General features: G+C 48.5%; 2 protein-coding genes across 2 annotated transcripts; both read right to left on the bottom strand.

The window, feature by feature from the left end:
* Window positions 1–353: 353 nt before the first annotated feature.
* On the bottom strand, window positions 354–36,884 carry LOC106908923 (disks large homolog 4-like). The gene is made up of 19 exons (XM_014975188.2): window positions 36,609–36,884; window positions 35,167–35,237; window positions 31,953–32,075; window positions 27,648–27,698; window positions 25,212–25,336; window positions 23,771–23,940; window positions 7,880–8,016; window positions 7,656–7,806; window positions 7,292–7,560; window positions 6,768–6,870; window positions 6,580–6,676; window positions 6,263–6,439; window positions 5,376–5,413; window positions 4,491–4,538; window positions 3,797–3,898; window positions 3,547–3,719; window positions 1,945–2,054; window positions 1,737–1,828; window positions 354–1,592 (listed from the first exon to the last, which is right to left on the bottom strand). Exons 1-19 carry the CDS (start codon window positions 36,703–36,705, stop codon window positions 1,486–1,488), a joined length of 2,241 nt encoding a protein of 746 aa, XP_014830674.2. The 5' UTR covers window positions 36,706–36,884; the 3' UTR covers window positions 354–1,485.
* Window positions 36,885–41,521: 4,637 nt separating this feature from the next.
* LOC106933612 (uncharacterized) lies at window positions 41,522–58,278 on the bottom strand. Its single transcript, XM_088015595.1, has 9 exons — window positions 58,209–58,278; window positions 54,809–55,156; window positions 54,619–54,729; window positions 54,153–54,482; window positions 50,905–51,246; window positions 45,471–45,487; window positions 42,335–42,653; window positions 41,922–42,260; window positions 41,522–41,696 (listed from the first exon to the last, which is right to left on the bottom strand). Exons 1-9 carry the CDS (start codon window positions 58,270–58,272, stop codon window positions 41,617–41,619), a joined length of 1,950 nt encoding a protein of 649 aa, XP_087871721.1. The 5' UTR covers window positions 58,273–58,278; the 3' UTR covers window positions 41,522–41,616.
* Window positions 58,279–60,948: the final 2,670 nt, after the last annotated feature.

The raw sequence follows: 60,948 nt of genomic DNA, 5'->3' as shown, positions 1-60,948 counted from the left end.
TATTTGAAGTTGTTGTCCAACCAGAGCAGCATATTAACAACTTAATCCTCATATAATCCGTCATGGTTGTTGTTTTTCTTCCCACTTGCGCTTATCAGGAAGCAGAATAGTGAGATTTGTTGAGAATCAGATGAATGCGACCTGAACGTTAGCTCACATCGGATAGTATCGGATATGGGTCACATTTGAAAAGAATCCGGCCTGTACTGTTCAGACTGTCATGAAAAGATCGGATACAGGTTGCATTACGTCAAAAGAAATCCTGGATTGGGTCACTGAAGGCTGCAGTGTGAATGCAGCCTAAGTGTGTGATGGTTCTGGTGGTTCTATCCAGCACTGAGTTGGAGCCAAAATTCAGTTTTATAAGGAATTTAATTAAATATTTGAATTTCATTAATAACTAACTTTTCTGTTTTTACAATAAGCTTTGAGACCAGCAGCCTCTTCTGGTCCAGGTGTGTCCAGGTGTGTAAGGAGTCTTTCCCTCCTGATCATCTCCAGTCTGACCCGTTCCAGCAACAGAACCAGCTCAGAAGTTCTGAGGATCCCGATGGACTGAAAGGTTCTTGTTGAGTCCAGTTTGGTCCGAATGTCTTCTGCTGAGCCAGCAGTTCATTGCTGCTGCCAGGGCCCATGGAGCAGGGAACTCTGGGTAATGTAGTCCTGTGTGATGCAGGAGGCTGCATCTGAGAAAGACTTGATATGAAATGTGATGCTGAGATCACATGGAGTCCTTCAGCCCACAGAACGGCATGATGGGAGTTAGAGTCCAAACAGGAGGAGCATTGGGTTGTAGTCCAAAAAACAAAAAGAATCCAAACAGAGTTGTAGTCCAGATGGAGGATGATGTGGATGTTTTACAAAGTAAACTGAAACTAAATTTTAAACAAATATTCCTCTGAGGAAACCATTAAATAAAATAAATACAACAAATCAAATAAAATGATCTTTTTCTCAACCATCAGATCTAAATATTTTAGATCTGACGAGTCATGGGAGTCTCTGATAGACCTCAGAGTTTGGTTTAGGTCGCTTCTGCCTTGGGCCGGCTCTGACAGGAGAGCTGAGGGAGTTGTAGTCCTAAAGAGGAGGATTGTGGGAGTTGTAGTCCAGTGGTTGTGTGGTAGTTTAAGCCCTGAATAGACTGTGTGTTTGAGCCCCTTGGTTTTATTTACAGTCACACACGTCTGTATGCACACACACACACACACACACACACACACACACACACACACACACACACACACACACACACAGCCCACTTCCACATCACAGAAAGTCTTAATAAATAATGATAAATATGTTTCTATAAATACTTGGATCTGGTCCTACAGTCTCTGATTCGTTATCTCAGGATTATTCGTCTCTCTGGACAGGAAGTGGTCGCCATGGTTACAGCAGTCTGAGCTTGTCCATGTCCTGTGGCTCCGCCCACAGCAGCTGGAGGAGGTGATGGTGGTTGCCATGGAGACAGAGGCCAGCCAATCAGAGTCTGTCCCGGGCAGGAACCCAGATGTACGGTCCGCTCTGCTCCTCGATGACCAGCTTCACCTGGAGGTAGACCTCATCGAAGCTGTCGCCCTGGGCAACGGCTGGAGGAGACACAGGAAGGAGCAATCTGATTGGTCGGTTAGAGACAGGATCGCTCTGATTGGTTGGTTAGAGTCAGTATTAATCTTTTTGGTTGGTTAGAGACAGGATCGCTCTGATTGGTCCAGGTCCTCAGGTGTTCTTACCTGTGAAACACTCCAGGAAGTCCTGCTCCAGCTTGACGGCTCGGTCCAGAGCTTTCCTGGCCTGATCCTCTGAGAGACGCTTGTTCAGGTCCCTAAAGACAATCAGGGAGACGATTCAGGACAGAGGAACCGGGAGGGTTCTGGACCCGGTCGGGTTCTGGACCGGGTCTACAGCCAGCTCAGGTAAAGGTCAGGTAATGTGACTTACAGGATGTTCTCCAGGGAGCGCGGGCGGATGAAGATGGCAATGGGATGGAGGTGAGCCGCTTGCAGACGCCTCACAGCGTTGGCTGAAACATCCAGGATGCAGTGCTTCCCCTGGAACAGCAGGGGGTGACAGTTAGCCACAGATAAGGAGGTTACAGGATCCTGGGCCTTCAGGGGTCAGGAGGTCATGCTGTGGTAAACATCAGCTGACCAAACACCTGGAGAAACCTTTGGATTTATGCAAGAACCCAGAACAGCAGCTTCTATACAGTCTGTGTCTACAGCGCTGCCGGCCCTTTAAATCCGCTTGTAGAAGCCTTTAGGACAAATTATGTTTATATTTAATTTGGTATATTGGACTATTCTAAGGTCTTACTGTAAATCTGCATATGTAATTGCAGTTAAGGACTTGAGGATGTGGCCAGGCTGAATCAGTCGGGCAGTTGGAGTGAAGCCACACAGGTTTTTCACCTCTCTCTTTTTCTTTCTCTCTCTTAGGACTCTTTTGTTTACTCTATTATTTTTGTGGAAAAGTAACATTTGTACTGTTTTTATTTTTGAAGTAAATCGTTAACTTTCATCGAGGACCCAGTCTGTTTTTTTGTCGTTTCGTCATCAAGTGGACCGAAGGGAAAGCACGGAGAGCGTCCAGCTTATGGCTTCATTATTTAGGAACCTCCTACACCGCTGGTCTCAGATCATCAGACCATCTGATATCATCTCTATGCAGACGATGCTTCACTGGATGACTGAAGGTCTCCTTCATTGTTTATTTACTCATCATCGACCAGTGAACTCCAGGTCCAGACTGACCGTACACCTGTCCCCCTTCCTGTCCACCTGTCCCCCCGTCTCTCACCTGTCCCCCCTTCTCTCACCTGTCCCCCCGTCTCCCCCTTCTCTCACCTGTCCCCCCTTCTTTCACCTGTCCCTCCCTTCTCTCACCTGTCCCCCGTCTCTCACCTGTCCCCTCTTTCCCATCTCTCACCTGTCCCCTCTGTCTCTCACCTGTCCCCCGTCTCTCACCTGTCCCCCCTTCTCCCACCTGTCCCCCCTTCTCTCACCTGTCCCCTCTTCTCTCACCTGTCCCCTCTTCTCTCACCTGTCCCCTCTTCTCTCACCTGTCCCCTCTTCTCTCACCTGTCCCCTCTTCTCTCACCTGTCCCCCCGTCTCTCACCTGTCCCCTCTTTCCCATCTCTCACCTGTCCCCTCTGTCTCTCACATGTCCGCCCTTCTCTCACCTGTCCCCGCCTTCTCTCACCTGTCCCCTGTCTCTCACCTGTCCCCTCTTTCCCATCTCTCACCTGTCCCCTCTGTCTCTCACCTGTCCCCTCTTTCTCTCACCTGTCTCCCCACCTCACCTGTCCCCTCTTTCTCTCACCTGTCTCCCCACCTCACCTGTCCACCCCTGTCTCTCACCTGTCCCCCCTTCTCTCACCTGTCCCCTCTTCTCTCACCTGTCCCCCCTTCTCTCACCTGTACCCTGTCTCTCACCTGTCCCCCGTCTCTCACCTGTCTCCCCGCCTCACCTGTCCCCCTGTCTCTCACCTGTCTCCCCGCCTCACCTGTCCCCTCTTTCTCTCACCTGTCCCCCTGCCTCACCTGCTCAGCCACCTGCCTGACGCTCTGCACCGACGTCCCGTACAGGTGGTTGTTGTACTGCCCCGCCTCGATGAAGCGGTGCGACTGGATGTCCCGCTCCATCTGTTCCCGTGACGACACAAAGTGGTAGTCCCGCCCGTCCATCTCGTAGTCCCTACGGGGACGGGTGGTGTCTGCGGGCGGAGACAGGACGTGACATCACAGACTTCCTGTCTCTCAGAGTGGTGACATCATCAGGAGGAAGACTTACGGGGAACGCAGGAGCCAAACTTGTCTGGATACTCAGACAGCAGGTCGTCGTTGACCCGGTCTTTGGTCGGACCCAGGATGATGACGGGACGGGCGTAGTCCACTGGGGACAGAGGGACAGCGGTTAGGACAGGGACCGTCCAGGCGTCTTCAGGAGACGGTCTGGTACTAAACATCCTTCAGGAACCAGGACTGAATCAGTTACAAGGTGAATGGAGGTGAAAGACCTGCTGAGGAGAAACCAGGAACCAACAGACCAACATGTCATCTGGTGACCTTCAGCAGGTCATGAAGGTCACGCCTCCTCGCTGGAGTCTTCACCTCAGACCAGGAGGGTCCAGTCTGTCCTCAGGGACAGTGTCCTGCAGGTTTCAGTTCCTCCTCAGCAGGTCAAAGTTCAGCAGCAGCCAACGAGCCATGAGTTGGTCCAGGATGAACCAGAGAACTAAACTAACCAGGACAAACTAACCCATCAGTTTGTCCCTGCAGGACGGACTGGGCACTCTGACCTTAGAACAATGATCTGGTTCTCCTGATCTGGACCAGAATCCTTTCTACTCTGACCTTTAACCTTTCCTTTCCCCTGGGTTTCCTCTCAGGAAATAGACCAGTGAGTCTGTTGGTCAGAGGAACCTCTGGTTCTGGTTCTGGTCCAGTAACCAGTGAGTCGGGATAAAGGTTCTGCTGGTACTGACCTTCAATCTGAGTGACGAGTTCGTAGCTGTGGATGAAACCGTCTCTACCTGCAACAGAAACAGACGGATGAAAACAGGTGGAGGCAGAGAAAGGTTCTGTTAGAGCTCAGGCCACGGCCCGGTCCACTGGCCTGTAGAACCTCCCAATAGAACCTCCTTTAAGCCGTCCAGAATCTTCAACAGAACAGGCTGAGGTCTGGACTTTGACTAGGCCATTGCAGGGTTTGGTTCTGTTCGTTGTCAGCCAGAGATTGGCTGAATGGATCAAGGTTCTGTTGATGACCCGGTTTGGATGAAGCTTCACTGTTTACAGAGGAGATCCTGGTCCAACCAGAGATCAGAGGGTCTCCTGCGGAACAAGCCCTCATCATCACACTGCCACCACCGTTCTCCACAGCTGGAAGGAGGAGCTTCTGCTGATCTGCAGGGTCTGGTTTCCTCCATCTTGGTTCTGTTCGTCCTGGTTCTGTCCGTCCCGACCCATCGTCTCCTCTCTGGTCTCGTCTGTCCAGAGGACATTGTCCCAGACGTCTTGGCTCTGCTAACCTCAGTCTGGCGGCCATCTTGTTTACAGAGAGAAGTTTTCTCCTTCAACCCTGAGATGTTTCCTCTTGTTCTACCTGGGGACGGATGGACTACAGATGGCCTGGAGGTGACCTTTGACCCTTCCCAGGTTGACCGGCAGCAGTAGCTGATGCTCTAGAGTCATTGCTGATGTCTTTCCATCCTGGTGTTGTCTCAACATGAACATGAAGCTTCTTTCTCTGAATGATGTCCGTTTGTTTCCACATCAGTCTCCAGTTATTAACCGATGATCATTAAAGCCTCTTTAGTTCAGCATCATGCTAACATGTATTATTATTATATATATTTATAATAATGTACCTTTACTCTTCATGCGGGACCACTCCTTCCTCTCCACCCTGCAACACAAACAGAAACAGTTAGCTGCTGTAGCTATAGCAGCGACAGTTAGCTGTAGCTAATGTAGTGACTGTTAGCTGTATCTATATTAGTGAACATTACTCTACCGTAGCCGTTAGCTCTACAAGTAGAGATAGCTGGTAGCTATAGCAGCGATGATTAGCTGTAGCTATAGCAGCGACCGTTAGCTGTAGCTATAGCAGCAACAGTTAGCTGTAGCTATAGCAGCAACAGTTAGCTGTATCTATATTAGTGAACATTACTCTACCGTAGCCGTTAGCTCTACAAGTAGAGATAGCTGGTAGCTATAGCAGCGATCATTAGCTGTAGCTATAGCAGCGACCGTTAGCTGTAGCTATAGCAGCAACAGTTAGCTGTAGCTATAGCAGCAACAGTTAGCTGTAGCTATATTAGTGAACATTACTCTACCGTAGCCGTTAGCTCTACAAGTAGAGATAGCTGGTAGCTATAGCAGCGACCGTTAGCTGTATCTATATTAGTGAACATTACTCTACCGTAGCCGTTAGCTCTACAAGTAGAGATAGCTGGTAGCTATAGCAGCAACCATTAGCTGTAGCTATAGCAGCGACCGTTAGCTGTAGCTATAGCAGCAACAGTTAGCTGTAGCTATAGCAGCAACAGTTAGCTGTAGCTATATTAGTGAACATTACTCTACCGTAGCCGTTAGCTCTACAAGTAGAGATAGCTGGTAGCTATAGCAGCGACCGTTAGCTGTAGCTATAGCAGCGACCGTTAGCTGTAGCTATATTAGTGAACATTACTCTACCGTAGCCGTTAGCTCTCTACCTGTAGAGCTAACGGCTACGGGGGTCAGCTGGTCTACTAGCCTGTGCTTGGAGGGGATGTATCCCAGCTCCTCTAGCTCCCCCTGCTGGTTGAGTCTTCTGGCCTGCCACCACTCGTCATCAGCGCTGTCCATCACATGGAGAACCTCCCCGAAGTTAAAGTCCAGAGCCTGAGACAGAACGCCGCAGTCCCACTGCTTATCGTAGTCAAACAAGGCTCTGCAGTGGAACAGGGGGCAACACAGGGCAACATCAGCAACGACATGAAGGGCAACATAAGCTCCACCCCCTGCTCAGGTAGCCAACATGGTGGCTAACATGGCAGCTAACATGGTGGCTAACTTGGTGGGGTCAGGTACCTGACGTAGAAGGTGCGGTTGGCTCTCAGGCTGCCTGATGAGCTGTTCATCATCTGCTCTCTCAGGTCGTGGATCTTTGCCTCAAAGCGACTGTACTCTGGACAGGAAACAGGAAGTAGAGCGCATTGTGCTGGTTAGCATGACCTCATTAACACGCTAACACCGCGTCGTGTTTCTGAGCTGCTCACCCTCTGGTCTGTACTGAGCCACGATGGTCACCGTCTGGCCGGCGTTCTTCAGAGCTGCTGCTGCCTGTTCATGTGTGGCGAACCGCAGGTCCACCCCGTTCACCTGGACAGGAGGGACAGGGGGAGACAGACGGGGACACAGTGGACAGGGGGACACAGAGGACAGGGGGAGACACAGGACAGACAGGGAGAGGTGTTAGTCAGGTTAGTGGTCAGTACCACTGTCCTACCACCAGGGGGCTTTACTACAGCCATGTGTATGGACTGGTCTCAGGGTGAGGACAGGGGACCTGGTCTCTGTCTGACCCAGAGGATCTGGTCTGATTACAGTTCAACAGTTGATGTGGTTCTGGTTCTGTTCTCCAATCCAGAGTGGACCAGACCTTCTTTTATAAACCGGTACTCCCCTCTCAGGATCTGCCCCGGCCCCCCAGTGGTACTTCCCCCCCAGTATCTCCCCCCCTCTATATCTACCCCCCGCCCCCTAATTCCCCCCCAGGTATCTTCCCCCCCCCTCCACTCACGCTCAGGATCTGGTCCCCCTTCCTCAGCTCCCCGCTCAGGTCGGCCGGCCCCCCCGCCAGGATGAAGGAGATGAAGATGCCCTCTCCATCTTCCCCCCCCACGATGTTGAAGCCCAGCCCGGTGGCCCCCCGCTGGATGCCGACGCGCCGCGGCTCCCTGGAGTACTCCTCCTCTCCCATGATGCCGCGGGGCAGCGGCGAGTATCGCCGAGGCGACGGCGGCGCCAGGGCTGCTGGGTAATCGCAGAGGTAGTCTGGATCCATGTAGGCTGCAGGGAGAGAGAGTCTGAGGACCAGAACCAGCAGTACCTATACCTGGTGAGGTCCAGCGGGCCGGAACCCGACCAGAACCGGCTCTACCTACCGCTGGTGAGGTCCGGCGGGCTGTAGCGCTCCCCCTGCTGGCCGAACGGGGCGGTGGGCGTGGCCACCTTCAGGTACACCACCTCCCCGGTGTTCTTCAGCGCCGCCACGGCGTCCTCATGCAGGACGTCCTCCAGGGACATGTGGTTCACCTGCAGGGGGCGCCACCGTTACCACTGAACACCCGGCCCGCTGGGCCTCCAGAACCAGAACCGGTCCACTTACAGCCAGGATCTTATCCCCGATCTGCAGCCGGCCGTCCCGATGCGCCGCGCCGCCATCGATGATCTTAGTGACGTAGATGCTGTTGTCTCCAGGAACGTGCTGGTTCCCCACGCCGCCCGCGATGCTGAAGCCCAGACCTGGACCCGACCGGAACCGGACCAGAACCAGGTAGACAGAGAGAAACCAGGTGAGTTATTATAAAAACATAAAACAATAAACTTAAAAAAGGGAAACATTTCATTAAAGAAGCAGTAAGGAGACGTGATTAAACTTTATCCACCTTATTCCCAGCTCCCATGAGGCTTTGCGTGATTTATGGCGCGACCTCCGCCATTTGTTTACATGTTAGCAACTGGCTAACCGGCTTTCGTCAGAGGCTTTAGGCCATAAAATATGTGGGAACACCAGCTGTCACAGCTTAAATGCGGCAGTATTGTTTTACCGCTACCTGTAGGTACCGACAGGAGGGATGGAGACCCAAAGAAACGGCTGTAATAACCCGCATTAGCATTAGCATTAGCATTGGTAAATGAGGCGTCATGAGGCGTTTCGACTCATAGCAACACTGTATTGATTCTGTGTCACTGAATACTGACACCTGCTGGACATTAAAAATTCCTACAGGCAACGTAGTGATTTGATGACCTAGTCTATACAATAAGATTTAAGTCAGGGGTGTCAAACGTACGGCCCACGGGCCGGAACCGGCCCGCCGAACGATTTAGTCCGGCCCGGGGGCTAAATGCATTATCACTATTCATGAAAAAACATATACTTCGTTTAGTTGAAAATCTGCAGTTCCTATACTGTCCACGAGGGGCGCTGTGTTTTATTCAGAGCACACAACATGATGCAACACTGCAGCGGAACTAACAGCAGATGGCAGCACTGAGCTTCAGGTTCTGTAAACAAGTTCGATTCTATGCTTTACCAGCTTTTTATTTTGGCCCTGGTAACCTCATATTTCTCGTGCATGCTAACATACATACATGTTATGTATGCAAGTTTTTCTATATGTATGCATTTTATGCATCAACAAATGTATTTAATCAAATGTCTGTTTAAAACAGCTGACACTTAAGATTTCAAATGTGTGAAGCCAGATAATTTGTTCAAATTGCTTCCCAGATGTTGAAAATTGATTTTAAATCTTTTCTTAATTTTTGTTGTATTTTGTGATGCAGTTCAGTGTTTTTACGTTCCAGAAACTGTGAATAAATGTTTTGCAACATTGTACAATCACTGAGATCAGTTCTTATGCATAATGCACTTAAATAAATGCTTAACTGAGTAAAAGTATTGTTGAAATTGCAGATACCTTTCTCAAAAACTGAGATTATTCATAATATATTTTGTAAAAGTGAAATTCGTTTAATACAAAAATCAACAACAAGTCCACTTTTATTGGTTCTATTTAATCTTGCAACATCTACTTGTGTGGCCCCCTGCCGATCAGATTAAGCTGTATGCGGCCCCTAAACCAAAATGAGTTTGACATCCCTGATTTAAGTCTTTGTATTTTATTGAATATTATTATGTCATATCTTCAGTTAAATTTAAAATACATTTGATATACAGTCAATAAATGTGAACAGGTACCATAAAGTGAAAATTTAAGTGAATGTGTTTGAATGAGGATGTGGACTGTTTTTTCCACACATTTTTATTAAAAAAAGTTTTTACAACCTTTTGAAATTTAGCCTGTTTCGCTTTTATGACAAAACTTCTGCTGTAGAAAAAAATGAAGTAAACATTACATTTACAGCGAACCCTTGTTTTTCTTAGGGGTTGCGTTCCGAAAATAACCCATAATAGGCGAAATCTGTGAAGTAGTTATCTTTATTTTTTACAGTTATGACACAGCATAAATAAATACTCTACGTTGAAACCAAAGAACAAAACCTGTTTTCAGGTCAGCGGATGTGCGTGTGCATCAATCGGGCCTTAATGTGATCCATGTCATGTCATTAAAGCGTCTCCTCCAAGCTGCCCCGCGAGATCCACAGCTGGATCTATGGCAGAGTGATGGATCTCATTAAACGAGCCTCCGGTCGGGTTCTGTTGCCTCTGGCCACAGTTTTTTGTTGTTGTTTTTTTTCAGCAGACCAGTGGTGGAGAAAGTACTCAAAAAATGTACTTAAGTAAAAGTACAAATACACAGGCAAAAATGTACTCAAGTAAAAGTCAAAGTACCACATTAACATTTTACTTAAGTAAAAGTAAAAAAGTACTGGCTTTTAAAAATACTTAAGTATTAAAAGTAAAAGTACTTGCTGAATACATAACCGAATCGCTAATATCATTAAGTGAACTGATCGTATTTAATTTTAATACATCATAAATGTGCCATTTTAATGAACAATGCCACAGATTAAACATGTTCTTATTGTGTTTATTCTCTGTAACAGTTTAGACTTAGATATGTGATTCTATGAATCATAATTTCAGGGATGGAAACATCTCGTCTCCTGTCCTAACATAGCATGAACTTCATTAGTGACATTTATTTAGAAAGAAATCCAACAGAAAGGGGATGGAACGAAGGTGTGTGTGTGGGGGGGAAGACATGCAGCCAAGGAGCCACATAGCAGAGTTGTAGTCAAGACCACCGAACCCGAGACCAAGACCAGCGCCCTGCACTACATGACAGAATAAAATTAAGTTTACCTATCAAAATTGGTTCTCAGATTGATCTGAAAGATCCACATTCCCATAAAAACATCTAGATGTTAAATACTTAGAGCTGAAATTTATTTAACCAGTATCAATTAAAACTCATTTCATTCTGTTTTGCTTTCATCGCTGTGCTACAATCAGCAGAGGTCTCCTGCTATCCTTAGAAAAATAACACCCTGGACGGTTGTCCATATTGCCCATGTCAGAAACCACAACTGTCTGCACCATTAAACCATGAAACACAGCAATTAACTGTAAACAACACTATGAACACTTTCCAACGGTGTAACAAGCAGAAGGAGCACCGTGACTGTTCTCATCCTCCCTCCCACTGCATGTTTGCCACCATGACAGGAGACGAAATCAATCAATGAGCATGTTCTGTGTTCGTTCAACTTTTACTTATTCGGCAATTAAATAAATGTGTGTGTGTGTTAACTACTGCAGTGTACACAGAACAAAGAACGGCTCTCAGTGAGGCTTCAGTCCCATCAACCTTAGTAAAGATGAACCAGAAGAATCGGATCGTTCCTGAATGTCATATCAAAGCAGACTTTGGTCACAGCGTTGTCCCATATATGCGACACCTCAGTCAACACCTCCACACAATAATTCAGCGCATGAGTGACAACTTTTTTTCATCCAGATGCAACATGTGTCAGTACAGCTAGCTTTGCTAGCATCACATCCACAGATCTTACCTTTCTTTAAGCTTTCCTTCTAAGTGACACTAAAAGTTGGACGAAGTCCCCACCGTCTGTGAAAGCGAAGCGCTGCTGGTTTTACATGTCGCCATATCTTATGATTTATGCAGCTATTATCGATTAGTTAGACATCTTCTCCCGCTCAGAGGAAACCACTGCGCATGTCTGGAGCTCCGCGTGCGAGTAAAGGTGGAGGCGATGGGTGACAACAGACACTAAGTCACGTTATTGCTTGGATTTTACGGCGCCACCTTAAGTCCCTGAACTTCACATTTTAACGGAGAAAAAGAAAAACGCGACGTGGATGTAACGAGTAACTCGACGGTTTTGTAGAAATGTAGTGAAGTAGAAAGTACAGATACTTACTGTAAAATGTAGTGGAGTAAAAGTAGAAAGTACCCATTATTAAATCTACTTAAGTAAAGTACAGATACACGAAAACTGTACTTAAGTACAGTAACGAAGTACTTCGTTACTTCCCACCACTGCAGCAGACATCGAAAGTTTCAGTTTCCGTCTCCTGAGTGGCCAATCTGTATTAAACACCGTAACGTTATTGGCACTCAGGTAGCGCGGAGACTGTTTTTACCAATCATATGGTCAATTAGGACGAAGAACACTGTGGAAAAAAAAACTGCACAAAAAAATCTGCGAAGCAGCGAAACCGTGAAAAGTGAACCGCATTACAGCGAGGGATCACTGTATATGAAATAATTTATAAAACGCAACTGAGTAATTTGTAGAATGGCTGCATATCTGAGTTTATTCTAGGTGTATCTGGGACTTCATTCTCATGCCTCATGATGCCTCAGCATTGAGGAGGTGGATTTATTTAAATAAGACAGTTTAGTCAAACATATGCGACACTTAACCTGCAGAACATGATATGAAAGCAAACTAAAAGTCAGTTTCAGCTGAATTTGGATTCAGATAGATCAAGTAGAAACTGACAAGAACCGGATGAAACGACAAAAATGAAAACAAATTTATTTTCCAACATAAGATCAAAATGGTCCCACACTGAGGAAACATTTTGTAACAGACAATATAAAAGATCAAGAATTTGTTTGGCAAATGCTTTTGACAGATTCGCTTCCTTATAAACACAGTTTGGCTCATTAATGTCATTTTGAAACAGTTCCTGTATTGGTCACATGACTTGCTGAAACCAATACACCACCGACACGTTTTGGTCTGTGGGCTTGACGCATGCGCCGACGCGTCGGTGTTGCTGGACCCATCACTAGTAGTTAGCTTTCTGAGTCGGGAAATGGCTAAAGGGCAATTCCACCTAATTATTCACTATTTTCTGCATCTTTAATCAAGTTAAAAAACTACAACACCTAGTCTCTCCAAACTTGGACTGGATTATTCAGCACTAATGGCAGAATATTTAAAACCATGTTTTGGGTTTGTGAAACTTCAATAAAGGACAGTTTTTACCCCCGTTTTATTTTTGATCTTGGTCAGACTAGAACTGCTCAAATTCCAAACTACAACATGCAGACCCTTAAATCCTGGACTAGATTATCCTCAACTAATAGCAGAAAATGTAAAACCATGTTAGGGATTTGTGAAATTTCAGTAAATGTTGATTTCACCACTTTTTTGCATCAGTATCACCAGAACTGCTCCAGTTCCTAAACTTCAATACCTGGAAACTTTAAACCTGGACTGGATTATTCTGCACTAATAATAACTAATAATATCTGCACTGTTCTGCTCTAGCTGCAGAATATTTCACAGTTTGCCATTTGTGACATTTTTTCCTGATTTGTGAAACTTTTTCAGCCTCATCATGATTAAAGTTGCATCTTACAGGGTCGATGTTGAGAAGCTGCCCAGTGATACAGACGTCACATTAAACGTGTAACCACTGTACTTAGTGGTTACTAAATGTAGTCACCACTTTGTTACTACTGTGTTTAGTAGTTTGTTTTCATTAATTGATTAGTGATTTTTGTCAGCATATATATACATAGAATGACACTTATTGTTGTGTTTTGTAGCTCAGGTCTGAAGATGCTGCTGTGTTTTATTATTCCACTGACTGGCTTGGGATTTGCACAGAAATCAAATTTAAACTATATTAATTTAATTTTATACTTTATCGTTTCAAAAGGCTGCTGCTTTATTTTTATACCTGCAGGTTGTTTTTTATTGCTACCTGTTGCCCAGGTAAGGAGCACTTTAAGCCCGGTACGGTTTGTTGTTTTTTCGATCAAACACCTTGGTGATTATTTACAAAGACCAATCATCGTTATGCAAACTGCATTTGGGAGCAGATTTTCCAAGTTCCAAAATAAAAAATATTTTCCCCTGTCGATCTTCATAATAAAAATGACATTAAAAATCTGATTTCTTTATTGCATTAATGTGATTTTATCAATGCAACGAAACATAAAACATTATTAAAGTAACCAGGAGTTAAACTTAAAGCAGATGGTGCATCATTCCATCAGGAGTCACTGCAGGGAAAATAAACATTTAATCATTAATGCTAATTATGGACATTTAGTCATTTTTATAATAGGCTAATATAAACACTTAAAGCCTGTGTATCCTTAATTGTAAACTTTATATAAAGCTTTTAATTTTTTGTGGTTCCAGACAGATTTGTTTTTGTTTTTTTGGTCCAATATGGCTCCTTCAACATGTTGGGTTGCCGACCCCTGAGCTAGGTGTTGTAGTTATTAACTAGATTAAAGATGTGGATGGTAGTGAAAATTATCCATTTATCCATTTCCGAATTGGAAACCAACTTGGCTTCGTTTCACTGACTCAGTTGCTTCGGATGCAGATGTTGGTTTTCTTCCCTCGGCTTTTTGTCCACACAGTGAAATGAACACATAAAGCATTTTGGTTTAAAGTTTAGAGGTTTTAGCCAAAATCTTGTTGTTTCCTTATCTGTCGGTAGGCGATGAAAACTACTGTCTTTGTTTTGGGAGCACATTAAAGACACACCTGCTGCTGCAGCCATGAACTAAACTTGGTCTGATTATTAGAGCCACGAACAGAACAACAGTCCCTGAGCTCCAGTAGGGCATCTTATGACACTGTCCAGTGGCAGGTTGCTCTCAATAACAGGTTCGGTTCGGTTCTGGTCCAGTGGGAGATTCTCCGTATTACGGTCTGGAGTCCAGCAGCTGCTGTCAGCAACGGAGAACCTCAAGGTTCTGGTTCTGATGGACTAAATGAACCCAGATACTTTATTTTATCTTATTAATAAAATTTCCAGGCCTAATCATAATGACAAATACTGAGATCATTAACTTTATTTTTTAAATTGAAATGAAAAATAAAATTCACCTCACACCGAGCCAATGTTGTGTAGTTCTGGTGTTTTACCAGCAGCTCAGACTCTGACCAGCTTTTCTGTTTATTCCTTTCAGCTCTTCAGAGAAACAAACTGCTAGCAGCGATGCTAACTCACGGTCATTACGTTACAAAACTCAACGATCTTGTTCCTGTTGCTCCGTGTGATTAAACTCACAATCTGCACTGAGTAGCTCTTTGACAGCAGACAGTGTGTCCGTAGACAAGTTTAACTAAATATTGTATTATAACAGAAAAGAGAGATGCAACTTCTATCATGAATATAGATTAGCAAAGTAAACTAGAAATCACAATGAAATAATGCTACTTCCTCTAGCTGCCAGAAGCAACACCCATAATCATTCCTCCAGTAAAACCATAGACATAATATAAGGGTAGACCCCACATTGGCTGCTCTGGCACAGGAAATACGGCGGCCATCTTGGAGCGGTATACCCTCCTACTTTGCTCAACCAAAACAGCAGAAGATGCCTCAGCACTGAGGGATATTGTTGTTCTGGTCGATGGATTATTGATGTGAGGGCTCCACAGACAACATTTCACAAGTAAGATGGACATATTATTGTGTATATATTGTGATTAGAATATTACTTTACTGTATTTATGTCCACCGGCGAGATACCAGCTAATATTAGCTACAGTGCTTGGTGTAATACGGGTTCAGCCCCGCTATGAAGGCTAACTGAGATTCTGTACATCTAAAAAAATTAATTATTCTCTAACATTGACTTAGATTATCTGACACAAGGGCCTATATTAGAAATGAAACAATATAACACATATTATAAAACTTATATTATGTGTTATAACATTCACCGGCAAAGTTTACACAGGTGGTAAAGACTATTATTTATATTCTTTCACTCTGTCAAAGTAAGATACATCCTAAATCTTCAGTTTTTGTTTTGAAAGTTTCCTAAAGACACGATGTGAGGAAGAAGAGGGAGAAATCTATAAAGAGAGACGGATTCACTGCAGCACGGATGGATCTCACATCGGATTTTGGACTCGTAGGCTGAAAAACATAGTTAAAATGGTTCAGGTTAAATCCTGCTAAAATGCACTATCTGCTGGTAAAAAGTTGTATTGCATTCACCCTAGAAAGAGCGGGGTATTATGGGTAATCCTCAGAGCCATGAGGATCACTGACGAGATGGAGAATTAAAGAAACAGCTGATGCCAACTTGAGCAGCTCCTTGTCGTTCATTGCCACAGCGATAGAAGCCACCAGAACCACATAGGCCACAAAAAATTCCCTTCTCACCTCCGCGGGTGGTTTCTCTCTCTCTCTCTCTCTCTCTCTCTCTCTCTCTCTCTCTCTCTCTCTCTCTCTACCAGAGGCCTGGGAGCTTGAGGTTCTCCTCCAGTATCTTGGCTGTGCCTAGAACTGCACATTTCTGGACTGAGATGTCTGATGTTGTTCCTGGGATCTGTTTGAGCCACTGCTCCAGTTTGGGGGTGACTGCCCCGAGGGCCCCGATGACCACAGGCACCACTGTGGTCTTCACCTTCCAGGCCTTCTCCAGTTCCTCTCTGAGGCCCTGGTATTTCTCCAGTTTCTCCTTTTTCCTGATGTTGTGGTCACTTGGTATTGCTACATCCACCACAACGGCTTTCCTCTGCTCTTTATCCACCACCACAATGTCCGGTTGGTTCTCCATTACCATCTTGTGTGTCTGGATCTGGAAGTCCCACAGGATCTTAGCTCGGTCATTCTCCACCACCTTTGGGGGTGTCCCCCACTTTGACCTCGGGGCTTCCAGTCCATATTCTGCACAGATGTTCCTGTACACTATGCCCGCCACTTGGTTATGTCGTTCCATGTACGCTTTCCCTGCCAGCATCTTGCACCCTGCTGTTATGTGCTGGACTGTCTCAGAGGCCTCCTTGCACAACCTACACCTTGGGTCTTGTCTGGTGTGGTAGATCTGAGCCTCTATTGCTCTGGTGTTTAGGGCCCGTTCCTGGGCGGCCAGGATGAGGGCCTCTGTGCTGTCCTTGAGTCCAGCTTTCTCCAGCCATTGGTAGGATTTCCTGATATCAGCCACTTCAGTTATTTAAGACTCGGAAGCTACCACATATATATATATATATATATATATATATATATATATATATATATATATATATATATATATATATATATATATATATATATATATCACATCTCATTCAAGATGTGAATGCAGCATTGAGAACAATCCCTACCAACACCATAACAGAAACCAATGAGCTGATATACAACTCAACATCAGTGATCCTTGAAATGCTTGGCTATAAGAGCAACCATGAGACCCAATATCCATCATGGAAAAGACGGTTAGAGGCTAAGATCAAGATAACAAGGAGGGAAGTGAGCCAGCTGTCAGAGCTCCTAAGGGATCAGATCAGTACCCAAGAAGTACAGCCAGATACCCATACCTGAAGCACTCGAAACTGCCAAACAAAGACTCCAAGCCCTGGCCAGCTGCCTAAAGAGATACACAAGAGAGAATGAAGCCAGGAGGATTAACCGGCTCTTCTCCACCCAACCAGCTAAAGTGTACTCTCAATGGCAGGGTACTAACAACAGAGCAGACCCACCAAGGCTGGAGACTGAACAATACTGGAAAGGCATATGGGTAAGGGAGCTTCCGAGTCTTAAATAACTGAAGTGAAGTGGCTGATATCAGGAAATCCTACCAATGGCTGGAGAAAGCTGGACTCAAGGACAGCACAGAGGCCCTCATCCTGGCTGCACAGGAACGGGCCCTAAACACCAGAGCAATAGAGGCTCAGATCTACCACACCAGACAAGACCCAAGGTGTAGGTTGTGCAAGGAGGCCTCTGAGACAGTCCAGCACATAACAGCAGGGTGCAAGACGCTGGCAGGGAAAGCGTACATGGAACGACATAACCAAGTGGCGGGCATAGTGTACAGGAACATCTGTGCAGAATATGGACTGGAAGCCCCGAGGTCAAAGTGGGGGACACCCCCAAAGGTGGTGGAGAATGACCGAGCTAAGATCCTGTGGGACTTCCAGATCCAGACACACAAGATGGTAATGGAGAACCAACCGGACATTGTGGTGGTGGATAAAGAGCAGAGGAAAGCCGTTGTGGTGGATGTAGCAATACCAAGTGACCACAACATCAGGAAAAAGGAGAAACTGGAGAAATACCAGGGCCTCAGAGAGGAACTGGAGAAGGCCTGGAAGGTGAAGACCACAGTGGTGCCTGTGGTCATCGGGGCCCTCGGGGCAGTCACCCCCAAACTGGAGCAGTGGCTACAACAGATCCCAGGAACAACATCAGACATCTCAGTCCAGAAATGTGCAGTTCTAGGCACAGCCAAGATACTGGAGGAGAACCTCAAGCTCCCAGGCCTCTGGTAGAGAGAGAGAGAGAGAGAGAGAGAGAGAGAGAGAGAGAGAGAGAGAGAGAGAGACCACCCACGGAGGGTGAGAAGGGAATTTTTTTTATATATATGTGTGTGTGTGTGTCTACATGTATGTATATACATACATATAGACACACACACTATATATATATATATATAAAAAAAAAATAATAAAATTCCCTTCTCACCCTCCGCGGGTGGTCTCTTTCATCCTCTACCAGAGGCCTGGGAGCTTGAGGGTTCTGCGCAGTATCTTGGCTGTGCCTAGAACTGCACATTTCTGGACTGAGATGTCTGATGTTGTTCCTGGGATCTGTTTTAGCCACTGCTCCAGTTTGGGGGTGACTGCCCCGAGGGCCCCGATGACCACAGGCACCACTGTGGTCTTCACCTTCCAGGCCTTCTCCAGTTCCTCTCTGAGGCCCTGGTATTTCTCCAGTTTCTCATGCTCCTTTTTCCTGATGTTGTGGTCACTTGGTATTGCTACATCCACCACAACGGCTTTCCTCTGTTCTTTATCCACCACCACAATGTCCGGTTGGTTCGCCATTACCATCTTGTCTGTCTGGATCTGGAAGTCCCACAGGATCTTAGCTCGGTCATTCTCCACCACCTTTGGGGGTGTCCCCCATTTTGACCTCGGGGCTTCCAGTCCATATTCTGCACAGATGTTCCTGTACACTATGCCCGCCACTTGGTTATGTCGTTCCATGTACGCTTTCCCTGCCAGCATCTTGCACCCTGCTGTTATGTGCTGGACTGTCTCAGAGGCCTCCTTGCACAACCTACACCTTGGGTCTTGTCTGGTGTGGTAGATCTGAGCTTCTATTGCTCTGGTGTTTAGTGCCTGTTCCTGGGCGGCCAGGATGAGGGCCTCTGTGCTGTCCTTGAGTCCAGCTTTCTCCAGCCATTGGTAGGATTTCCTGATATCAGCCACTTCAGTTATTTGTCGGTGGTACATCCCATGTAGGGGCTTGTCTTCCCATGATGGTTCCTCCAGCACCTCGTCCTCTGTTCCCCATTGTCTGAGACATTCGCTGAGCACATCGTCCATCAAGGCTTTGTCCTTGATGTATTTATGGATCTTGGATGTTTCATCCTGGACAGTGGCTCTCACACTCATTAGTCCTCTGCCTCCTTCCTTCCGGCTTGTGTACAGTCTCAGGGTGCTGGATTTGGGGTGGAACCCTCCATGCATGGTTAGTAGCTTCCGAGTCTTAACGTCCGTGGCCTTTATCTCTTCCATTGGCCAGCTAATTATTCCGGCAGGGTATCTGATTACTGGCAAGGCATAGCTGTTTATTGCACGGATCTTGTTCTTGCCATTGAGCTGGCTTCTCAGGACTTGCCTTATTCGTTGGAGGTATTTGGCTGTGGCTCCTTTCCTTGTGACCTCATCGAGGTTGCCATTTGCTTGTGGTATTCCCAGGTACTTGTAGCTGTGCTCTATGTCTGCTATTGTTCCCTCTGGGAGTGAGACCCCTTCTGTGTGGACGACCTTCCACACAGAAGGAAGGAATATATATATATATATATATATATATATATATATATATATATATATATATATATATATATATATATATATAGTGTGTGTGTCTATATGTATGTATATATGTAGCAGTGTGATGTTATTACACTAGACTGCCAAGTGCAACGATATTCCAGTAGGAACTCATCTGAATAGTACCAGCTTTTATTTTGAAAAGACGGCAGATCCATTGTAAACAGCGGGTAACTTCCTGTTTCAAAAATTATTATTTTTATTTAAATTTGGCGTTTTATAAAGGAAAAGGTAAATTGTTATCTCTACTGTTAAACATATTGAGTTCATATATTGTTGTTTTGAGTTTCAGTTTGGGGTTTAAGAAGAACAATTAACGGGGCATACCACTATAGTTCATGAAAGGTTTCCCACGATCTCCGTCGCGCTCTTTCTGTTCGAATCCCATGTGGGAGAAGGTATGTAGTTTTGTTTTCTGGGTATAATAAGTGTATTTTAAGTATAAGTATTATGTTTTTGTAAAATAATGTGCTTTGGGGCATTCAAACTTTGTTAAACAGGCGCTGTGAAGCACCGCGCGGAGAAAGAGCCTGTTTTTGACTTTTCCTTTTTCTGCTGTTTAATGCAGGTATGTGATGTTTCATTGCTTTTGGTTTGAATATTTTGTCTAATTCTTATTTTTTTTTTGTTATTCATGTACTGTTTAAAATTATTGTGCTCATCTTTGGGTTTTGTTATTCATTAAGTTGCACACGCGCGTCGCGCTCTTTCTGTTCGAATCCCGTGTGGGAGAAGGCGCTGTGAAGCACCGCGCGGAGAAAGAGCCTGTTTTTGACTTTTCCTTTTTCTGCTGTTTAATGCAGGAATATTAAAAGTGCCTTCAAGATCAGCTGTTGTCTGGCTGTTATTCCAACAAGACACAACGCAGATTCAATTACGCTACATATACATACATATAAACATGTATTATATAAATATATATTGATATTACTAAATAATGTATTAAATAAATTATGAACGGCTGTGTGCTTTGTAATATGCTCTTCATACATCGATATCAGAATATTCCATTCCTATTCTATTGTTATAGCCACTAAGCATATTTAAATATGATGAACTATGTATTAAAAATATACTTAAAAATACAATTGTTTATAAATGTAGCTTTGATAGATGTTTGAATATGGTTTACAGTAACAAAGTGTGTTATGATGGATTAAATGCACTGATACGTCATTGTGCTGCTAAACACATAACGCTGAGTGGAGTGGTGGACCGCTCCAAGATGGCCGCCCTAAATCTCGTCAGCGACAATAGGCGAGAGCGGTCCATGAGGGTCTATCCTTATATTATGTCTATGAGTAAACCTCCCAGGAATAAGGTGGATAATCCAGACCAGAATAATCAAATCAGAGCAGCTGTAACCAGGCTGACGGGTTTAGTCTGGTTGTGATTGTTTCCAGCCGTTTCTCGTTCCCCTGATTATCCAACGTGTTTAACCTGTGTCTCGTTTCCCTGCTGTATCTTCATCATGTCATGGTTCTTTTGTAGCTACCTGAGTTAATGATGCTGTTTTGTGTAGAACCGGGTGGTGTAGAACTAGGTGGTGTAGAACTGGATGGTATAGAACCAGGTGGTGTAGAACCGGGTGATGTAGATTCAGGTGGTGTAGAACCAGGTGGTATAGAACTAGGTGGTGTAGAACCAGGTGGTATAGAACTAGGTGGTGTAGAACCGGGTGATGTAGATTCAGGTGGTGTAGAACCAGGTGGTATAGAACTAGGTGGTGTAGAACCAGGTGGTATAGAACTAGGTGGTGTAGAACCAGGTGGTGTAGAACCAGGTGGTATAGAACCGAGTGGTGTAGAACCGGGTGGTGTAGAACCGGGTGATGTAGAACCAGGTGGTGTAGAACTGGATGGTATAGAATTGGTGGCGTAGAACCGGGTGATGTAGATTCAGGTTGTGTAGAACCAGGTGGTGTAGAGCTGGGTGGTATAGAACCAGGTGGTGTAGATCCAGGTGGTGTAGATCCAGGTGATGTAGAACCAGGTGGTGTAGGACCAGGTTGTGTAGATCCAGGTGGTGTAGAACTGGATGGTATAGAATCGGGTGGTGTAGAACCAGGTGGTATAGAACCGAGTGGTGTAGAACCGGGTGGTATAGAACCGAGTGGTGTAGAACCAGGTGGTATAGAACTATGTGGTGTAGAACCAGGTGGTATAGAACTAGGTGGTGTAGAACCAGGTGGTGTAGAACCGAGTGGTGTAGAACCAGGTGGTATAGAACCGAGTGGTGTAGAACCAGGTGGTGTAGATCCAGGTGATGTAGAACCAGGTGGTGTAGGACCAGGTGGTGTAGAACCAGGTGGTGTAGATCCAGGTGGTGTAGAACTGGATGGTATAGAATCGGGTGGTGTAGAACCGCGTGGTACAGAACTAGGTGGTGTAGAACTGGATGGTATAGAATTGGTGGCGTAGAACCGGGTGATGTAGATTCAGGTGGTGTAGAACCAGGTGGTGTAGAGCCGGGTGGTGTAGATCCAGGTGGTGTAGAACCAGGTGGTATAGAACTAGGTGGTGTAGAACCAGGTGGTATAGAACTAGGTGGTGTAGAACCAGGTGGTATAGAACTAGGTGGTGTAGAACCAGGTGGTGTAGAACCAGGTGGTATAGAACCGAGTGGTGTAGAACCAGGTGGTGTAGAACTGGATGGTATAGAATTGGGTGGTGTAGAGCCGGGTGGTGTAGATCCAGGTGGTGTAGAACCAGGTGGTATAGAACTAGGTGGTGTAGAACCAGGTGGTATAGAACTAGGTGGTGTAGAACTGGATGGTATAGAATCGGGTGGTGTAGAACCGCGTGGTATAGAACTAGGTGGTGTAGAACTGGATGGTATAGAATTGGTGGCGTAGAACCGGGTGATGTAGAACCGGGTGGTATAGAACTAGGTGGTGTAGAACCAGGTGGTATAGAACCAGATGGTGTAGAACCAGGTGGTATAGAACCGAGTGGTGTAGAACCAGGTGGTATAGAACCGAGTGGTGTAGAACCGGGTGATGTAGAACCAGGTGGTGTAGAACTGGATGGTATAGAATTGGTGGCGTAGAACCAGGTGGTGTAGATCCAGGTGATGTAGAATCAGGTGGTGTAGGACCAGGTGGTGTAGAACCAGGTGGTGTAGATCCAGGTGGTGTAGAACTGGATGGTATAGAATCGGGTGGTGTAGAACCAGGTGGTGTAGATCCAGGTGATGTAGAACCAGGTGGTGTAGGACCAGGTGGTGTAGATCCAGGTGGTGTAGAACTGGATGGTATAGAATCGGGTGGTGTAGAACCGCGTGGTACAGAACTAGGTGGTGTAGAACTGGATGGTATAGAATTGGTGGCGTAGAACCGGGTGATGTAGATTCAGGTGGTGTAGAACCAGGTGGTGTAGAGCCGGGTGGTGTAGATCCAGGTGGTGTAGAACCAGGTGGTATAGAACTAGGTGGTGTAGAACCAGGTGGTATAGAACTAGGTGGTGTAGAACCAGGTGGTATAGAACCGAGTGGTGTAGAACCGGGTGATGTAGAACCAGGTGGTGTAGAACTGGATGGTATAGAATTGGTGGCGTAGAACCGGGTGGTGTAGATCCAGGTGGTGTAGATCCAGGTGATGTAGAACCAGGTGGTGTAGAACCAGGTGGTGTAGATCCAGGTGATGTAGATCCAGGTGGTGTAGAACCAGGTGGTGTAGGACCAGGTGGCGTAGAACTGGGTGGTGTAGATCCGGGTGGTGTAGATCCGGGTGGTGTAGATCCAGGTGGTGTAGAACCAGGTGGTGTAGAACCAGGTGGTGTCTCTACCCTCCTGGTTCTAGTCAGGTCTCCAGCTGCAGCTTCTGGTCTGTCAGTCTGACCTGCTGCAGGAATCAAAGCCACTAAATCCAGGATGAGTTTCTCTGGTCGGAGACTTTAGTCCTCTCGGCCTGAATGTTCTCCTAGAAGGACCACTGAGGAACCGGAGGGTCAGGTCAGAGGTCAGTCTTATCTCTATTCTCCAGCTGGAAGAACTGAAGCTGACTCTAAATTTATATGTCTAGATCTATAACTCCAAATCTATAACTCTAGATTGTTCCTCTTTAGGTCCAAACTTAACTTAAGTTCAGAGCCTGGATGGGTTCAAAGGTCACCTCAAAAATCAGCTGTTTCTGGAACCAGAACCTCAGCCAATCAGAACCAGCTAAAGCATCTTAACTGTAGAGTCTGTGGAAGGTTCTGTTGGTTCTGCTGGTACCAGTGGTTCTGCTCACCTTTGGGTCCCTTCAGCAGCTTGACCTGTGCGATGCGTTCGCTGGGCGGTCGGCGCCGCAGCACGTAGAGTCGGACCACAGGCCCCGCCTCCTTCAGCGCCTCCACAGCCAATGAGTGAGAAACTTCCCGGACATCAACGTCGTTCACGAACACGATGCTGTCGTTCACCCTGCAGAGGTCGGACCGGGTCAGAACCAGAACCTCACAGCTGCTGTAGAACCTAAACCATGTTGAACAGATCCTGGACCCCCAGATATCTGAACCGGTTCTGGTGCCGATTACTGACCCAATCAGAGGTTCTGAGCTGAACCAGCAGCAGCTCTCTGTCTGGTTCTGGCATCAAACTGGACCAATCAGAAACCTCTGATCTCTGTTGGATCAAACATCCAGTCGGAACAGAACCGGTTCTGAGTAATTGTTTGGTTCTGCTTACGGGATCCATAACGTGATTTAATTAAAAGGAAGAAATCCTCCAACAGCCTTACAGCCTGAAACCGATTGGTAGCGTTTGATCCGTTGCTTAGCAACAGTGGTGACTGAGGGGGCGGAGCTTGGAGCATCTCCATGGAAACGTTAAACTCCTCTGGTTTTTATTGTAATGTTACTGAATGAATAATCTCACGTTAACATCTGTCATATTGAATAAATTAGAATATATTTTCAAAGATTATTTATTATATTAGCATAAAACCTGCTGAAAGTTTCTTTTCATGTTAAAATGTTTGATTCTTATTGTTTAAAAAACTTTTAATTTAGTTTAAATCAAGTACAACATGGTGCATATTCTAAGGGTGTGTTCACACTGCCAGTAAATGCGACCTGTATGCGTTCTGCAGTGTAAACGGGCAAACCACCTGAAAGTGTCCCACATGCACAGTAGAGGGCGCCATAGCGTCAGCGTTCTCAGTGTTCTGCCAACCGCCATAAAAAGAAGAAGTGCTCAGTGTTTAGTAAACATGGAGGCTAACGGTGGAGCTTAGCTTACATATTTGAAGTTGTTGTCCAACCGGAGCAGCATATTAACAACTTAATCCTCATATAATCCATCATGGTTGTTGTTTTTCTTCCCACTTGCGCGTATCAGGAAGCAGAATAGTGAGATTTGTTGAGAATCAGTGACGTTCAGTTCGGATGAATGCGACCTGGACGTTGGGTCACATTTGAATCGGATACATCGGATATGGGTCAGATTCGAAAAGAATCCGACCTGTGCTGTTCACACTGACATGAAAAGATTGGATACAGGTCACATTACGTCAAAAAAATCGGAATTGAGTCACTTCAGGCTGCAGTGTGAACGCAGCCTAAGTTAGTTTATCTCCTAACTTAATAAAAATCAATTAGAATATTGATAGGAAATCAAACTGATAGATTCTCATTAATTCCCTAAGCAGCAGAGCAGCCGTAATGACCCAGACCCGTTCGGGTCAGAACCGGTACCTGAGGCGTCCGTCCTGGGCGGCGGCTCCTCCTGCGATGATCTTGGTGATGAAGATGGACGGGTCGTCTCCGATGTGCGGGTTGTCGGTTCCGCCCGCGATGCTGAAGCCCAGACCAGAGTTCCCCTGGAGAGAGAGAGAGGTTCTGATGGGACCGGTTCTGATGGAGGAAAATGGACCAGACAAGGTTCTGATGGAGCCAACCGGACCTGATCTGGTTCTGATGGAGGCAAATGGACCACACCTGGTTCTGATTCATCCAACTATGTCCAGCTCTACATGGTTGGTTCTGATGGTTCTACTGGAGTACTGAAGGTTCTGTTGATCTACATGTTCTTTTAGAACCCGACCAGAACCCATCAGAACCCTCCCTCCAGTCTCTGTTTGGTCCAGAGGCCATCAGGGAACCAACATCACTGCTTTGGTTCTGCTGAAAACCAACCAGAACCAGAACCTCCTGAGCAGCTGCTGGTCCAACAGATAAACCACCAGAGATGATGATGATGATGTAGTTCAGTGATGAAGGCAGTGAACTGATTAGTGCGGCAGTGACTCATGCTATCCTCATCCAGCAGTCGGCGCCGGTCCGACTCGGCCCGGTTCTGTTTGATCATGACAGCAGCTAAAGATAACCTGGTTCTAAAAACAGAACCGCTGAGGATATTTATGGACCAGAAGGTTCTGGAACAACATAGATCTATGTGGTACAGAATAGAACCAGATGTTACTGTTCTATGTTGTAACAGTATAGAACAGTATGTTACAGTATCTATGTATATCAGTATAGATCTGTGTATATCAGAATGTATTTCCTCAGCCTCTCCACAGTGATCTAGATGTATTACCAGGGGTGAAAGTAGGGGGGTACGGTCGGGTACCGCTACCCTGAAAGATTTAGAGGGGTTCACAGTAACAGAGAGGAGCAGCCGTCTGCTGTAAAGAATCAATGGGTTCATTAATCAGCCGTGACTGACTAGTTTTTCAAGAACAATCCAAAACAAGAATTAATCAATTAATAAATAGCTTTTCCCCCCATTTCATATAGTTTGTGAACTGTTCTTTGTTAGATCAGGGCAGCAACACGTCGGTCTCAGCATCAGGTGACAAACTGATGCTGAGACCAGCAGGTCCTCTGATTGGCTTAAAACTTAAGTAACTTTATTAAAGAACAACAAAAATCAACAAAACGTGTTCAAATTAATGACCCAACAACAATAATAATCTCAGTAATTATTGTTTCAACAAGGTGTTGCGCAATTCTGTGCATTTCGGTTCCATTACCAAAATAACTAGAGCAGGAGTTTAAATTAACTAATCAACCACCGCTGTGTTCATGAGAGGATTATTAATGATCGCAAAATAAATATCAAGCCTGAAAACCTGATATCTTAACGGACTGAATGTTTTTAACATAATTTCTGGTCGGCTTGTGGAGCGCAGGAGGTTGCCATGGCAACGGGTGTGCTTAAATCAGAGAGAGAGAGAATAAAAATGTAAGAGTGGTTTAGAGTTGATCACCTGTTCAGGTGTTTTATCTTTACTCTGAACGTTCATTAAACGACAAACTTGAACTAATGACCTCGTTCTTTGTGAGAATACGTCATTTACAACAAACATCAAACACGGTAAATATGTTTCATTAAGTATTTAACAAACAAATGGCTTCTACCGATAATTATGTGAAATTAAATTAATTGTCTAATATAAAAAAATAGTTTGGTGTCGGGCTCAGAGTCTGAGAGGCTTTTCCTCTATCAATTTTTTTTTTTTGCCTCTTATTTAGTGTAAATATTGATGTTGATGAGATTTTCTCCTAAATTAAAACCTTTTTCAACCTTTATAGCTCCACTGTTGAAAATGAGGCTCTAACATTCACAAATAAAATAAAATCCAGTCCAACATCTGGTTTGAGGTGATTCCTCTGGATCCTGTTGGAGGAAAAACATCCCAACTTCAGTAGATGAGCTTTAACCTAACAGAGCTCTGTGGTTCCTCCTGTCAGGGTGAGGAGGAGCCATGTTGGGAAGATGAAGCTGCAGGATCTGCAGAACAAACAGGTCATGATGCTGGGCTGCTGATTATCCCTCTGTCTGGACACAGGATCAATAGAACCAGTTTAAAAGATAAAATGAATGGTTATATGCCAGACATGGAAAACTGGGATGACTCCATGATGTTCAGGATTTAGGTCTCATGGCATCTCAAGGTTCAACATGGCAGCCAGTGGAGGAAATACAGCTTTATTTTGGAGCAATTCAAGAGATACCAGCTTTTATCACTTCACAAAAAATTAATCACCACAGAAACTCCAAAGCACACAAAGAAGCAGCTTTATATATATATATATATATATATACATAGTACCCCAAGAATTTAAAACTACTTTCACCCCTGTGCATCAGTATAGATCTACGTGTTTCAGAGAGTGTTTCCTCACCCTCTCCAGAGTGATCTCCTCGTACTCCAGCTCTCCTTCTGATCCGTTCATCTGGAAAATCAAGCAGAGAGAAAACAGTTGAGTCGCTCTCCAGCATCTCTGCTGGCCGTCGCCATGGCAACTCCATGGTAACAGCTGCTGCTGCCTGGGGGACTGGTTACCTAGGCGACTGTGGCTGTAGCCATGGTAACCAGCTTTCTGTCACACCACATCTCCTGAACAAGATGGCTACATCACTTCCTGTCATGGTCCAATCAGAGACCACCTCCCTCCCACCCCCCACATGGTACCTTCAGGTCAACCAATCAGACGGAGAGGATCCAACCTGAGAACCTCTGGTTCCACCAGAAGGAGGCGCCATCACCACCTGACCTGCTGGTGGACCGCTGGGGGTCCAAACGGTACCGAGCTGGAATAGGGCCTGGTCTCCAGAGTGGAAGAAAGGTCCAAACGGGTTCATCGGTACCAAACCAACAGGGATCCTTGAAAACAGAGGACCAGAGTCCAGCAGGTTCTGGAAACGTCTTTTTGGAGCCGAGTCCAAATATCAATAGCAGAACTCTGGAGAACCGATCGGCTCTGAGACACAAGCTGCAGGACACCAACGACCAGGAACCATCCAGACCAGAACCACCAACCATCTGGACCAGAACCACCAAACATCCGGACCAGAACCACCAACCATCTGGATCAGAACCACCACCCCGTCCACCAGAAGGTCCTGAACCCTCCATCTTCTCCAACCTCTGAGTCACAGTAACTCCTCTGGACCTGATTGGCTCCCACCATGCCCCGCCCCTCCCTGAGGACCAATCAGAAGCCAGCAGACCCCAGTGGACCAATCAGTGTCCTACCATCATCCTCTGCCTGTGTCTCTTTGCTCTCCTCACGTTGTTGATGAATCTTCTTCCCATCTTCTTGGCGTACCAGACGGACACAAACATCCCTCCCTGTGTCTCCACCTGTCCCTCAGGATGTCCCTCAGGATGTCTCCGCCTGTCCCAAACGATGTCTCAGTGTGTCCCCCCTCCTGTCTTCAGAGGGACGGTGCTTACATAAGGATGGCAATGAGGACAGATTAATTATTAACCGAGAGACGCTCAGCTCGATATGGACCGGGTCCTGGACGCATCAACAAAGAGCAGAGACATGATGGACGGATGGGACATCGTCCCTCGCTCAGAGAGGAAGAGGAGACGGAGAAGACTCCTGCAGGAGGAAGAGGAGCAGCGACAGAGTCCTGCAGAGAGACAGAGAGAGAGAGAGAGAGAGGCGGTCCATCCCTCTCTCTCTCTCTCTCTCCTGATGTTCCTCCCCTCCTTCAGAGGAATCCCCTCCCCTCTGTGATGTCACTCACCAGGGCGAGTGAGGCAGAGAGAGAGATGTATTCTCTCTAAAAGATTTTAGAAACACACACACACACACACACACACACACATGTTCTGGTTAATATTGTTGCCATGGTAACAATCCCCCCTTCACTGTCTTTTCTTTTCCATGCCAACCCCCCCTTCTGCCGTTCTCAGCGTTTCCATGGAGACGCCTGAGCAAAAAGCAGAAGGATGCATTGAGAGAGGGAACGGGCGGCCCACGCTACGGAGAGAGAGAGAGAGAGAGAGAGAGAGAGAGAGAGAGAGTGTGTATATGTGCGTGTGGTTGTGTGTGCAACGCTTTCCCAGTGTGTGTGTGTGTGTGTGTGTGTGTGTGTGTGATTACAACAGCAGTAGCTCTGATCTCAGCAGTGTGAATATTAATGTGAGCCGTAGAGCTTAGAGCTGACCTCAGACCTGCTGCTGGGACCAGAACTGCTCTTCCTCTGCAGGAAGCTGACTCCAGGTGTGACTCCACTTGTGACTCCAGATCTGACTCCAGTTCTGACTCCAGGTGTGACTCCAGTAGTGACTCCAGATCTGACTCCAGTTCTGACTCCAGATCTGACTCCAGTTCTGACTCCAGTTCTGACTCCAGATCTGACTCCAGGTGTGACTCCAGGTGTGACTCCAGGTGTGACTCCAGTTCTGACTCCAGTTCTGACTCCAGTTGTGACTCCAGTTGTGACTCCAGTTGTGACTCCAGATCTGACTCCAGATCTGACTCCAGTTCTGACTCCAGTTCTGACTCCAGTTCTGACTCCAGATCTGACTCCAGATCTGACTCCAGTTCTGACTCCAGATCTGACTCCAGATCTGACTCCAGATCTGACTCCAGTTCTGACTCCAGTTCTGACTCCAGTTCTGACTCCAGATCTGACTCCAGTTCTGACTCCAGTTCTGACTCCAGTTGTGACTCCAGATCTGACTCCAGATCTGACTCCAGTTCTGAGTCCAGGTGTGACTCCAGATCTGACTCCAGTTCTGACTCCAGGTGTGACTCCAGATCTGACTCCAGTTCTGACTCCAGGTGTGACTCCAGGTGTGACTCCACTTGTGACTCCAGATCTGACTCCAGTTCTGACTCCAGTTCTGACTCCAGTTCTGACTCCAGGTGTCACTCCAGGTGTCATTCCAGTTCTGACTCCAGTTCTGACTCCAGTTGTGACTCCAGGTGTGGCTCCAGGTGTGACTCCAGTTGTGACTCCAGTTGTGACTCCAGATCTGACTCCAGTTCTGACTCCAGATCTGACTCCAGATCTGACTCCAGTTCTGACTCCAGTTCTGACTCCAGTTCTGACTCCAGTTGTGACTCCAGTTGTGACTCCAGATCTGACTCCAGATCTGACTCCAGTTCTGAGTCCAGGTGTGACTCCAGATCTGACTCCAGTTCTGACTCCAGGTGTGACTCCAGATCTGACTCCAGTTCTGACTCCAGGTGTGACTCCAGGTGTGACTCCACTTGTGACTCCAGATCTGACTCCAGTTCTGACTCCAGTTCTGACTCCAGTTCTGACTCCAGTTCTGACTCCAGGTGTCACTCCAGGTGTCATTCCAGTTCTGACTCCAGTTCTGACTCCAGTTGTGACTCCAGGTGTGGCTCCAGGTGTGACTCCAGTTGTGACTCCAGTTGTGACTCCAGATCTGACTCCAGTTCTGACTCCAGATCTGACTCCAGATCTGACTCCAGTTCTGACTCCAGTTCTGACTCCAGGTGTGACTCCAGATCTGACTCCAGATCTGACTCCAGGTGTGACTGCAGTTGTGACTCCAGATCTGACTCCAGTTCTGACTCCAGGTGTGACTCCAGGTGTCACTCCAGTTCTGACTCCAGTTCTGACTCCAGGTGTGACTCCAGGTGTCACTCCAGTTCTGACTCCAGTTGTGACTCCAGTTGTGACTCCAGTTGTGACTCCAGTTGTGACTCCAGGTGTGGCTCCAGGTGTGACTCCAGTTCTGACTCCAGTTCTGACTCCAGGTGTGACTCCAGATCTGACTCCAGATCTGACTCCAGGTGTGACTGCAGTTGTGACTCCAGATCTGACTCCAGGTGTGACTCCAGGTGTGACTCCAGTTCTGACTCCAGATCTGACTCCAGTTCTGACTCCAGGTGTGACTCCAGGTGTGACTCCAGGTGTCACTCCAGTTCTGACTCCAGTTGTGACTCCAGTTCTGACTCCAGTTCTGACTCCAGGTGTGACTCCAGGTGTGACTCCAGGTGTGACTCCAGTTCTGACTCCAGGTGTGACTCCAGGTGTGACTCCAGGTCTTTCTTTGGATGCACTGGATCTAATTTGCTTGTCTTTCTGTATGATGATGATACAGACTGATTCTGATTCCTACAACCTCCTGAAGGACCAACCGTCTGTGATCTGGTAAAATCACTGGATAGAATTAGTTTGTTTCTGGACCAGCAAAACACCCTGATCAATAGATTATTGATCTTTACCTCTGGGTTATTTTAACCAGGATGTCATTTAATCTCATATTAAACCAGTTTCTAGTATTTCCTTCTCTCATCTCTGGATTATTGCATAGATTCTAAACCTCCTGCCAGCTGTGAAGCTGATAATCTATAATCTATAATCCATGCTGATGTTCCTTCAGGCTGAAGGAAGTTAAAATCAGGATCCAAAATGCTGCAGAGTTCTGATGGAAACCAGAACCAGATTCTGCTGTTTAGACTCCCTGATAATCCAGATTAGAATCTCACATAGAAAACCCAATAACCAGAACCACTATCAGTGGGTTCTGACCCGGTCCAGTGGTTCTGGTTCTGTCAGGTCCATAATGATGTCTCGGTCTGCAGGTCAGCAGCAGATGGAGCTCATTAAGCTGCAGAGCAGCTGCTGCCCCCTGGAGGCCGCTCAGTGACCTGCAGTCTGTCTGCCAGGTGCATTGTGGGTAGTGTAGTCTGGTGTGTGACGGTACCTACAGTGAGCGCGGCTGCAGGGTGTGTGTATCCGTCCAGGTGGGCGTGGCTCAGCTCGGCGCTGTGGGTCATGTGACCGGGGCTGGGGTCCACAGGCGGCGTCTCATCGTCATGGTAACGGTACTTCTGCAGAAACAGAACCAGACGGTCAGGTTCTGGTTAGGGTTAGAGCAGGGAACACGCTAACGGATCAGGCTAACAGTTCAGAACCAGAACCTCTCCAACCTGACCGTCCGTCTGATTGGTCCGTGGTTCCTCTGGGGTCACCAGAGGTCATCCGGTCCTAACTGGACCTACTGACACTTCTTACCAGAACCAGCAGAGGGTTCTGGTTCTGGTTCTACATCTCCTCAGAGGTTCTGATGCCAGCAGATCTGGTTCTGATGGACCTGGTTTCTCTCACTTCAACAGGTTCTGTTGGAGAGGTTCTGGAGAAAATGAGGACCGGTCCATTTCTCCGTAGAACCTCCAGAACCTCAGCAGGCTAACTGTTAGCAGCTAGCCCGTAGCAGTAGAACTTCCTCTGGGTCGGTCCAGAACCATCAGAACCTCCCCAGAGTTAATCTGGATCTCAGTGACGGTTCTGGTCTGTCAGAACCCAAACTGGACCCAGAGAAAATCACAGTGGTTCCACTAACCCTCCTGGTGAGGAAGAGGAGGAGATGAAAACTTGAACTGAGCCACAAAGAGAAACGAGCTAAAAGTAAAGAATGTGACTGGTTACCATGTTAACAGAACTCCCCCCCTCCACTCTGAGGGCTGGTTGCCTGGTAACTGATGTCACTGAGAGGGGGCGGAGCCAGAACCCATTCATAAACACAGTGGAGGCTTTATGAATCCTAGAGGACCGGTTCTGAGCCGGTTCTGATAAGGTTCTGGAGATGGACCGGTTCTGGTTCCTGTCCTCTGGGACCAACTGCTCCTCTGCTATTTAAACCAGCCAGGTTCTGGTTCTGGTTCTCCAGTAACCAGAACCAGAACACTGTATCCATCCTGGGTCGGGTCCACCAGTCACTCTGACCCAGTTCTGCTGTCCAGAACGGGTCCAGCTGCTCCTCCACACTGAGGTTTACGGTAACGATGCATTCAGGGTCAGACTGGAAACTAGACCGTCGTTTATAGCTGGATGGTTGTTCAGCTGCTCCTCAGTGAGTTTTGGATCTTTATAAAATAATTTAACTTCAGTAAATAAATTCAGTCTAATGATCCGGTCTGACCAGAACCGGTCCAGAACTCCAGTCGGTTCTGAACCGATTACTTCAAAAGTGATGCAACAAAATAAAATCTAACTCTTATAATGTCAGAAACCAGTGAAACCAGTGGAATGAGTCCAACATGTCTGGAGTTCTGGTCGGGTCCAGTTCCATTCAAATTCAACAGAACTTTATTCATCCCAAAAGATGTTTCAATGTCAGAAGATATCAAATCAGATCAAACGGCTAAAAGAAATAATAAAAACCAGAATCAGCAGAAACATTAATAACCTGATGGGGCCCAACTGGTGGGACTTAAAGTCCTTATATGGAGCTTCCTCCAGCCACTGATGGTGGAGAGCTACGGACAGAACCGGTTCCACTGGACCCAGGACCGGTTATACTGGACCCGGAACCGGTTCCACTGGATCCAGGACCGGTTTGACTGGACCCAAAAACGGTACCACTGGACGCCGGACCTGTTCCACTGGACCCAAGACCAGTACCACTGGACCCAGGACCAGTTCCACTGGACCTAGGACCGGACCTAGGACTGGTTCCACTGGACCCAGAACACAGTGGGTAGAGTCCTGCTAACCCTAACGACACAGACGGATAGAGCGGGAATCGAACCAGCAACCTGCTGAACCTCCGTCACCGTGATCCAAACGGTTAGAGATTCTGGAACCTGCAGAACCAGAACCAGGTACCGGGTCGGATTATAGAGGCTGCCACTGCAGAAACCGGGTCCACTTGGTTCTGTTGGACCAGAACTGGATCAGAACTTGGTTCACAAAAACAAACCCTTAAAGACGGAACAGAACCAGATCAGCTGAAACTGGACCAGAACTCCTGGTACCACTGAACAACGGGCTGCAGGTTTTGGACCAGCTGATGGAGCCGATCAGAACCGACAGAGAGGAAAGCAGGTCCAGTCTAGTTCTGTTCGGTCCAGTTTGGTCTGCTGGTGCTGAAGGTTTAGATGTTTGTCGCTGCTTCCGTTCAGCCTCAGGTTCTGATCCGAGTTTAGATGATCGGTACCGGTCCATTTGATGGGGTGTGAATGAGACATGATGTTTATAACAGGTTGTTATAAACTCGTTTTATGGATCAACTTTTCATTAAAGTGTTATTATTTACTGAATCAGTTCATTCATAAACATCCTCCATGTTTACAACATCATGGTTATGACATCATCTTATTCAGACCCGCCAACTAACCTGTTACCAGATCATTCAATAAAACACAACAGGAACCGGACCGGGCTCGGCTCGGTTCTGACCAGAACCTTTAACCCGGTTCCCTCTGAGCCATCAGAACCTCTGTGATCCAATCCGTCTGGTACCGGACCTGAGGCAGAACTCGGCCACATGTTGCTCTAGCATCTGGCTCCCTGTTAGCAGTTAGCAGCAGCTACATGCTAACGTGGCTATGTTAACACACACACACGAGATCACAGTCTATGTATCCTTGAGAGACCCAGACACATGTTGGATCAGAACACGCCTGGTGTGTGTGTGTGTGTGTGTTCTCCCTCTCTCTGTGTGTGTGTGTGTGTGTGTGTTCTCTGTGTGTGTTCTCTCTCTCTCTCTCTCTCTCTCTCTCTCTCTCTCTCTCTCCTGTCTCGTGCGGCGCTCAGCTCTTACCTTGGTGGTGACAATGCAGAGGCAGTCCATATCCCCTCCACACACACTCACACACTCTCACACACACACATCCCCGCATACACACACACACACACACACTCCCTCACACACTCATGCTCTCTCTCTCTGTGAGTAAACGCTCGCTCGCCCCTTCTGTCCCTTCGTCTGTCGGCTGAGGATGATGATGATGAAGAGGAGAACCTCTGTGTGGGGGTGAGGGGGGCGAGCGACGTCCACTCAGGATGAGAGAGAGAGGGTGGGGGTTGGGCTCCTGTTGCCATGGTGTTATGCAGCTGTTGCCCTGGTGATGCTCCTGCAGCTGTTGCTAGGTAACAGACACAGGTGTTGCTGTGGAGATGGAGTGTGAGGGAAGCTACCTGTGCAGGTGTGTGTGGCCGGCTGGACGTCTGGCTCTCACACACCGTCAGCTCGTAGAACTCCTGGATGTCTGCAACACACACACACACACACACACACACACACACACACACACACACACACACACACACACACACCGAGGACACACAGAGAACACAGTCAGGTTGGACCAATCACAAGCCAGCTCCTCTGTCACATGTTGGACCAGGTGGGGGCCCAGAGGGGGGGACACCTGGTTAGAACCCAGTAATACTTGGTTCAGAACCCGGTCAGAACCCGTACCGTCTCCAGGTTATCATGATGGTTTCTCAGGTGAAACTCAGTGAACCTGAAGCCTCAGCCAATCAGAGCACAGTTAATCCTGAGGTAAAAGGGGCGGAGCCTCCAGTAAAGCAGGTTGTCTGTCCTAATGGTCCAGTTGACCCGGTTCTACTGGAACCAGAACATCTGCTCCACCTCCAGCTGCTGTGGCTCTGAGTCAAACCAACCTGTTCCCCTCCTGGCCTGTGGGGGCGCTGCACCAAGAACCACTGAAGGAAACGACAGGAAACCTCTGAAGACACTGAGAGCAACTTCCTTCTTCACCAGATGGAGATTGTAGAGGTTGGAGGATTTCTCTTTAGGCTAAAGACCAGGAGCCATTTCTGCTGCTAGCGCTAGGCTAGCACGTTAGCTTTGGTTGGATTTATCCAGAATGCCCTGTGCTGTAGTCCACTTCCTGCTTTTGGAGTGGTCCGATAGCGTTCACATTCAGATCAACCAGAGTTCACTTCAACTGAACCCACATGAGGTTTGAAGGGTCAGAGGTCAGTTAGCATACACACCTCACCAACCAATCCGGGCTTTGACTAGACAGATGGAACTGGATTCGGGTTGAAGTGACTGAACAGGACTGGATGCATCCTGAGTTGCTGAGAGGCGGAGCTAACCTGAGCTCAGGTAAGATGATGTCATCAATAACCAGGTCATTCAAACAGCACCTCTTCTGGCCAGATGGAGAACTGCAGCAGCAGGTCCACTGGAGGTCAGAACCTTTTGGAGGTTCTGGACCGGGTCTCTGTGGACCCAGACATTCCATCAGACCAGAACAGGAGGTCCTGGTTCTGAAGGTCCAGTTCATCTGGACCTGAGTTTGGTGGAGCATAGTGCTCCTACATCTGGGTCCTTCAGACCTGGACAAGCCTGAGTTCTGATTGGTTCTACTGGGTTCTGCTGTTCCTCCTGGTTCAGTTTGATCCGCCTTCTTCCTGTTTGAATTTTCCAGTATCAATAAACACCTTCAAACATGACAGATTGACTGGGTTAAACTGGTTTAGACTGGGTGAACTGGGTTAAACTGGTTTAGACTGGTTTAGACTGGGTTAAACTGGTTTAGACTGGTTTAGACTGGGTTAAACTGGTTTAGACTGGTTTAGACTGGGTGAACTGGTGTGTGGGTTACCTAGCAGAGCCTGGAACAGGTCACTCTGGAAGATGCTGAGCAGCCTCTCAGCTCGACCTTTGACCCCGTCAGCAGCCTGGGCCTGGCAGGCCTCCATGACCTGCAGAGCGCGCTCCGTATCTGGGGGAGACAGAACCAGATGGTCAGCGGTTCTGATGGGTCTGACCCAGAAACCTGTTGGACCTCTGAGTCTGGACCCGGTTCTGGTTCTGACCCATGCTGCTGGGCTCAGTGTGGAGAAACTGCAGGAGGTTCTGCTGATGGTTCTGACTGCAAGAAGGTGAATTACAGATCAATGGATCAGAACATTTCCTCCTGAATATTAGATCAATTATAAACATCCAGCAGTGAAGCATAAATAATGAGAACCTTTATAAATATTATTAGTATCATTCTTCTTCTTCTTCTTCAGTTCCTTCGTCTCTCTGTCAGTCATCTCATCGAGTCTCTACCTGGGAGCCTGACCTCTCAGGTCACATGACCTCTCGGGTCACATGACCCGGGTCAGCTCCAAACCCTCTGAGGTCAAACCAGTAGAAAACCCTGCAGGTCCAGTTAAACCATTAAAACTGGTTAGAATGGTTAATCCAGATCTCCCAGTTTCAACATGGAGACTACCAGAGGTCAGAGGTCACAAGAAGATGACAGCAGGAAACCGAACTGAAGAAGAAGACTGACTGAGGTCAGAGACAGAAACAATAAACAATAATGACACCACCGTCCCGACTGGTTCTGACCCGTCCGGTTCTGTTCTGACCCGTCCGGTTCTGTTCTGACCCGTCCCTCCCATGGACCCGCAGCTCGTCTCACCTTCCTTCTTCAGCGGCATGTTTCCTCTCTGATCCACTCAAATCCTCTTTAGGGATTTTACTGGCTGCCACGCTGCATGCTGGGTAATGGAGTCCTGATGCACAGCTGCTGCCACACAGGCAGAGGCCCCGCCCACCCACTGACATCCAATCAGATTCATTCATCCTGTTCAACAGCCAATCAGAACCAGAACCATCTGCTTCACCTGTTGGTTTATCTGATCAGTTACTGACCTCCATCATCTTCCTCACTGACCTCCATCATCTTCCTCCTCCTGCTGCATCTCCCTCTGGTGGCCAAACACCAGCGGTGCAGTCTGGACTGTTGAAGCCCTGAAGGCTGAAACTTCCTGAGCTGCAGAAGAACTTAGATAATAAAGTTCTGCATAAAGTCAGAGAGAAGATAATCAATAATCAGAGAGATGACATAATAGAGGGTTAAAAGAAGGTCTAGTTAAAGTCTTTTTCATATTGATAATTAACGATGAGAAGGTGAACCTGGAGGATCTTGGGTGTCTCCTCTCTCTCCGTCTTCATGGTCTGACTTCCTGTAGAGATCAGGTCCTGGTCAGTCCCTGAAGCTGTGAGGTACAGACTGACACCTGGTGCTGATGCTGCCACTACCGTTCCTCAGAGAGCAAACAGTTCTCTTCTTGGTGTCTTTTCCCTGCTGGCGCTGCTCCTGCAGCAGCTTGTGGTTAGCGGTTAGCATCAGAGCGTCCGTTAGGAGAGTTTCAGGACTTCATTGTCTGGGTTGGAGATTCAGCTGGTAAACTTTACCAAGTGTCTCTTCCTCTCCTCTCGCCGTCCTTCATCTCTTCTCAGGATCTACGGCAACATGGCGGCTCCATTAACCTGGTCTTCTCTCCTCTGGAAGCATCGTCTCATTTTCCTCATGTTGCATCAGTCCCAGGTGCGGAGATAGGGGGGTGTAGCTGGGGGTGCAGTGGGCCCCCGGCCCGGTCCTACAGGGGCCTGGATGGGAGGCAGAACATGATCCAGGCCTTTATCACGTTGATGAGAGCTGGAGAAGGTGGACCCTCTCCTCTTCAGTACGGTGTATGTAGGATTATATAAACTGATGCCCCAGTAGGTTATATAGCAGCTGCCACAGTCACTGTTGACTCCTGGTGGCTAAAAACTTTACCAGACATAGTGGGTGTAAAATACTGAATAAAATGTTGTGCTACATGATTGGCTGTATATTTACTCTTACATTGAACTTTATGAGACGCAAAATTACAAGAGGATCGTCCTTATTGTCTCCAGGTGCATTCTGGGTAAAGCTTGTCACCAACATCATCATCAGTCACTTGGCAACAGACGGCAAACTAGCTAGAGCATTTCTACGTGCAAGATATAATAACAATAACAACAATAATAATAATGAAACAATAACTGAAATACAGGGCCGGCCCCAGCCTCCATGGGGCCCTAAGCCTCCATGGGGCCCTAAGCCTCCATGGGGCACAAGCCTCCATGGGGCCCAAGCCTCCATGGGGCCCTAAGCCTCCATGGGGCCCAAGCCTCCATGGGGCCCTAAGCCTCCATGGGGCCCTAAGCCTCCATGGGGCACAAGCCTCCATGGGGCCCTAGCCTCCATGGGGCCCAAGCCTCCATGGGGCCCTAAGCCTCCATGGGGCACAAGCCTCCATGGGGCCCTAAGCCTCCATGGGGCCCTAAGCCTCCATGGGGCACAAGCCTCCATGGGGCCCTAAGCCTCCATGGGGCACAAGCCTCCATGGGGCCCAAGCCTCCATGGGGCCCTAAGCCTCCATGGGGCCCAAGCCTCCATGGGGCCCTAAGCCTCCATGGGGCACAAGCCTCCATGGGGCACAAGCCTCCATGGGGCCCTAAGCCTCCATGGGGCCCTAAGCCTCCATGGGGCACAAGCCTCCATGGGGCCCTAAGCCTCCATGGGGCACAAGCCTCCATGGGGCCCTAAGCCTCAATGGGGCCCAAGCCTCCATGGGGCCCTAAGCCTCCATGGGGCCCTAAGCCTCCATGGGGCACAAGCCTCCATGGGGCCCTAAGCCTCCATGGGGCCCTAAGCCTCCATGGGGCACAAGCCTCCATGGGGCCCTGAGCCTCCATGGGGCACAAGCCTCCATGGGGCCCTGAGCCTCCATGGGGCACAAGCCTCCATGGGGCCCTAAGCCTCCATGGGGCCCTAAGCCTCCATGGGGCACAAGCCTCCATGGGGCCCTAGCCTCCATGGGGCCCAAGCCTCCATGGGGCCCTAAGCCTCCATGGGGCACAAGCCTCCATGGGGCCCTAAGCCTCCATGGGGCCCTAAGCCTCCATGGGGCACAAGCCTCCATGGGGCCCTAAGCCTCCATGGGGCACAAGCCTCCATGGGGCCCAAGCCTCCATGGGGCCCTAAGCCTCCATGGGGCCCAAGCCTCCATGGGGCCCTAAGCCTCCATGGGGCACAAGCCTCCATGGGGCACAAGCCTCCATGGGGCCCTAAGCCTCCATGGGGCCCTAAGCCTCCATGGGGCACAAGCCTCCATGGGGCCCTAAGCCTCCATGGGGCACAAGCCTCCATGGGGCCCTAAGCCTCAATGGGGCCCAAGCCTCCATGGGGCCCTAAGCCTCCATGGGGCCCTAAGCCTCCATGGGGCACAAGCCTCCATGGGGCCCTAAGCCTCCATGGGGCCCTAAGCCTCCATGGGGCACAAGCCTCCATGGGGCCCTGAGCCTCCATGGGGCACAAGCCTCCATGGGGCCCTGAGCCTCCATGGGGCACAAGCCTCCATGGGGCCCTAAGCCTCCATGGGGCCCTAAGCCTCCATGGGGCACAAGCCTCCATGGGGCCCTAAGCCTCCATGGGGCACAAGCCTCCATGGGGCCCTGAGCCTCCATGGGGCACAAGCCTCCTTGGGGCCCTGAGCCTCCATGGGGCCCTAAGCCTCCATGGGGCCCTGAGCCTCCATGGGGCCCTGAGCCAGATCAGGTTTTGGGGCCCTCTAGTTCTGTGGACCGGCTGCAGTCAGCAGTCCAATCATCAGGTCATTCACACACCTGCTATAAACTCATTGCATCTCTGGCTGTTTACATTATATACATGTATAATATATTTATTTACATTTATTGGCCAGCTGATTTATCCACCAGTTGATTTCTGGGAGCCGATTTCCTTCATTTTGGGGGATCAGACGGTAGAACATCTCTGATGATAACCAATCAGACGGTAGAACATGTCTGATGATAACCAATCAGAACATGTCTGATGATAACCAATCAGACGGTAGAACATCTCTGATGATAACCAATCAGACGGTAGAACATGTCTGATGATAACCAATCAGACGGTAGAACATGTCTGATGATAACCAATCAGACGGTAGAACATCTCTGATGATAACCAATCAGACGGTAGAACATGTCTGATGATAACCAATCAGACGGTAGAACATCTCTGATGATAACCAATCAGACGGTAGAACATCTCTGATGATAACCAATCAGACGGTAGAACATGTCTGATGATAACCAATCAGACGGTAGAACATGTCTGATGATAACCAATCAGAACATCTCTGATGATAACCAATCAGACGGTAGAACATGTCTGATGATAACCAATCAGACGGTAGAACATGTCTGATGATAACCAATCAGACGGTAGAACATGTCTGATGATAACCAATCAGAACATGTCTGATGATAACCAATCAGACGGTAGAACATCTCTGATGATAACCAATCAGACGGTAGAACATGTCTGATGATAACCAATCAGACAGTAGAACATGTCTGATGATAACCAATCAGACGGTAGAACATGTCTGATGATAACCAATCAGAACATGTCTGATGATAACCAATCAGACGGTAGAACATCTCTGATGATAACCAATCAGACGGTAGAACATGTCTGATGATAACCAATCAGACGGTAGAACATGTCTGATGATAACCAATCAGACGGTAGAACATGTCTGATGATAACCAATCAGACGGTAGAACATGTCTGATGATAACCAATCAGACGGTAGAACATGTCTGATGATAACCAATCAGACGGTAGAACATTTCTGATGATAACCAATCAGACGGTAGAACATGTCTGATGATAACCAATCAGAACATGTCTGATGATAACCAATCAGACGGTAGAACATCTCTGATGATAACCAATCAGATGGTAGAACATCTCTGATGATAACCAATCAGATGGTAGAACAGGAGGACACCTACTCTGCAGGAGGATCTCTGGATGTTTTCCTCTTCCTGCCCCCCAGCAGTCGGTCTGTGAAGCTGGCCTCCAGAGGTTCTGCAGACAGAAGGACCATCAGCTCATCATTCAGAGACTGAAGCTACACCTGAAGCTACCTGTGACCTGTGTTGACCCTGGTTTACAGGAAGTCTACTGCTCAGGGTACCGGTTCTGCTCCCAGCATCCTGGTGGATGGGTCCTTCTCTTCAGAACATGAACCATCAGACCGGTGGGTTTTGCCCTGTTGGCAGCTTGGGTCCGATCTGACTGGTATCTACTGACCTCCAACGCTGAGCGTCACCATTTTCGTCTGTTGGATCTGCTCCCCGCTGTAGACGCAGCATTTATAGAGGCCGTTGTCTTTAGGACGGGGACGCCTCAGGACCAGGCTGAGGTCTCCAGACGCCAGCAGGTCCTTGTCCATCTCTGTGCGGCCATGGTAGCCCAGGATCTGCTTGGGTGAATGAATCTCTCCGTTCCTAAAGGTGATGATCTCGGTCTGTCTGGAGTCAGGCCGGGTCCACTCCACCCTGACGTCCTCGTCCAGAGGAGCAGGGATTTTAAAAGGAAGGGACACCGATGGGTCCCCATCTGTGACCTTCACGATCTCCAACTGGAGACCTGAAGGTCAGAGCAGAAGGTGAGCAGAGAAACCAGATGGTGTCTGGTGAGGAAGAGGAGCTGCCTTCACTGACCTCTGAGTATGAGGACCACCACTTTCTGCCGGAGGATCCTCCCATGCTGATCCCAGACGGAGCCGATATACACACCATTAGTTAGACAGACGTTCCTGATGGTCAGGCTGCAGTTTCCAGTCGTCATCAGGTCTTCATTCATCATGTGGCCTTCATGGGCCCGACCCTGTGCTGGTGAGTCCTGGTCTCTGCAGTATCTGCAGAGCAGCCTGTTCCCTCGGTCCGACAGCCTCCAGTCCACAGCAGAGGCTTCAGCCAGCAGGGGAGGCGGCAACTTAAAGGGAAGGACAGCCGACCTGCTGCCCTCCACCAGAGAAACTGTTAGGTTCCGTGTTTCTGTGTGTTTATTTTTGAGTTTCTCTGTGTTCAGTCCTGTGTTCCTGTGAGTCTCTGTCCTGTCCTCCCCGTTGATTGCTCCCCAGGTGTGTCTACTTACCTGATTACCCTCCTTGTGTATTTAAACCCATCTGTGTCTGTGTTCTTCGTCGGGTCCTTGTCTAAGTTTGTCTACTGCCGTCGTGTCGTAGTTTGTCACTCGCCAGTTGAACTGTAAAGTCCTGGTTTGTGCTTGCTCCCGTCGAGTCTGATTAATCAGTTGCTACCGGTACTTAGCTGTGTGCTAGTCTCTGCCGTGCTGCCTGTATGGACTGTGGAGCTTTATTTTCACCATTAAATTCATCATCATCACCATAACCTGGGGCTCAGCGTTCTCTCCTCACCACTTCAACCCCCACCTCACGACAGAAGGACCCGACCAGAACCGGTGAGGAACGCCAACATCATGGACCCAGCAACCACCGCAACAGCTCAATACCCATTCCTCAAATCTCCGGACATTTACAACCTCGAGTACGAGGAGGACTTCAGTTATCTACGCAACCTGTTTCATTCCGATCCCTTCATGCTGGAGTTAATTCAAGAAATGCATGAAGAATTCCTCGCCAAGCAAGTATTCACCACACCGTTCGCCACCTCCGTCTGCCCGTCTCCAGCCGCCACCTCCGTCTGCCCGTCTCCAGCCGCCACCTCCGTCTGCCCGTCTCCAGCCGCCACCTCCGTCTGCCCGTCTCCAGCCGCCACCTCCGTCTGCCCGTCTCCAGCCGCCACCTCCGTCTGCCCGTCTCCAGCCGCCACCTCCGTCTGCCCGTCTCCGGCCACAACAGTCCCCATGGTGATGGGGTTCCAAGCGGCCAGGCTGGCGCCCGGGCGGCAGGCGGCACGATTAGTGGCGTGGGCCGCTCCAAAGTCCCCCGAGTCTGCTGCCGGAGCGCAGCCGCCCGAGCTCCCCGAGTCTGCTGCCGGAGCGCAGCCGCCCGAGCTCCCCGAGTCTGCTGCCGGAGCGCAGCCGCCCGAGCTCCCCGAGTCTGCTGCCGGAGCGCAGCCGCCCGAGCTCCCCGAGTCTGCTGCCGGAGCGCAGCCTTCCCCCGAGCTCCCCGAGTCTGCTGCCGGAGCGCAGCCTTCCCCCGAGCTCCCCGAGTCTGCTGCCGGAGCGCAGCCTTCCCCCGAGCTCCCCGAGTCTGCTGCCGGAGCGCAGCCTTCCCCCGAGCTCCCCGAGTCTGCTGCCGGAGCGCAGCCTTCCCCCGAGCTCCCCGAGTCTGCTGCCGGAGCGCAGCCTTCCCCCGAGCCAGAGCTCCCCGAGTCTGCTGCCGGAGCGCAGCCTTCCCCCGAGCCAGAGCTCCCCGAGCCTGCTGCCGGAGCGCAGCCTTCCCCCGAGCCAGAGCTCCCCGAGCCTGCTGCCGGAGCGCAGCCTTCCCCCGAGCCAGAGCTCCCCGAGCCTGCTGCCGGAGCGCAGCCTTCCCCCGAGCCAGAGCTCCCCGAGTCTGCTCCGCCCGAGTTTCCTGAGTCTGCTCCGCCCGAGTTTCCTGAGTCTGCTCCGCCCGAGTTTCCTGAGTCTGCTCCGCCCGAGTTTCCTGAGTCTGCTCCGCCCGAGTTTCCTGAGTCTGCTCCGCCCGAGTTTCCTGAGTCTGCTCCCCCCGAGATCCCAGCCGGCCTTCCTGCCGGCCCGCCGGATCCGCCTCCACGTCTCGGCTTTCTGCGCCGGAGACGCCGCCCGCCGGATCCGCCTCTGCGCCGGCGGAAGAGACCGCCGGACCCGGCTCCACGTCTCGGCTTTCTGCGCCGGAGACGCCGCCCGCCGGATCCGCCTCTGCGCCGGCGGAAGAGACCGCCGGACCCGGCTCCACGTCTCTGGTTCCTGCGCCGGCGGAAGAGACCGCCGGACCCGGCTCCACGTCTCTGGTTCCTGCGCCGGCGGAAGAGACCGCCGGACCCGGCTCCACGTCTCTGGTTCCTGCGCCGGCGGAAGAGACCGCCGGACCCGGCTCCACGTCTCTGGTTCCTGCGCCGGCGGAAGAGACCGCCGGACCCGGTTCCACGTCTCTGGTTCCTGCGCCGGCGACGCCCGCCGGACCCACCTCCGGGACTCCGCTTCCTGCGCCGGCGACGCCCGCCGGACCCGCCTCCGGGACTCCGCTTCCTGCGCCGGCGACGCCCGCCGGACCCGTCCCTCCGCCCACCCAGTTGGGTTGTTTTTCTTTGTTGTTTTCTGGACACTTGCCCTCCGGCCATCGCCCCTCCGCCCACCCAGTTGGGTTGTTTTTTTTTGTTGGACTGTTTTTGTGGGCGTCTGGTATCCGCCCTTGAGGGGGGGGTACTGTTAGGTTCCGTGTTTCTGTGTGTTTATTTTTGAGTTTCTCTGTGTTCAGTCCTGTGTTCCTGTGAGTCTCTGTCCTGTCCTCCCCGTTGATTGCTCCCCAGGTGTGTCTACTTACCTGATTACCCTCCTTGTGTATTTAAACCCATCTGTGTCTGTGTTCTTCGTCGGGTCCTTGTCTAAGTTTGTCTATTGTCGTAGTCTGTTCGTCGTAGAAGCACTCGCCAGTAGAACTGTTTAAGTCCTGGCTTGTGTATGTTTCCGTGTGATTCGCCAGTAGAACTGTAAAGTCCTGGTTAGTGTTTGTCTCGTCTAGTCCATTAGTCAGTTGCTACCAGTGCTTAGCTGCGTGCTAGTTGTTCCTGCCGTGCTGCCTGCCTTGGACTGTGTGCTATTTTTCACCATTAAATACATCATCATCACCATAACCTGGGTCTCAGCGTTCTCTCCTCACCACCAACACCCCCACTTCCTGACAGAAACCTTCTCCACCTGGTGGACTGAGAGCAGAACATGGGTTAGACATAAACATCATGCCTTTATGTCTAACAGAGTAACCCTGGTAATGTGTTAACTGACCCTGGTGATGCGTTTACTGACATCCGTGATGCATTTACTGACCCTAGTGATGCATTTACTGACCCGAGTGATGCATTTACTGACCTGAGTGATGCATTTACTGACCTGAGTGATGCGTTCACTGACCTGAGTGATGCATTTACTGACCCTAGTGATGCATTTACTGACCTGAGTGATGCATTTACTGACCTGAGTGATGCGTTCACTGACCCTGGTGATGCATTTACTGACCCGAGTGATGCATTTACTGACCTGAGTGATGCGTTCACTGACCCTGGTGATGCATTTACTGACCCGAGTGATGCATTTACTGACCTGAGTGATGCGTTCACTGACCCTGGTGATGCATTTACTGACCTGAGTGATGTGTTTACTGACCTGAGTGATGTGTTTACTGACCTGAGTGATGTGTTTACTGACCTGAGTGATGTGTTTACTGACCCTAGTGATGCATTTACTGACCTGAGTGATGTGTTTACTGACCTGAGTGATGTGTTTACTGACCCTAGTGATGCATTTACTGACCTGAGTGATGTGTTTACTGACCTGAGTGATGCATTTACTGACCTGAGTGATGTGTTTACTGACCTGAGTGATGTGTTTACTGACCTGAGTGATGTGTTTACTGACCCTAGTGATGCATTTACTGACCTGAGTGATGCGTTCACTGACCCTGGTGATGCGTTCACTGACCCGAGTGATGCGTTCACTGACCCGAGTGATGCGTGCACTGACCCGAGTGATGCATTTGCTGACCCTAGTGATGCGTTCACTGACCCTGGTGATGCGTTAACTGACCCTGGTGATGTGTTAACTGACCTCGGTGTTAACAGTACCAACCGACTTCCGCATTGCCAAGCGGACAGTGCAGACGTAGCAACGGTCTGCTCCGGAAACACCCAGCCTTTTATTTAAATTCATCCCACAAAAACCTAATTTTATGCCACCCACCAAAACAGAAACAGTATTTTGGTTCTTTATCTTCTAGTTATGGCCTGTAAGAGCGCGAAAGGAAGCAAGAAGGAGGACGCTGGCCTGACGCTGGAGGCTTTCAGCGCATTGGGTCAGCAGCACGGTGAGGACCTGAGGTCTTCTGCCAACATGCTGAGCTCCAGGCTGGACCAGGTCCGGCAGACCTGGAGGAACAGAGCGGGTCTCCTCTCTGGAGCCAGCAACAGAGGATCTGGGCCAGCGAGTGGCGGGCCTCAAAGATTCATGTGCGGCTCTTCGTGAAGAAAATGCTGAGCTAAAAGACAAAGTGACTGACTGGAGAGCCGCAGCAGACGCAGACCGTCCGCAGCCTCGGTCTGCCAGAAGACACTGAAACTGGGCGCCCTACTCATTTTCCTCCAACCTTCTGTGAGCTATTTGGGAAAGAGGTGCTGCCGCCCCCACCGCTTCCTGGCAGCTAAACGGGCCGCAGGACGCCCTCCCCGCCCGGTGATCCTCCTGCATCGATACCTGACCAAAGACCTCATCATTCGGGGAGCCAGGAGAGGAAAGCTCCACTACAAAGGCGCGTCTCTGCGTATTGTGGAGGACTGCAGTCCAGACGTCCTGGCCCAACGGGCGGAGTACAAGGACATCATGGCGGGGCTCTACAAGCGGGGCTTGAAGCCAGCTCTTCTCTTCCCAGTCCGTCCAGCGGTTCGGTGGAGGAGGCCCAACAGTTCATCAAGAGGTTTCCAAAACCACAGAGAAACCAATAAAGGAGCAACGTTTTACTGAGGGCTCACTCCAGAAACAGGCAGCAGGTGCTGTAAATACAGCCTGGTGTCATATTACTTTATTTTCAATGGACTTATTCTGGCCATTCGTCTGGCTGGGACTGGACCTTATGAATGGAGGGCAGCTGCTTTAATACCTGTTTGGTTTGACCCAACAGTACCTGGAGCCTCTCCATGCTTTTTGTTGCGGTTGCTTTAAATTTTATTACATTACTATTTTTCTAGAGTGTTTGCAGAGGCCAGTAAAATATGTCTTAAAATGTGTCACTGGGGGGTTTGTACCTATTCCAGGCCAGCAGTGGTTAGTTTGCTCTGTCTCTCTGATTTCCAGGTTGTTAGTTACTGGAAGACTGGATCCCTGGGAATGTTACTTTTGAAGAGCTTGCTGCCACATCATTGTTGTTTTCTGTTTGGCAGCTGTTTATGTTTGGTCACTAAGGTCACTGCTGGTGGTTCTCGCAGGGTACCGTCATTTTTCTTCACCTTTTTGGTTCAATCTCTGCCTGCCATGCTGGCATCTTACCTATCAAAACAAGCTAACGCACAAACTCTGTAACCATGAGTCAGCATTTTAATTTTTTAAGTTGGAACGACAAAGGTATAAACCACCCAGTGAAGAGAAGGAAGGTTTTCTCCCATATTAAACGATTCAATACAGATGCGGCGTTTCTGCAGGAGACTCTCATCAGGAGCTCAGATGGGGGTCGTCTCCTGACATGTGGAAGGGACAATGTTTTCACTCCCATTTTCAGGTTAAGGCATGAGGGGTCTCCATACTGATCAGCCAGAGGACTCGGTTCGAGGCTGAGAATGTGGTGGCTGATGAACATGGCAGGTTTATTATAGTAAGCGGGAAACTCTGGTCGCCCTGGTCAATGTTTACGCTCCCAATGCAGATGAGAACTTTTTTAAACAACTATTTTCTTCCCTGCCTGACCTCAATAAATACTCATTGGTCCTGGGGGGCGAGTTCAACTGTCGGCTGGACCCAGCTTTAGACCGTTCATCCCTCAAAAGGAATGACATAAGCAGATCTGCATCAGTCATCCTTTCTATCTGAGTACGGGCTGCGTGATGTGTGGCGTACTTTAAACCCCGACAAGACGGATACTTCTCACCTGTACACAAAACTTATTCAAGAATCGATTATTTTATTACAGATACTAAATGGCTGCAGCAGATTCGCTCTTGTAACTATCAAAGCATAGTTATTTCAGACCACGCCCCACTCACTTTGTCCCTGTCCCTTCCTCACTTCCCCCTAAGAACTGGACCGTGGCGTCTCAATTCAACCTGCTGTCGGATGACAAGTTTGTAAAGTTTATTCAAGACGAGATACGTTTTTTTTTTTTTGCTACTAACTCTTCCCAGGAGATCTCCAGCCTTGTAGTATGGAATGCTTTTAAGGGCTATATCAGGCCAGATTATTGCCTATTCAGCAAAAATGAAAAAAATAATCCACCTATGAACAGAACAACTTAAACAAATCAAAGAGGTCGATGTGAAATATGCTGTGAATCAGTGTCCTGAACTGTTCAAAAGGCGTGTTGAACTTAAAACTTAACCTGTTGACCTGAACACCTGCTTTTACTTAACAAATCCAAATTTTACGTGCATGGCGAGAAACTTTTAGCAACCATGCTCCAGGGCTCTAGGGCAAGGCAAACTATTTCAAGAATTCGAAAACAAGACGGCAGGACAGTCACAGATCATGGACACATTAATGATGCATTTAGGGACTTTTCTGCAGCTCACAGTCACAAACCAATTCTAACATCATTGATGATTTTCTAGCTAAGCTTCACATTCCTTCAATCTCACCAGAATTTAAGAACAAGTTAGATGAACCCATCTCCCAGACAGAAGTCTCCTACCAATTGCCTCAATGCCATCTGCCAAATGCCCGGGTCCGGATGGTTCCCCTCAGAATTTTTCAGACGATTCCCAGATTTGCTCTGTGTGCAGCTCAGCTCCACCCTTTGATGGTTTTAATCCCTTCCTCAGTCATTTTACGAAGCTCGTATCACTTATTCCAAAGAAGAGCAAAGATCCAGTGGGGTCATACAGACCCATCTCTCTCCTAAATACAGATGTCAGAATTTTATCCAAAATTCTTGCCTGTAGACTTGAAACTGTTTTACCATCGGTTATTTCAAAAGACCAAACAGGTTTCATTAAAGGTCGCCACTCATATTTTAATGTTAGAATGCCAACCCGGTGCCCCAGATTCGGCTGAGTGCGTCGTCTCTTTGGAGGCTGAAAAAGCCTTTGACCGGCTTGAGTTTGACTTTCTTTTTGCGGTTCTTAGTAGATTTGGCTTTGGAGGAAACTTCATTTCATGGATTAAATTATTATACCAGCAACCATCTGCCACGGTTCGTACCAATTTTCAGACCTCAAAACCATTTAAACTACAAAGAGGCATCCGTCAGGGCTGTCCTCTTGGCCCCCTGCTGTTGGATCTGGCCGTAGAGCCATCGCATTAAGACCAGTAAAAAGATATCCGGCATTTGGAGGAATGACATGGAACATAAAGTGTCGCTTTATGCAGATGACCTTTTACTCTTTATTTCCAAACCATCAGCCTCACTGCCTTTTGCTCTCGACATATTTAGCCAATTCAGTCAGATTTCTGGGTATGAGTTGAACCTTACCAAAAGTGAGCTTTTCCCCATAGGCAATAAAGCTAATTTGTCAGATTTTGCTCATTTTTTAGAAATTTGCAAGCCAGAAACTTTCTTCAGTCTCACCTCTCAGGCTCAGTTTCTCTGCCATTCACTGTTAGAAACCATCCTGTTATTGGACCCGACTCGTAAAGGGTCCAATCATTCATTTATGATAAAATGAAAGAGACGTCCTCACCTAAACTTAAAACTTCCTGGGAAGAGGACTTGAATATGGCTATACTGGATGAGACGTGGGCCTCTACACTCAACCTGGTGAATACACCATCTCTGTGTGACGCCATCGTCTCATTCAGTTCAAACTGGTACAGAGTCCATCTCTCCAAAAGCAAACTGTCGTTTCTATCCAGAAATCACCCCATACTGGTCCTGCCCCGCTCTGGGTCGGTTCTGGACAGATGTCTTCCATACGATGTCCAGGCTGACCGGAGTAACACCTGGGCCTCTCTTGGCTCTTGTTGGCTTCAGTGGTGAGGGTTTGCCTCTACCAGCCTTTAAATTCAGGCACTGGCATTTTGTTCGCTGTTAGCGAAGCGCACAGCTCTGACCAGGTGAAGGTGCTGCTCCTCCGACTCACAGTGGTTATGTGACCTGATGTCGTGTTTGAAACTGGAAAGAATTAGATGCTCTCTTCAACACTCAACCAGTAAATTTGAAAAAACATGGGCCCTTTCTTGACTCATTTCAAAACATACAATAAGGCTCCAGATTAATGAAGTTAATTCACTTTATCACGATCCACTTCTGTCAGGGACAGGAATGTAGTGGTGGATCTACTGGGTAGTGACCTGGGTGGGCTAAAGGGGGTTCATTTGTAGGGATTAATTTTCTGTGTATCTAGTGGATCAGTACCTCTCTGTATTTAAAAACTGTATGCATAAAAGGAAAGATCTCAATAAAAAGACGGTGATTAAAAACAGAACCCACCTTTGACAGTGAGCATTAGGACTTTCTGTTTCTGAATCTTCCCGTCTTCGTCGCTGTAGACGGTGCAGATGAAGACGCCGCTGTCTCCCAGTCGGGGGCAGTTCAGGGTCAGGGTGAGGTCTCCGGTCCTCAGAGCATCAGGATTCATCTCGGTCCGGTTCAGATACTCCTGGTTCTGTCTGCCTGACTGGTTCTGACCACTCTGGTACTCGTGGACTGAGCCGTGTTTGTCAGTGCGGCTCCACACCACTGTGCTGCCTGCAGGCAGGTCAGCTGCAGTTTTAAAAGGCAGAAGGACAAACGCTGCTCTGTCTGCGACCTCCACCTCCTCCATCAGGCTCTCTGTCAGGAGGAGAACCAGAACAGAACCAGAACAGAACCATTTCAAACCGAAAACCAGAGGAGCCCTGCTGGTTCTGAACCCTCACCACTGCTAATAAAAAGCTAGCTGTGCTAACCTAAAGCGCTAATCAAAAACTGCTAATGCTAAAGTGCTACAACATTTGGAGGAACCTCAGTTCAGCTGCTGGTATTCACGATTTTCTTCTGTCAGTCACGACCCAAAGCTGGTGACCATAGATAAGGGTAGGTCATAGGTCATAGGTCAACCGGTAAACTGAGAGCTTTTGGCTCAGCTCTCTCTTCACCAGGACAGATCGGTGCAGCGGCTGCTTCTCTGCAGATGCTGCACCGATCCGCCTGTCCATCTCCTGCTCCATTTCTCCTTCATTCATGAACCAGAGATCTTTAAACTCCTCCACTGGGGCAGGACACCCCCCCCCAACCTGGGGAAGGCCCTCCACCCTTTTCCGGCTCAAGACCCTCGGATCTGAAGGCACTGATCCTCATCGCTCCACACTCGGCTGCGACCCGCTGCAGTAAAGCTGCAGATCCCGACCTGATGAAGCCAACAGGACGTCAGCATCCACAAAAAGCAGAGACTGGATCCTAAGGCCACCAGATCGGATCCTCTCAGCCTGAACCTTAGACTCGGCTGTCTGGTCGACCCTCTTCCTCAGACCAGACCAGGGAGGCCTGTGGTCTGAACCAGTAGGGAAACTGTCTGTGGTGAGGGAGGGTAGAGGGGGAGGAGCCTGGGGGGGGCGTGTCCTGTCCTCCCCAATACTGCAGACAGGCCCATTCCTCCCACCCAATAATTTCACTGCAGTTGCAAAACATTTTGAAATCTTTCACCTGCATGCTTTTATTTTGAAGGCAGAGCACAGCACTAATGACCTGGAACTTTATTCATCTTCATTTCTTCCATCTGCCTCGGACATTTACAGTCCGACTAATGACTGTTGGTGTTATGATTTTAGATTTCATCTCCCTGCAGAGCCGTTCATCAAAATGAGCTAATTGTGTTTCATATTGTTCCTCAGTAAATCAGGACCTTCAGCCGATTAGATTAAATGTTTACCAGCCAGCAGTCGGGACTCGCTGTAGCTAGTAGGCGACTGTGGCTCTGTGGGTAGAGTAGTCGTCTTGTAATCAGAAGGTTGTAGGTTCGATTCCTCCAGCCTCATGGTGATGTGGCCCTGGGCACTTAACCCCAAACTGCCCACCGATCTGCATATCGGTGTATAAATGTGACTGGGTAAATGTGACTCTAGTGTAAAGCACTGAGTGGTCAAAATGACTGGAAAAGCGCTGTATAAGTTCAGTCCATGTCTCTGTATTACTAATAGAAACTGTATCTTTGTGCCTCCAGCTTTTTATGTATTTTTTGGGAACGTTGGTGTTTCAGATAGTTTCGGTTTGTTCTATATGTGTTAAGAGGAGCTGAGCTCCATGAAGCCGTTCAGAAGCTGCAAGTATTTCGCCCACCAACCGATAACGTCCTCAGTCCGGATCGGCAGCCCCCTCTCCACACGGTGCTGTTCCTCCCCTGAGAGGCTGGATGGTGGATCAGAATCGCCTCAAAGCTGAACAGAAATCTTTCTCCACAGCCTCTCCAAACTCGTCACACATCTGAGTTTTTACCTCAGCAACCACCCAATGCTGTACCGACTGGCTGCTTCTGGGGTCCCACATGCATCTCTTATCATGTGTCCACTAGCAGGTTCAAGCGTTGCCACCACAACAGGCCCAGATCGGCCACAGCTCCGGTAAACCTCAACAATGGAGGAATGGAACATGGCCGACTCTGACTCAGTAGCTCACCTCACCAGAACGTGTTTGAAACTCTCCTGGAGGTGGGAGTTGAAGCTTCGTCTGATGGGAAACTGCCAGAGAGTCAGCAGACCCTCACTACCCGTTTGGGCCTGCCAGGTCTGACCGGCTTCCTCCCCCACCACCGGAGCCAACTCACCACCAGGTAGTGGTCAGTGGACAGCTCCGCACCTCTCTTCACCCGAGTGTCCAAGACATACGGCCGCAGATCCGATGAAACGATGACAAAGTCGATCATCGAACTGCGGCCTAGGGTGTCCTGGTGCCGAGTGCACATATGGACACCCTTATGCTTGAACATGGTGTTCGTGATGGACAATCTGTGACGAGCACAGAAGTCCAACAACAGAACAAACAACAGTTCAGTCACCCATAGGTGGAGGGAGGCTACCCTCTCGTTCACCGGGGTAAACCCCAATGTACAGGCGCCAAGATGGGGGGCAACAAGTATGCCCACTCCTGCCTGGTGCCTCTCACCCTGGGCAACTCCAGAGTGGAGGTACGTCCAGCCCCTCTCAAGGAGACTGGTTCCAGAACCAGAGCCATGCGTCGAGGTGAGGCTGACTATTTCTAGTCGAAACCTCTCAGCCTCACACACTAGCTCCGGTTCCTTCCCCACCAGAGAGGTGACGTTCCTGAGAGGGAGCTTCTTCAGCCGAGGATCAGGCCGCCAGGGTCCCCTCCATCGGCCGCCGCCCATCCCTCACTGCACCCGGCCCAAGTGAAGGGTGACCCATGTTTCCTGTTCGGGCTGAAGACGCCTGAGCCACAAGGCACTCGCCTGTGTGCGCCACCTACAGGCGCAGTTCCAGAGGGGTCCCCCGGTGATCGGTGTCCAACTGAGGGGATGCAGTTTCTGTTACTCCTCAAAAGGTCTCTAGGCTGCTCTTTGTCTGACCTGTCACCTTGGACCTGTTTCCCATGAATGACCCTCCAAGGGGATGTTTCATGATGAAAACAGGTTTGAGGTCCCACATATGAATATATCTTTATGGAGTTTAAGAATTAAACACATTCTACGTATCAGGTAAACGGTGGAAATGTATACTAATGCTGAAATGTGATGTCAGACTGACCTTTGACCCTGAGAGTCACAGCCTTCTGCAGCAGCTTTTCTCCTCCTCTGAAGACCACGCAGTCGTAGACCCCAGAGTCGGTCAGCTGGGGCGTCCTGAGGGTCAGGCTGAGGTCTCCGGTCTGCTGCAGGTCTGCTTTCATCTTGGTCCGGCCGTGGTAGACGTCCTCCTGTTGCTCAGTCTGGCCGTTCTCAAACACGTGGATCATGATGTTCCTCTGGTCCGAACGGCTCCACTCCACTCTGACATTGTGGAGACGTTTCTGAGTTTTAACCGGCAGCAGGACAGACTTCAGCCCCTCTCTGATCTCCACCGTCTCAGATGGAAGCACTGAGAAGAAACGAGAACATGGCAGAGAGCCTAAACGCAGAGACCCGCAGATCCAGAACCGGTGGAGAACCTCAGGTTGGACTGGGTACTTCTGCAGGGTTCTGCAGCCTTTATGCTGGTTTAGTGACCAACATACCTGCTGTGAGCTTCTTCTTTAATCTGTAGTACAAAACAGCAGCAACAATCACCAGAACGACCAGAACCACCGGAACCACCAGAACCCAGAGCCAGACTGGAGCAGGAGCCTCTGCAGACATCATGAACACAGAGCGGCTCTGAACGCCTCCCAACATGTGCAGAGCATCCAGAGAACCTGCAGCACTGACCTTTGACCTGCAGCTCCACGGCCTCCTGGTGCAGTTCTTCTCCAAGCCTGCGGACCGTGCAGGTGAAGGTCCCGCTGTCGGTGAAGGTGGGTTTCCTCAGGGTCAGACTGAGGTCTCCGGTCTGCAGAGCGTCCTCCATCATGGCCGTCCGGCCTCTATAGCGCTGGTTCTGGTCCTTCAGGTAATCGCCGTCCGGCTGGCGAACATGGACCGTAGGGATCCGCAAATCATCTTGGTCCCAAACGGCTGTAGAACCATCAGACTCAGAACGTTTTACCCAACAGGGCAGCTGGACAGACTCCGCCCCCTCAAACACCTCCACCTGGAGCCCCGAGGCATGCTGGGAAACTGAGGACAGAGACGAGAAAGTATCTGAGGAGAGCTGATGGAGCTGAGGTTATAAGACACGTAGCAGGAGGAACTCCTCCATCCCAGGAACGGATCTGCTCATCCTGGTTCTGGTTCCTGACTCAGCCAGAGGGATGCAGAACCAAACGGGGACAAGCAGCATCAGCTTCTAGATTATTTATCCCCGACTCCAACGTCTCTCTGCCAGGATTCCTGACTGTCCAAGCAGGCGGAGATTTAAAGAGCAGCAGGAAAAGGAAGGAGGTTCATCAGCAGAGATTATGAACAGCAGACGGTTCATCGGGACATTGAGAAGCTTCGGCTCTGCAGACATGAACTGTTGGCAGGAAGTTTCTGACCATATAATTTACTGAGAGAGTTCACCAGAGTTACAATGGCAGCTGTTTACATTTCCCCCTCAGATCTGTTGTTGGTAGGATCCATAGAGCAGAACCAGAGAATCGGTCCTTTGATTAATCAAGTCCAGTTTAATAGCTTAGCACATTTGAGCAACAAGGCAGTTCAAAATGTTTTACATCATAACAATATAATACATTATGAAACAAGCAATAAACTTTACATTAAAGAGCCATCATCTAATATACTGATCAATGTTTCATTGATTATTCATAAATTCAGGTCCAACCAGCTGGGATTTAGTCTGGAACTCGGAGATTCAGGTTTCTAGAAGGGCAGAACCAGGTGGTGTAGAACCAGGTGGTGTAGAACTAGGTGGTGTAGAACCGGGTTGTGTAGAACTAGGTGGTGTAGAACCGGGTTGTGTAGAACTAGGTGGTGTAGAACCAGGTGGTGTAGAACTAGGTGGTGTAGAACCAGGTTGTGTAGAACTAGGTGGTGTAGAACCGGGTTGTGTAGAACTAGGTGGTGTAGAACTAGGTGGTGTAGAACCAGGTGGTGTAGAACTAGGTGGTGTAGAACCGGGTTGTGTAGAACCAGGTGGTGTAGAACCAGGTGGTGTAGAACCAGGTGGTGTAGAACTAGGTGGTGTAGAACCGGGTTGTGTAGAACTAGGTGGTGTAGAACCGGGTTGTGTAGAACTAGGTGGTGTAGAACTAGGTGGTGTAGAACCAGGTGGTGTAGAACCAGGTGGTGTAGAACTAGGTGGTGTAGAACCAGGTGGTGTAGAACCAGGTGGTGTAGAACTAGGTGGTGTAGAACCAGGTGGTGTAGAACCAGGTGGTGTAGAACTAGGTGGTGTAGAACCGGGTTGTGTAGAACTAGGTGGTGTAGAACCAGGTGGTGTAGAACTAGGTGGTGTAGAACCAGGTGGTGTAGAACTAGGTGGTGTAGAACCGGGTTGTGTAGAACTAGGTGGTGTAGAACCGGGTTGTGTAGAACTAGGTGGTGTAGAACCAGGTGGTGTAGAACTAGGTGGTGTAGAACCAGGTGGTGTAGAACTAGGTGGTGTAGAACCGGGTTGTGTAGAACTAGGTGGTGTAGAACCAGGTGGTGTAGAACTAGGTGGTGTAGAACCGGGTTGTGTAGAACTAGGTGGTGTAGAACCAGGTGGTGTAGAACTAGGTGGTGTAGAACCGGGTTGTGTAGAACTAGGTGGTGTAGAACCAGGTGGTGTAGAACCAGGTGGTGTAGAACCAGGTGGTGTAGAACTAGGTGGTGTAGAACCGGGTTGTGTAGAACTAGGTGGTGTAGAACCGGGTTGTGTAGAACTAGGTGGTGTAGAACCGGGTTGTGTAGAACTAGGTGGTGTAGAACCGGGTTGTGTAGAACTAGGTGGTGTAGAACTAGGTGGTGTAGAACCAGGTGGTGTAGAACCAGGTGGTGTAGAACTAGGTGGTGTAGAACCGGGTTGTGTAGAACTAGGTGGTGTAGAACCAGGTGGTGTAGAACCAGGTGGTGTAGAACCGGGTTGTGTAGAACTAGGTGGTGTAGAACCAGGTGGTGTAGAACTAGGTGGTGTAGAACCAGGTGGTGTAGAACTAGGTGGTGTAGAACCGGGTTGTGTAGAACTAGGTGGTGTAGAACCAGGTGGTGTAGAACTAGGTGGTGTAGAACCGGGTTGTGTAGAACTAGGTGGTGTAGAACCGGGTTGTGTAGAACTAGGTGGTGTAGAACCAGGTGGTGTAGAACTAGGTGGTGTAGAACTAGGTGGTGTAGAACCGGGTTGTGTAGAACTAGGTGGTGTAGAACTAGGTGGTGTAGAACTAGGTGGTGTAGAACCAGGTGGTGTAGAACCAGGTGGTGTAGAACCGGGTTGTGTAGAACTAGGTGGTGTAGAACCAGGTGGTGTAGAACTAGGTGGTGTAGAACCGGGTTGTGTAGAACTAGGTGGTGTAGAACCAGGTGGTGTAGAACTAGGTGGTGTAGAACTAGGTGGTGTAGAACCGGGTTGTGTAGAACTAGGTGGTGTAGAACCAGGTGGTGTAGAACTAGGTGGTGTAGAACCAGGTGGTGTAGAACCAGGTGGTGTAGAACCGGGTTGTGTAGAACTAGGTGGTGTAGAACCGGGTTGTGTAGAACTAGATGGTGTAGAACCAGGTGGTGTAGAACCAGGTGGTGTAGAACCGGGTTGTGTAGAACCAGGTGGTGTAGAACTAGCTGCTGCTGGAATAATTAATAACTCCTCTGGTCGTTTCTCATCGTTAATCCAGGCTGTAATCTGTCCCGATTAACATCATTATCATGCAGACATTTCTAAATGTTCTGCTCTTCATCTGCACTGGATTAATCCTGAAATTAATCCCAGTTTTATGAGCTTTATTTTGGAATTCTCTCTCATTAATATTTACAGTCAAGTGATCAGATTTATTCATTTGTACAGAAACAATTCTTACTAAATATTTATATGATCAACCTGCTGATTTTAGATTTCCAGATTTATTTCACTCAGAAACGCAGGAAACCATCGGAGCTTTTATTTTGAAAGTTCTGACATATGACCCAAACTTTTCCAGAACCTGAGATTCGTTAAGTTTTAAACTTCCAGCTTCTGGGCTCCCCGGTACTGGACTGATTACCGGTCCGCTCCTGGTTCCGAGTGTGTTGGGTTCATACCGAGCAGGAAGTCACTTACCAAGCAGAACCAGAACCGGAACCAGGACCGGGAGCAGAACCACCAGCTGCTGCTGCAGGAACATCTCAGAGCTTCTGATCGTTCAGAACCAGAATCCAGCCTGCAGGTCCAGATCGGAGTTCGGGAGATTTTGAGTTTTTCCTTTCGGTTTCCAACTCAGCAGTGACGTCACAGACCGCTTTCCCAGGAATCCCGGACTTCCGGTTTAACATCTGAAAACTGTCCAGGCTGAACCCGATTTAATGCTTTATTTGCCACTGGTTCCTGATATTTATATTCAGAGTGATGCGCAAAGCAGAAGCATTAAAAAATATATTAGTTTTCACTGAATTTGTTAAAAGTCCGTCTGTTTAACACTACGTTACCCATGATGCATCTGTTTGTAGATTCAATGTCATGTAAAGTCATTTCTGTGCGGCATAAAACACCATCCGCTATCAGTCCTTTGTTAATCCCGTTTGTCTGAGACCTGTGTGCGTTTTTATTATATAACCACACACACACACACACACACACACACACACACACACACACACACACACACACACACTTGAAAACTGGGTTGTCATGATGTCAGTGTGTTGTGGGTTTTTTGTTTCCTGTCGGATGTCAGAGTTTATTTTGCCCCAGTGCTCCCTGTTAGTTTACCTCCTGCTTCTCACCTGTAACCCTGATTAGTTTTTCCCCTCACCTGGACTCGTAGTATTTAAGTTTGAGTTGCGTCCTTGTCTGGGTTTTCTGTATGCCAGTGTCTCTCTGATTGTTGACCTGCTGGTGTCCTGACTTAAGAGAATAAAAGCAAGATGCCACATCGCCGGGTACCTTCTAGTTCATCCTCAACCTAAAAGACAGAAACCTTCCTTCAGTAAACCTCCTGAGCTGCACCGAGGAGCCGACCTTTACCTTCTGACCGAAGAAGATTCAACTGATGAAAAATCCGAAATTAGCGCATGTTGGCAGCCCCGGATCCAGACGGGTTTAAGGGGGGGGGGGGGCATCGACTTACTTTGGGGGGCAAAATGAATCGTACCTGAACATAGACAACAACAAGCTTAAGGTTCTGTATTGATGTTAGCTAGTCATCTTTTAGCTAACATTAGCTAGTCATCTTTTAGCTAACATTAGCTAGTCATCTTTTAGCTAACATTAGCTAGTCATCTTTTAGCTAACATTAGCTAGTCATCCTTTAGCTAACATTAGCTAGTCATCTTTTAGCTAACATTAGCTAGCCATCTTTTAGCTAACATTAGCTAGTCATCTTTTAGCTAACATTAGCTAGCCATCTTTTAGCTAACATTAGCTAGTCATCTTTTAGCTAACATTAGGTAGTCATCTTTAGCTAACATTAGCTAGTCATCTTTTAGCTAACATTAGCTAGTCGTCTTCTAGCTAACATTACCTGCATCCAGCAGCTTTACTCAACTCAGTCGGTTAGTTTGGAGGGAAAAACTGTGAAAAGTTCTTTGCGTTTTGCTGGTTTGCTGCCGTGATTCTAACACAAACCCACGTAGCTCCGCCCAGCAGCAGCAGGTCTCCTTCACAGGTGGAAACCCAGCGCGAGCGGCGTAGCGCTCATGTTGCGTTTAAAGGCGGCTCGGAAAAACAGGTTACAACATGTTAACAATGGATTAAACAGTTTTAACTGCTGATTAAAGTGACAGAGGACACAGATATGGGAAGTGTGGAAGCCTCTACTGTATCAAACTGACAGGAATAACAGAGAGTTGGCCATTCTAAGGTAAAAACAACAAACAGCTTCCAGTCCAGGGGGGCCACAGCTGACTCTGTGGGTGGGCAATGTCCCCAATGTCCCCCAATGCCCGCCCATGCCGCCGGGCCTGCATGTTGGTCTTACACAGTCTAACAAGTTTATCATAGATAAATATATGACTTACTGTTTCAGGTTCGAGGACCGGAACCAACTGGACCTATGTGACGCAGGTCCAATTGGTTCGGTTCTAGAGTGACAGGGAGGCTCTGCCTCTCTCCCGCCACCTGGTGGATATCAACCACATCAGAACTCTAGACGGAGAACCTCCGAACCGACCGGAACCAGAACAGAGACCAGCAGGTCACATGATCCAGGCTGGTCTCGACATGCAGTAACTAGTTACTTTTACTCAGTTACTTTTAGTAGAGAAACTTTCTGGAAGTTTCACTGTGAACTTTGACCCCAGTGTTGCTTTTAAATCCTGTAATCATTTATTTATTCCTGTTATTTTTTTAGTCTTTTAAATACCAAACTAATTATAACTTTATATCATCTGTCTGATGACGACATGTAAATATTACATCAGCTTTTCTCATCGGCTGATCAGTGAGTTTACTAAATACTCGTCACAGTGGAGAACAGGTTCTGACCCGGCTGCATGTTTGGACCTCAGCACAGGCATCTAGAAACAGGAAGACCAGATGGATGGGAGGCTGGGAGAGCTCAGGAACAAGATCATCATCATCACCTTCAATGTGAAGAAGACCAAGGAGACAGTGGTGGATTTCAGAAGGACTAGGATCCTCTTCAGCCCTGGACATCAGAGGAGCAGCTGTGGCCTCCAGCTGCAGGTATCTGGGTACCAACACCTCCTGTCTGGTCAGGAAGGCCCATGAGCATCTCTACTTCCTCAGGAAGCTGGAGAGAGCTGGACTTGGGAACTCAACCCTGAGGAGCTTCTATCGCTGGGTGGTGGAGAGCGTTCTCTGTCTGCATCACCTTGTGGCACAGCAGCTGCACTGCCCTCCA

The sequence above is a fragment of the Poecilia mexicana genome, unplaced genomic scaffold, assembly GCF_051168715.1.
Source record: "Poecilia mexicana isolate PSO_F unplaced genomic scaffold, ASM5116871v1 scaffold_18, whole genome shotgun sequence".
Lineage (NCBI taxonomy): Eukaryota > Metazoa > Chordata > Actinopteri > Cyprinodontiformes > Poeciliidae > Poecilia > Poecilia mexicana.
This window is presented reverse-complemented; position numbering and strand designations above follow the sequence as displayed.

Excerpts from the sequence above, each read along its gene's own strand:
- LOC106908923 (XM_014975188.2), bottom strand. The coding sequence starts at position 36,705 with ATGGAGGCCTGCCAGGCCCAGGCTGCTGACGGGGTCAAAGGTCGAGCT. Across the intron at positions 6,871-7,291 it reads AGGGGGACCAGATCCTGAGC|GTGAACGGGGTGGACCTGCG; the intron begins GTGAGTGGAGGG and ends CCTCCTGTCCAG. Across the intron at positions 6,677-6,767 it reads GGCTCAGTACAGACCAGAGG|AGTACAGTCGCTTTGAGGCA; the intron begins GTGAGCAGCTCA and ends TTTCCTGTCCAG.
- LOC106933612 (XM_088015595.1), bottom strand. The coding sequence starts at position 58,272 with ATGTTCCTGCAGCAGCAGCTGGTGGTTCTGCTCCCGGTCCTGGTTCCG. Across the intron at positions 54,483-54,618 it reads AAAGAAGAAGCTCACAGCAG|TGCTTCCATCTGAGACGGTG; the intron begins GTATGTTGGTCA and ends GTTTCTTCTCAG. Across the intron at positions 42,261-42,334 it reads GGTGGTCCTCATACTCAGAG|GTCTCCAGTTGGAGATCGTG; the intron begins GTCAGTGAAGGC and ends TCTGACCTTCAG.